Source organism: Crotalus tigris, unplaced genomic scaffold, assembly GCF_016545835.1.
Source record: "Crotalus tigris isolate CLP2741 ecotype Arizona unplaced genomic scaffold, ASM1654583v1 scf7180000024417.1347922, whole genome shotgun sequence".
In the NCBI taxonomy this organism is placed as follows: Eukaryota; Metazoa; Chordata; class Lepidosauria; order Squamata; family Viperidae; genus Crotalus; species Crotalus tigris.
The window spans coordinates 971,117-1,043,205 of record NW_024100583.1 but is presented as its reverse complement, the minus strand read 5'-3'; the positions used below and the strand labels follow the sequence as shown (position 1 = coordinate 1,043,205).

The 72,089-nt window shown below is 40.6% G+C and overlaps 1 long non-coding RNA gene across 2 annotated transcripts; it reads right to left on the bottom strand.

Annotated features, from left to right (window-relative positions):
* Positions 1-12,734: 12,734 nt before the first annotated feature.
* LOC120301973 lies at positions 12,735-61,997 on the bottom strand. 2 transcript variants are annotated; one of them, XR_005555078.1, is made up of 3 exons: positions 61,700-61,997; positions 15,149-15,235; positions 12,735-13,304 (listed from the first exon to the last, which is right to left on the bottom strand). It is a non-coding gene; the product is annotated as an uncharacterized LOC120301973 (long non-coding RNA). The 2 variants fall into 2 exon arrangements; XR_005555079.1 differs by lacking the exon at positions 61,700-61,997 and adding an exon at positions 51,084-51,466.
* Positions 61,998-72,089: the final 10,092 nt, after the last annotated feature.

Sequence of the window (72,089 nt, the reverse complement as noted above, 5' to 3'; positions counted from 1 at the left end):
GGATAAGAGAGAAGGCAGAAAGAGGAGGAGAGAGAGGAGGAGAGAGAGAGAGAGAGAGGGAGAGAGAGGAAGAGAGGGGGGGGGGGAAGAGAGAGAGGAGAGAGAGAAAGAGGAGGAGAGAAGAGAGGGAGGAGAGAGAGTAGAGAGAGAGAGGAGGGAGAGAGAGGAGGAGAGAGAGTGAGGAGAGAGAGGAGGAGGAGAGAGGAGGAGGAGAAGAGAGAGAGGAGAGAGAGAGGAGAGAGAGAAGAGGGGAGAGAAGAGGAGAGATAGGAGAGGAGAGAGAGAGGGAGAGAGAGAGGAGAGAGAGAGAAGGAGAGGAGGAGGAGAAGAGGAGAGAGGAGAGAAGAGGAGGAGAGAGAGCGAGAGAGAGGAGAGAGAGAGAGGAGAGACGAGAGAGAGATGAGAGAGAGGGGGGGAGGAGAGAGAGGAAGAGAGAATAGAGAAAGAGAGAGAGAGAGGAGGAGAGAGAGGAGAGAGAGAGGAGGAAGAGAGAGAGAGGGCAGGAGGAGAGAGGAGGGAGAGAGAGAGAGGAGAGAGAGAGAGGAGAGAGAGAGAGGGTAGATAGAGAGGAGAGAGTAGAAGAGAGGAGAGAGAGAGGAAGGAGCGTAGAGGAGAGAAGAGAGGAGAGAGAGAGGAGGAGAGAGAGAGAGAGAGAGAGAGGAGAGAGAGAGAGAGGAGAGAGAGAGAGGAGAGAGAGAGAGGAGAGAGAGAGAGGAGAGAGAGAGAGGAGAGAGAGAGGAGGAGAGAGAGAGAGGAGAGAGAGAGGAGAGAGAGAGAGGAGAGAGAGAGAGAGGGAGAGAAGAGAGAGAGAAGAGAGAGAGAGGAGAGAGGAGAGAGAGAGAGAACAAAAGTACAGCAAAATAAATAATAAAGAAAAAAGAGAAATATAAAAAGTAACGACTTCCAGAAGCTGTCCCATTGGTTAATTACTCTCAACATTAGGAAACTTCTCCTTAGTTCTAGTCTGCTTCTCTCCTGGTTAGTTAGTTTCCATTCATTGTTTCTCGTCTTGCCTTTTGGTGCTTTGGGAAATAGTTTGACTCATCATCTTTGTGGGAGAACCCCAAATATTGGAACACTTGCTATCATGTTTCCCTAGTTCAGTGGTTCTCAACCTTTTTAATGCCGTGACCCCCAACCGGTCGTAAGTTGAGGACTACTCAATCGGTCGTAAGTCGAGGACTACTCAACCGGTGCAGCACCGTTTGCAGAATGGGACTTTTGGTTGGCTCAGCAGGCAGAGACAGCCTGGACAATTCCTATTGGCTTTTGAAAGCCAATAGAATTAGACTCTATTCAAGAGAGTCTCTTCTATTGGCTTTCAAAAGCCAATAGAATAAAAGGGAGTAGCACAGCTAAGGAAAAGGGGAAAAAAATGGCCGACTGCATTGTTTGGTGACCCCCGTGAAATGGTCATTCAACCCCAAATGGGGTCCCGACCCACAGGTTGAGAACCACTGCCCTAGTTCTTCTTTCCATTGGATGAGACATACCCAATTCCTGTAACCATTCTTCATATGTTCTGGCTCCAGCCCCCTAATCATTTCTGTCGCTCTTCTCTGTGCTCTTTTCAGAGTCCCAACATGGTTTTTTTTATGTTTTTATTCAAAAACATGTTTATATTTTTATATATATATAAAACATGTTTTATATTCTGACTTCTTTTACAGCAGATTTACTTTCAGTTCTGGCCCTTCTGGTGAGAATCAAGAGACAAATGGTTTGATCCAGTTCCTGCCTGGGATATATAGAATGGTAGGGGTGAGAAAGCCTGCGTGTGACTTCTCTCTTCTTTATTTAAGTGTTCCTAAATTGGCTTCTTTAAGGAAACGGTTTAGGAATGCTGGATTTGGAATCTGATCAATCAGATGAAAGTGTTTCTATTCCTGTGAAATTACTGTTATTCCCACCTATCTTTATCCTCTAGCTTTGAGTAAACAAGGAAGCTTCTGAGAGTGCAAGATTAATAGCCGTCATCTATATATGTTTATGTTGGTATCTTCCTTTTTGGCCTCAGCTCTTAAACAATCCATGCTTCAGCTGTAAATTAAATGAATACCGCATGGGACACCATTATTAAAAGAAATATAACATGAAAAAAATACTGTTTTGTTTTTTTTTTTGTATCCAGAAACTGCTTATTGATAAAATTGGTTTCTGAGGAATTAAATATAATAACCTTGTCTATTTAACCTTACAATTTCCTTTTTTTTTCTACTTCAAAAGAGAAGACTAAGTAAACGAGAAACATGCTTTGTAGATAAGAAGAAGGTCCAGTTTGACATCCTGTTTCCATGGGTGATCAGCCAGATGTTTCAGGATCTTACAAACAGGATGCAAAATTGTTGATTCGCTTGCACACAATTATACTTGTCCCTCAGTTTGACCTTAAGATGGAAATAAATTGAACAGTTCAACAAAGTCAAGATGGCAAGCATCCTATTTTCAGCCACGACTAACCAAACATCTCCAGATGTTTCCTTCTGTGTTTGTCTTTAACATTTCATATTCAACAATGTAAGTGGGACCTTTGATGGCACATCTTGAGGAGATAGGCCCTCTCAATGTTTTGCTTCTGATTATTTATGTAGAAAAAGGACAGAAAAGAATTTCCAGTGTGACTATTTGACTATTTGATTCTCCTCCTCCTTCACCTTTGATTACTTTGGTCTCCAACTCTTCTCCTGTGCTCTTGATGGGCTCTTTCAGCTTTCCAAGATGTGTGACTGGCTTAAAGTCTACTTACAGGGCTTATAAGCATATGATATTAAATAAACAAATAAAAGAGAGGGCAAATTTATTCTCTCTGTCCATCTACATACTTCACAGCTGCTTAAAGACGACTCTAATCCATCCTAGTGCTAATCAAGTTGATGCTTCTACTAAAGAGAGAGGAAGAAAGTGTGCAAGCTTCAAAAGATTTATGCAGGTTTAAATAACAAAAAAAAACCAAAAACCTCTCTCTCAGCATAAGAGTGAGAGAAGAGAGCTCTCTGACTTTACAACCCCTGCTTGGTGGCTTTTGGTATTATGAGAAAGTTTGAGGCTGTAACATTCAATTCCATTTTGGGCTGGGTAATAAATCTATAGCAATATTGTTGCATCTGCCTTGCCTTTGCCCTTTACTGCTTTCTGCTCACTTACATAAAAATGACACAGTAGTACACTGATCCAATTGCCCCGGGATATAAAATCCATCTGTAAAAAAGCTGCACTTGGTTTTATCTGACTTCAAAGGCCCAGGAAGCTGTGGGATCCATGGCTGTTCCCAAGTCCCTTTGGAATGTTCTCCTGGTTTTAAGCAAAACATCAACCCCCTCAAGATTTTACCTTAGCAAATGTCAGACTTACAAGGACTTCAGATGCTAACAAAATCTGCCTCTTCCTAATTAGCAAGTTACAAATCAGGTGGAAACATCTCATACATTTGGAGTAAATTAGAGGCACTCTCTAATGAAAATGGATTTCTTTGATCCTTGCTTGCAGAATGCAGGTCAAATTCACTTTTCTCCTAAACTTTAATAGCAATTGCCATGAAGGGGAAGAAGAACATGTTATTCCTCCAATAACCCTTTCAAGCTATTGAAATAAGCAATCTTTATTGATTAGGTCTACCAGAATGATGGCTTTTTATGTACAGTAGTGGCCAAAATTGTTGGAAATCTTTTGGGAAAAAGTGTATTTTTGAGGTTTGATGGCTAATAACATCACTTTTTATTTGGAGTAGTTCCATAAAATTATATATCAATGGAAAGATAATTTAATCAAGAATGTAATGCAACAAAGTTTGTTCAATTATCTGTACTGTGTTCTATGAAAAGTTATAGCCAAATAACTAGAAAAAGGAAGCACAACTTGCTTAGGTTGATATCAGGTAGCTTTCCTTCATCTGATTGTAGCCAATGAGTGTGGGTGTTTAGAGAGCCAATCAGGTGTCATCTTGTTTCGGCCATGAGCCAATCAGATCACAGTAGGATTCAGTGATTGATGTCCTGTATTGAAGCTGAGAGGAGGACATTTGTCAGTGTGTTATGTGATCACTATCAAGTTGGTTCGCGTTTTTTGTGAGCTTGTAAAACATAATAAAATTAAAGTCATGGTGCAAAGAGTTGACTGGTCGCCCAGAAACTGATGTAAAATAGTATTATTAAGTGAAAAAAGGCTACAGTTATAAAGAAATTAGAAGAAAACTTGGTGGAAACTTAACCAAAGGTGCCGTTTCTTCTATACACTTTTCCCAAAAGGTTTCCAAATTTTTGGCCACTACTGTAACAATTCTGATCCATTGCCTCAAGACAGAATGTGCTTTCAATGTTTGCTTATGGATACAGTCAAACGTCTCAGTGAAAATGAAGTTATGTTGCCTCTATTAATTCAGCTATTACTGCTGAGCCTTTTAATTAACCTTAGTTTTAGCAGAACATGATGCGTCTTCAGAACCTGGAGAAAGCAAACTCTGATTACTCTTACCCCATACTGCTATTACTCTATCCTGCACTAAATACCTACCTCCCTTAATCAGGGTTAACTCCAGTCTAGATAAAGTCAAGAACAGCTAAGTGTATGCCGGAACTGTGAGCCCAAGGTGAAAAATTGCAGTGCTCAACTAGACCCCATTCAACAGACTCAAAACATGTCATCGTAGAGACAACAATAAGATTCAAACGTGCTGGAGAAATTGTTTAGAAAAGGGACTTGTATTAAATGGTCTACTAGGGTTGTAGTCAACGAGTAGGGAAAATTGAGAGAGCAGAAGTAGTTGGGAGTAGGACTAGAGATTCTCTACACCACATTAGTCTTTAGGGCAGAATGAAAATAAATCATATTTTCAAAATAAAATGAAACTAATAAGACTAGACTAGACTGAATAGAGTAGAGTAGAGGAGAGGAGAGTGGAGTAGAGTAGAATAGAATAGAATAGAATAGAATAGAATAGAATAGAATAGAATAGAATAGAATAGAATAGAATAGAATAGAATCTGGAAGTGACCTTGGATGTCTAGTCCAGCTCCCTGCTCAAGCAGGAGAACCTATACCATCTCAGACAAATGGCTGTTGAATCTATTCTTTAAAAACTTCCAGTGTTGGAGCATTCATAACTTCTGGAGGCAAATCATTCCACTGATTAATTATTCTAACTGTCAGATAAATTCTCCTTAGTTTTAGATCACTAATCTCCTTGATTAGTTTACATATTTTTTTTTTTTTGTTTCTACTTGGAAACCACTTTTGCATTTGGCACTTAAGGTGGGGAAAAAATGAAATTTCATTTTTTTTGATAAGATAGGTTTATTGTTATAGAAACAATGGCTAGTGTATATTATTGTGTAAAAGTAAAAAGTTGAGGTTGAATGTTATTAACTTATTTTACTGTGCCAAAAAGAGTTGGAAGTCAATGCTTTTCTTTTTCGTCTTCCTTTTACCTTATACTTTTTCTTCCCCTATTTTCCCTTTATTTCAATTTTTCTTTTTATTTCTGTGTATTATATTTTGGCACACCAGTGAAAAGTATTTTAAAAAGTGACATGCAACTGATCATAAAATAACATCCATGCAATGTGAAGATGTTAAATGTTTAAAGCTATTTTTTTAAACGTCGGATTTTAACTGTAAAACTAAACAGCTCCATTTTAGCTACAAACCGTGCCACAAAATGTTGAAATAGGATGCTGGAACTGAAGAAAGGGTGGGAGTTTGCATACAGCAGTGATCAAAGGGGTAGCTGGACAATTAAAGAAAAAATAATACATACTAGGGCTTGGAAAGTCAACAGTTTTTAAGAAAACTGCATTTCCCAAAAGACCGTTAAGACTTTCCTAACTTGGCAAGACCAGCTATAAACGGAGGGTCAAGAGAACAAAGAGTTTCTTCTTCTTCTGATACTGCTGGATGTGCCAAAAAGTTGATGAGAAGGGGAAAGATGATAAACGGAGGATGCTTTTCTAGTTCCGATCCGTACATACAGTAACTTTCAGAAGAATTTAGAGAACTGGTGATGGCTCTCTCTTTTTTGAAGCTGGCATCACCAGCCATAGACAGCTCTCTTTGTGATCTAAAAAAAAAAAAATAGTATATTCTCTACAGAAAAATAATTCTCCTGCACATGTCCCAAAGATGCTTTTCTTTTCTTTTCAGTTCAGAACTGAAGAAGCTTCTTGGATGAGAAGCAAAACATCTTCAAAGAAATACATAGTCCACTTGCCTATTGAAAAGAAAAAAAAAAGGCACCTGTCAACGCTGCTAACATCGGGTGTTCTTGCTTTGACAACATATGGAGAGGCAGCCATTTTCCTTCTTATGTTTTACTCTTAGAATTAGAGTTAGAATTAGATGATACTGGGAGGGGAGGAGGAGGAGGAATGTGCATGGGAGTTTAGTTAGACATAACAATACTGTAACTAGTGTGAGAACCAAGGTTTTTTTTTTAAATAAGAGATGATAAGGAATGGCGGATTGAAGAACAGGAGGGAAAGCCTGCATTTCAAACTAATTGGAGAAAGTGATTTAGGACTGTTAATTAGAGGAGGGAATTGTGCTTTGATACTATGTGCTCAGGGGAGGGGAATTCAGATTTTGGCTTTGCCTATGTACGTGCCGATGCTATGCTACTCGAATAAGGATTCTTTAAGGTAAACAATGCTTCGAAGTTTTTTGAGGAGTTTCATCTGTCGGAACCATGACAGCACCTTTGGGATGACTGAGAATCTCCATAGACATATGTACTACGTGTAAATCTTTCAGTTTAAATCCAGACAGACTCAACATCAGAGATAATAACATGCAAAAATTGTTCTGACAAATTTTCTACTTTTTTTTTTAAAAAAAACTAACCCAGCCCTTGCATAATGTAAACATCTGCACATCTGTTCATAACTTTCCTTGAGCAAATATATATATTGTCCACCTCTTTGTTTTCTTTGCATACGCATGTTGCATTCTCAACTTTTCTTAAAATATGAATTGTGGTCTGGAACTGTTATCATGTTTTTCCCTTCGTCTCTTCCTCGATCTGTTAACTAAAACTATTATCCTTTGTAGAACAAATATATTTAGGAAGACAGAAAAGCCATCTGCCTAATAAACATTCATTTTCATTCATCTTTAATATCCATATCCATAATTTGCAGTAATTGTTAGCCAACACTGTGTGTTACATGCCTGTTCATTCACAGCAAAGACTATTTTTGTAGACTAATTTACATACAGAGGATCCACAACAGATCTCTTTGACTTCCATAGTCTATATCAGTGATGGCGAACCTTTTAGAGACTGAGTGCCCAAACTGCAACCCAAAACCCACTTATGCATCGTCGAGTGCCAGGTGGGTGTGGCTCATTGGCTGGGTGTGGCCAATTGGGTGGGCGTGGCCCATTGGGTGGGCGTGGCTGTGGTGGTAATGGCAGACTGGGTGGGAAAGTTCAATCAATCAATTCCAATTTTGCAAGATCTTTTTTTCCCTGCAAGAAGTTGAAATTGACTGATTGAACCTTTTTTTTTTTTTTTTTTTGCACATGGTGGTGGAGGCCTAAAGTGAAAAGGTTTTATAAAACCCAGGTGAAGGCCTAGGACTGGGGCGACAGTGCGCGTGCCCACAGAGAGGTCTCTGAGTGCCGCCTCTGGCACCCGTGCCATAGGTTTGCCACCACTGGTCTATATTGTAAATGACTGGGTGAAATTATCACATACCAATAACTTGCTATTTATCAATCAGAATAGAACTGGAAGGGACTTTGGAGGTCTTCCAGTCCAATCCCCTGCTCAAGCAGGAGACTATACCATTCCAGGCAGTGATGGAGCACCTACAACTTCTGGAGGCAAGTTGTTCCACTGATTGATTGTTCTCACTGTTAGGAAATTTCACCTTAGTTCTAGGTTGCTTCTCTCCTTGATTAGTTTCCCTCAGTTGCTTCTTGTCTTGCCTTCTGGTGCTTTGGAAAATAGATTTAGCCCCTCTTTTTTGTGGCAGCCCCTGAGATATTGGAAGACTGCTATCATATCACCTCTGTTGTTTCATAGATAATGTAGATCTATTGCAACATGTTAATTTGCTGCAGGAAATTTTCAGAAAATTGCATTCTTATCCTGTCTGGCCTCAAAAGCAATGTACACCTCGATAATTTACCAATTAGGGAAAGAAGCAAAAATAATTGATGTACATAGCTTTCTTTTGTGCATTTTCTCCTATCAGATGCTTTCCAAAAGCCTTGCATAACAGATTTCTGTTCTTTAATAGTGCTTATTCATACCTTCTTAAAGTTACTGTAGTTCTTTAAAAGATGGTTAGGTGCCGATTTCTCATAGTCTAGCATCAGGGCTCCGAAACCATAGTGTTTGTGACAAAATAAATTCCATTAACTCGTTTTATTAATGCTGTACACAGCAATTCTGTTATATGTGATGAAATGACTTAACAGGATTCCATCAGAATGTTTTTCATCTCACACAGAATGTATAATTATTGCTCACCTAAGCTGGTACATTTTTTTCCCTTTTAATCCTGCCTCACTGTGTAGTCCAGAAATCTAAAGTGTTTTTTATTATAACTCATGGGAGAAATTAAAAAAAAAATGACTTCCCACCTCTTTGTGCCCATAAACATGCATGAAAAACCCCATACTTTTTATCTCTGTTCAGTCTTTTTCTTCCTCTTCATGCTGAGAAAGACCGAGTAAGTAAATCCAAATCTTAGAGATTTTGGATTAATATAAAGACCAAGCAATATCAAATACCTTGCATGGACTCACATGAATACACAAAAACCATTGCAGACTCTTGACGTCCCCAATAGAGTAGTGGCCAAAATTGTGGAAACCTTTTGGGAAAAGTGTATTTTTGAGGTTTGATGGCTAATAACACCACTTTTTATTTGGGGTAGTACCATAAAATTATATATCAATGGAAAGATAATTTAATCAAGAATGTAATGCAACAAAGTTTGTTCAATTATCTGTACTGTATTCTATGAAACTTTATAGCCAAATAACCAGAAAAAGGAAGCACAACTTGCTTAGGTTGCTATCAGGTAGCTTTCCTTCATCTGATTGTAGCCAATGGGCATGAATGTTTAGAGAGCCAATCAGGTGTCATCTTGTTTTGGCCATGAGCCAATCAGATCACAGTAGGATTCAGTGATTGATATCCTGTATTGAAGCTGAGAGGAGGACATTTGTCAGTGTGTTATGTGATCGCTATCAAGTTGGTTTGGGTTTTTTGTGTTCTTTTATTTAGTGAGCTTGTAAAACATAATAAAATTAAAGTAATGGTGCAAAGAGTTGACCGGTCGCCCAGAAAGTGATGTCAAATAGTATTATTATGTGAACAAGGCTACAGTTATAAAGAAATTAGAAGAAAAATTGGTGGAAACTTAGCCAAAGGTGGCATTCTACTGTACACTTTTCCCAAAAGGTTTCCACAATTTTGGCCACTACTGTAGTTCTCCACACATGAGCATTCAAATGTATTAGGCTCCAGTTTTATTCTACCCAAGGTTTCCAGAAGGGAGGATAGAGAATTGTTGCAATTGTTGTTATTCTGGAGTGGCAATGGATTTTCTATCCCTAATTCTGACCCAAATTTTTCTCTGTGAAATCTTCTACAGATAGGCCTGTAGTCAGATTCATAATAATATGTACAAGATATGGATGGATGGATGGATGGATGTTATCATCATTCCTTTTATGGCTTTTCATTTCTTCAGTGTAGGTTTTACATCTGAGACCCAACAACTTATTATATAGAATCACCAAGTCAATGTGGGCTATCTAAGGCCAGTTAATAATGGAGTATCCTGAGCACATCAAAATCTTTGCTACGTTTTCTTAAAAACTTTCATGTTTGCATGCAACTTTCCCTAGAATATGTAGTGTTATTCCTAATAGATCCACGGATGGATATAATAGGTAGCTTGATAATTGGTAGGTAATAGTAATTTTCATTAGAGTGATTGACTAGCTAGCACAAAAAAATGTCTATAACAGTCCAATATGAATAATTAAAGGATAAAGACATGACTATAAAACCAGAAACCATTACAGCAAATCTTGTAAAAACAATAACAGAAAACTGGACTAGAACACTAAAATAATTGGACTGATAAAAAAAATATCAATGTAAAAAAAAAAAAAACCCAAAGGTTATTATTGTATTTGTATCAGGTGGAGAATAGATCTGAATGCATGTGTCCACAGTTCTATCCCAATAGCTTAAACAAAATAACAGCATTGGAAGGGACCTTAGTGGTCTTCTAATCAACTCCGTGCTCAATCAGACAACCTTACACCATTTCAGACAAATGGTTGTCTAATGTCTTCTTAAAAACCTTCAAGGATGGAGCACCCACAACTTCTGGTGGCAAGCTGTTTCACTGATTAATTGTTCAAAATGCCAGGAAAATTATCCATAGTTCTAGGTTGCTTCTCTTCTTGATTAGTTTCCATCCATTGCTTCTTGTCATATTGGAAGACTGTTGTAGACATATCATCCCAGTCCTTAATAATAATAAAATAATGATGATTATGATGATGATGATAAAGTTGGAAGGGACCTTGGAGGTCATCTAGTCCAACCCCCTGCTCAGGCAGGAAACCCTATACCATTTCGGACAAATGGCTGTCCAGTTTCTTCTTAAAAACTTCCAGTGTTGGAGCATTCACCGCTTCTGGAGGCAGGTTGTTCCACTGGTTAATGGTTCTAACTGTTAGGAAGTTTCTCCTTAGTTCTAGGTTGCTTCTCTCCTTGATTAGTTTCCACCCATTGCTTCTTGTCCTGCCTTTAGGCGCTTCGGACAATAGCTTGGCTCTCTCTTCTTTGTGGCAGCCCCTTCTTTTCATTAAACCAGACACACCCAATTCCTGCAACCATTGTTCATATGTTTTAGCCTTCAGTCCTCTAATCATCTTTGTTGCTCTTCTCCGCACTCTTTCTAGAGTGTCAACATCTTTTTAATATGGTGGTGACCAAAACTGGATATAATATTCCAAGTGTGATCTTGGATACTGCATCAAAGAGAGAAGCAACCTAGAGGAACTTCCTAACAGTGAGGACAATCAACCAGTGGAACAGCTGGCCTCCAGAAATCATGGGTGCTCCATCACTGGAGGTTTTTAAGAAGAGACTGGACATACCCGTCAGAGACAGGTATAGGTTCTCCTGAACTAGAAGATCTCCAAGATCCCCTCCAGGTCTATTCTATTCTGTTCTGTTCTGTTCTATTCTATCATGCTGAATCTCTCCTGAGTTTTTTGTTTGAATTCACAGTCTGACCTATACTGTAGCTCTGGTGAACTTCAATCCATAAAAGAAAAAAAAACAGATCTGAACTCAACTTTTCTCTAGATAAGATTTTGGTAGGTATGCAATAACCCTGTGGTGAGTTTTTGTATCCGCCATCTCTTTCAAGTCTTCTGTTCATCTCCATTGAGCAAACATATGTTTCTTCTTCTATTATTACATTTCAAAAAAAGAACAACTCTCGCAGTGGCAAAGAAAATAAATTAGTTCTTTAAATAATAAAAAGAATACTAACAATACTGACCTGCTGAAAAATTGGTCTGATCTTTAAAGATATTCCAGAATAGCAATGAAGAGACTATTAACAACAACAGAATGATGACAGATATTCATTAGTGCTTGCATATGAATGAGGAGGCACTTAATTACAAATTATACTTGGCAAATTATTTAGTAGCTGTAAATCAAATGCTGGAGAGATGAAAGATTCAGAGTGCAAGTTTTTGCATATTTCCACTTCCCCCTCCTTCAATAACAGCCGTCTTGAGCAAATTGGAGAAGCTGCGTCTTCGTTCCAAACGTACAGCATCTTGAAAATACTTCAATTTGGGCAACAATCCACAATCCGTCACAAAATAATCCCGTGCAAAGTATATTGACAGGAATGAACTTTTGCGTTGTTCACCGTCATTCCATGGGGAAAACAGATTGTGTTTCCCACCCTTTAGCGTGTCCGTAATTGTGTTTGGTTATTCTGCCTGCAAGGATACCTTGTAAATGCATACTATATAGGGATTTAAATGGTTGCTAATGGTTAGTCGTAGTTGGGTTTGCCAGTTAACAAGGTAACTAGTGATTGGTTAGCGGTGCTTGCAGTAGGAGAAGGCTGAAGTTATTTACACATATCTTTGGTGTTAATTCTATCAAGCTCTTTAATGTGCATTTGTTAAGCTGTTGTTGTTGTTGTTAGCTGCGAAGTCGTGTCCAACCCATCGCGACCCCTTCCTCTGGGCCTTCCTTTCCAATACCATCTTCTGGAGTCCATTTAAGCTCACGCCTACTGCTTCGGGGACTCCATCCAGCCACCTCATTCTCTGTCGTCCCCTTCTTCTCTTGCCCTCCATCTTTCCCAGCATAAGGTCTTCTCCAATGAGTCCTTCCTTCTCATTAGGTGGCCAAAGTACTTGAGTTTCAGCTTCAGGATCTGGCCTTCTCAAGAGCAGTCGGGGTTGATCTCTTCTAGGACTGACCGGTTGGATCACCTTGCAGTCCAGGGGACTCGCAGGAGTCTTCTCCAGCACCAGAGTTCAAAGGCCTCAATTCTTTGGTGCTCAGCCTTTCTTATGGTCCAACTTTCACAGCCAGACATTGCAACTGGGAAGACCATGGCCTTGACTATACGTACTTTTGTTGGCAGGGTGATATCTCTGTTTTTTAGTATGCTGTCTAGATTTGCCATAGCTTTCCTCCCCAGGAGCAAGAGTCTTTTAATTTCTTGGCTGCAGTCCCCATCTGTGGTGATCTTGGAGCCCAGGAAGATAAAATCTATCACTACCTCCATTTCTTCCCCATCTATTTGCCAGGAATTGAGAGGGATGGATGCCATGATCTTGGTTTTCTTGATGTTGAGCTTCAAGCCCACTTTTGCACTCCCTTATGTAGTGTTCTTGCAGCTCGTTTTGCATACTCACTGTTTGTTAGTATTTTGCACACTTCTTGCTGACTCAACATTGATCCTCGCGTGCATTTCATTTCACTGCAAATGCAAATGGAGTGGGAAGATAAGCTAATTTAAATTAAAAAGGCATTGGAAGTGGGAAGAGGCAAATGAAACTGATACCACGAGGCCATGAAGATGTTCTATTGTCACAAAAGTCACACACTGCAGTCACCATCCATAGACTTTGATTAATAAAAAGTATTGGCAATGAATTAGGGGGGGGGAATGTCTGCAAGTTAGTGGATTCTTGAATTTATTAAGGAGATTTCCTCTTCTGGAGTTACTTCTTGGGGCTGAGATTTTTTTTTTTTTTTTTGTGGCCAGGTTTGTTTGTTTGTTTGTTTGTTTGTTTTCCTGAAAGATAAAAGAAAAATGATTTCTGAGTTAGATCTGTGGGAATGAGGAGAATGCTCCTCTCCAGAAGTTTAGTTATGGAAGAATGAAAAACTACATCTGATCTGTCAGTTTAATTCAACCTATCTTTTGAGGGGTGAAGACAAGCAAAGCCCAGGAAACTCAAATGCTAAAGAACTAATAGGAACAGGAAGATTTGTCTCTCTAGAAAGACTTCATGTTTTCTTCACTGCAAAGGGTGGAGGCTGCAGATCAGGTAAGCAGAAGTTCCAATTTCTAGAAATCTGGGAGAGGAGATTTGAAAATGAGCTCACGATCTATGGACTAGTATAACTAGATGGAGCTAAAAATGCATTTATAGAAAAAGATTTGAACTTGGTTCCTTTGTTCCACTTGTTCACCTTTTTAACCTGTATCTACAGTATGATCCTTGAAAAAAAAATATGGACAGGATAATCCCTTTAGAACCCATTGTTAATTCCTTCCTTCCTTCCTTCCTTCCTTCCTTCCTTCCTTCCTTCCTTCCTTCCTTCCTTCCTTCCTTCTTCCCTCCCTCCCTCCCTCCCTCCCTTCTTTCTTTCTTTCTTTCTTTCTTTCTTTCTTTCTTTCTTTCTTTCTTTCTTTCTTTCTTTCTTTCTTTCTTTCTGCAGTCTTTCTGGTTCCAATTAGTTGCTAAACTTTAATAGATTAGATATATGATAGATAGATAGATAGATAGATAGATAGATAGATAGATAGATGACAAACAGACAGACAGACAGACAGACAGACAGATAGATGACAGACAGACATATAGAGAGAAAGATAGATAGATATGATAGATAAGTAGATGATAGATAGAAGACAGAGATAGATAGATTAGACAGACAGACAGACAGACAGACAGACAGACAGACAGACAGACAGACAGAGGGCTTTTTTTGTCATAGAACACCCAGAATGGAGTTCCGGCACCTTTTTTGGATGGAACCTTGTAGGGTAGGCAAGGCGGATTGTATGACGTGTGTGAATTCTGGCACCTTTTTTTTTTTTTTTTTTTACAAAAAAGCACTGGATACATAGATAGATAGATAGATAGATAGATAGATAGATAGATAGATAGATAGATAGATAGATAGATAGATAGATAAGAGAGAGAGAGACTCTTTCACTAACAATGTTCCATATATTTTTAACATAAAAAATATTCTTGAGATAATCATTTCCCTTCATAGCAATTATTGGATTATAGTTCTCAATTACTAATGGTCCTGAACAAATTAATGGATGCCAGTTGGACATCTGATTTGGAACAGCCTAAAATAATACCAGAGAATTTTTACTTTCTAGGATAGTCCATACAGATGTAAAAAAAAAATAACTATTCTGGAACAAAGAAACTTCTCCTGCACAACTGAGCAGCAGAATGTTTTCCAGCTATCTCAGAAGATATTAGCCATTTTTTTAAACACATTGCAACTGCTAACTGATAAGATATTTGTTATCTGTGTCATATATATGTATAACTTTATCTGTACCTGCTGTACCTACATAACTTTTCGATCTTTTCATCCTGTCTCCTCCCCAGCGCTACATACATTTAGCCACTCCATGCAGCCAATGAAGGTTTTTATAGTTCATATACGCTTATGACTTTTAGTATAATTCATTAGTTGGTAACTCCTTCTGATTTTCAGCCAACTTGTAGTTACACTTGGTAGTAAGGCCAGATGTAAGAAGTTCATCCATAAGGCACTTGATTTAATGGGAGTAATTGCACGCTTTTCAATGTGTCAATTTTATTGGGGACTGGTCATTTGCATGAACAATAACCATCATAACAAGAACAGAAACAAGAACTCTACCTGATTCTGTATTTTGACAGAAATCCAAACGAAGATCAAATCATGGAATTTCTGTCCTTGCCGAGAGTAAATAATTGTCTGAAATTTCTATCAAGAAAAAATGAAAAGCCAATTTAAGTTGAGCTCAAACCCTTGGGGATTACACAGGTTTGTTATTTTGGACCAACAATACACAGATGTTACTCATTGTTTTCTTCCAGGATGTTGTTATTTTTTTTTTAATCTTCCCCAGGAAACCTATGACCAGAAACTGTAAACATCGTGCATTGTCTAAGTTTGTCACAACAAAGAAAAGGAAAGACTAAAAAAAGAAATAAGTAGTACATTTTTTTTTTTTGCACATCCTCGGATAAAACACTTCGAGGGTAAGGAAATTTCAGTCTGCAGAGCCTAATAAAGCAATTAGGCTTGACTTCAGAGAGAAGAGCAGTACTCACTTCCACTTTTTCTTTCCCAGACAAAGGGACGGATTGCTGTCATTTTTTTATTAAAGCAGATAAGCCCAAAACACCAACTTGAAATCCTTTTAGATTAGAATAGAGCTTGAAGGGACTTTGGAGGTCTTCTAGTCCAGCCCCCTGCTTGAGCTGGAGAATCTACGCCATCCCAGACAAGTGACTGTCCAGTCTCTTCTTAAAAACCTCCAGTGATGGAGCACCCACGATTTCTGGAGGCAAGCTGTTCTACTGTTGCCAATTCCTGGACAGCAAGACAACATTTGAGTTCATCCTGGAGGTGACTTGATTTTTCCAGTGGGAGAACCAAGGAATTGCTCCATATTTTCCCCTCCCTCTTGATCAGCTCCTGTCTGAGCCAGTCAACCCAGAAGATGCCAGATGCAAGACACAGACTGTAGGTCAGCCTTCAGCTTGTGCATCCAAATAAAGTCCAGGATTATTTTCCTCTTTGAAGATCTTACTGGTTTATTGAATACATGACATGGTACGGGTGAATAAAAACTGACTCTAAAATTCCAAGGTATCTAACCAAAGCATAGAACAAGGACATTCCCAGCCAAACCTCCCAGATGTCCTCCTAGTTCAGGTAAACACCTTCTTGTTGTTTTGAGAACCTAGGCTGGCTTGTCAGCCATGGACAGGAAGGTATTACAGAGGGTGGTGAGCAGGGCACAATACATTGTGGGCTGTTCCCTGACATCATTGCAAGGGCCCGTTGCCTTGGCAGAGTGAGGAAAATTCTCAGGGATGACTCACACCCTGGTTGGTACCTCTTTACTCTCATACCATTGGGTAGGAGATATAGAAACATAGCCAGCTGTACCAACAGGCTGAAGAACAGCTTCTATCCATGGGCTGTCAGGCTCTTGAATGGGACATAATTTTACGCATGATAGACTCATGAGGCCGGCATGCTGTGCAATTAGCTCACAGGGTGGTGGGGTTGTAGTCACTGGTGGGGTGACTACAACCCCACCAGTGACTACAACCCCACCAGTAAGTTGATGGGGTTGTAGTCACTATGAGTTGTGGTGGGGGGCACGGAGGGAGGCTCAGTCAATCTCACTGTATACATGTTATACCTTGATAATAAAGATTCATTCATTCATTCATTCTGTTATCTTATCTGGTTAGAATGTCCTTGAAAAAAATTCCACACATCTGTGTCTCAACAAATATCTGCAGAACGGGAGAGGTTTTATTTCTCTAACTAACCTATCTAAAGCCTCATTTCTCTCCCCCCCTCCCTTACTGTAATGACAAGATGAAAATATAGCTGCCACATTTTCACTCTTGACACTGTATTGCTATATGGTTCTTTTGATCATTAAAAAAAGCAAGTTTGCATTTGGGATAACTCCTAAACGAAACCAAAGAGGGCTATAGTTGAACTCAGTGGTGGGATTCAAATACGTGAACAACCAGTTCTCTGTGTGGATGCCCCTTCTGGAGGTCCATTCTGGGACTGGGCAACAACAAATTAGCTGCCGGTTCTGCTAAAGTGGTGCGAACTGACTGAATCTCACCACTGGTTGAACTCTATAGTGGCCAAAATTGTGGAAACCTTTTGGGGAAAGTGTACAGCAGAAATGCCACCTTTGGTTAAGTTTCCACCATTTTTTCTTCTAATTTCTTCATAACTGTAGCCTTGTTCACTTTATAATACTATTTTACATTGCTTTCTGGGCAAACAATCAACTTTTTGCATCATTCCTTTAATTTTATTACGTTTTACAAGCTCACTAAATGAAAAGGGGGAAAAAAACAACCAACCAACTTGATAGCGATCACATAACACCCTGACCAATGTCCTCCTCTCAGCTTCAGTACATGACATCAATCACTGAATCCTACTGTGATCTGATTGGCTCATGGCCAAAACAAGATGACACCTGATTGGCTCTCTAAACACTCGTGTTCATTGGCTACCATCAGATGAAGGAAAGCTACCTGATATCAACCTAAGCAAGTTGTGCTTCCTTTTTCTGGTTATTTGGCTATAACCTTTCACAGAATACAGTACAGATAATTGAACAAACTTTGTTGCATTACATTCTCGATTAAATTACCTTTCCATTGATATATAATTTTATGGTACTACTCCAAAAGAAAGTGGTGTTATTAGCCATCAAGCCTCAAAAATACATTTTTCCCCAAAAGGTTTTCACAATTTTGGCCACTACTATAGTTTGGAATCCTTGATGCTCTCTGAGCTTAGTTGTTTTCTTGCAGGTGTTTCATTACTCAGATAGGTATTATAAAGGAGAAAGGAGTGGGTTTTGCTCTGTTTATCCACTAATGGGGATTGACCTAATTAACACCAAGAACACTCTCACCAAAACTGATCAGGCAAGCCACTAGTGTATAAACCGAAAGCAAACTCCAACTGATGATGTTACCTAGCTGGGTGACAAAAACAACCAAGCTTTGAGGGCACCAAGAACCCCACAGTTCAACCCTGAGTGATAAATATTGTCTTTTCTGGGTCTATTCTTAGTTGACAAAAAACAAAATAGTAGGTAAGTAGGTACTTTTCCCAGTGCTGAGCCCTGACAGCCCTGCAGCTCCAGTCATCTCTCTCTCTCTCAGGCTTATACAGTACTGCCACTGGTTCAACTCATTCTCCTCCCCTGCTACCACTTTTCTAGGATGTTCATGTACCATCTGTCAGGTGCCAATGTACCACAGGTGGTACCCGTACCACTGGTTGAAAAGCCCTGCCCTAGATTACGTGATTTTTGTAGAACATAATGCATTTTGTGTGTTCATCAATGCTCACGGTCATTTAGAGGAGAACAAAAACTAACTTCCTATGCAATATGAATGCAAATTGTAGTGGATTGACAGAAAAAGGGGAGAAGAAAGGAGTAACCCAAAGAAAGTATAAGCCAATTGAATTATGGACATAAAAAACATTTTCAGATCACCAGTTGTTGTTGTTTTTATCTCCTAAAACAAAGAAAACCAAGTTTGAAATTTCGTTGTGGAGTGGTGAAGGAGATGTTTATGCGGGTTAGTAAAATAATGAAAGAAGGAGCTATATTTTTTGTGAATATTAAGTTTGCGGCTAAAAACAGATGGCAAAATTGGGAAAGCCTGAACCCAAAGCGTTCCACTGATTCATTGTTCTAATTGTCAGGACATTTCTCCTTAGTTCTAGATTGGTTCTCTTCTTGATTAGTTTCCATCCGTTGCTTCTTGTCCTGCCTTGAGATGCTTTAGAGAATAGATTGACCTGTTGGAATACTGTCCCACCTCATAAAGTAGGACCAGAGTTATTATGTACAGGAGACTATAAGGATGCATGTACGAGGACCAAGAAGTGCAGCTACCTGTCTACCTAACTTCTATCATCTCCTGGGAGGAGAAAAAAATAGGCAAAAAAAAGCAGAGGCAAGTTGCTTCTGTACTTTTGGCTAAAAATGTAGGGGGCAAATCCATCTCCAGAGCCGAGAGAAATTCTGAGCTTTTACTTAGCGCAAGATATATGTAAGTAAATGCTGTTCATCCCTGATTCGTTCTCCATGCGCAGAGGTTTCCTTAAGCCTTCTAGCAAGCCTAGCTTGTATTGGGTGGTGAATGAGCAAGCATCCTATTATATCCTGTTCACGCATGTGGGTCGACAGATAATAACCACAAGCAATTGCCCACCTCCACCGTATGTTTTGCCTGCCAAAACGTCCATTCCAGACATCTGTTGTGCATTGTTGAGAACAGTTCTTTCTTTGTTCCCACACTTCTCACCAGGTTAATAAGGCATTAACATGCAAATCTGTCCTCCCTCCGCCTTGATAGCTCAGACAAGGATTGGAATGCAAGGCAGGAGTAATGCCATGGTGTGTTGGAAGCTCTTCAATGCCTTTCCTATCGCTCCACAATTAGTAGGGCATCCAAAGCCTTGTTAACCATGCCTGTTAAAGGGATCTGAACTTGTGCAAATGAGGAGCTTAACAGCTCTTGTGTAATGGTAAATGGGACAGGGGAGCTGAAAAGTCAGAGTTGTCCCTCCTCTACAGAATGGTTGAACTTTCTTACAAACCAACATTTGTGGTCTATTCTGGCCTCTGGATAGGTGTGCCCAAGTGGAGACAAGCAGAGAAAAGAGTAGATTCAGGACAAACGTGAATTTTAATTGGTATGCATTTCTCCCAGTCCTCAGGTTAGGGTTCTTTAAAGTCCCTCCACTGGTTATTAGATGTTGGCCAGATGTTTTTGGGGTGTCTGCTTGTCCTTCTGTTCTTGTTTGGTTTTCCTGCTACATTGTTTTTACATTGTGTAGTGTATTGTGAGCTGCACAGAGCCACATGAAGTTCGGTGACATCAAATTAAATGCAGAAAATACGTTTCAGGGATCATACATCCAGCAAAGATAGATTTGACTTTGCACCACAGGTTTTTGGCAGGATGGAAGCACAATCTCAGGATTGTATGCCTATGATTTCCCAATGGGAAAAGAGGCTGAGTCTTTGAAAAAAAAAAGTTCAGAGAAGAGCAACAAAGATGATTAAGGGCCTGTAGACTAAAACATACAAAGAAGGGTTGCAAAAATTGAATATGGCTAGTCTAGAGAAAAGACGACAGGATGACAGTGTTCCAATATTTGAGGGGCTGCCACAAAGGAGAGAAGATCAACCTATTTTCCAAAGCCCCTGAAGGCAGGACAAGAAGCAACGGATGGAAACTAATCAAGGAGAGAAGCAACCTGGAATTAAGGAGAAACTTCCTGACAGTTAGAACAAGTAACCAGTGGAACAGCTTGCCTTCAGAAGTTGTGGGTGCTCCATCACTGGAGCTTTTTAAGAAAAGACTGGACAGCCATTTGCCTGGAATGGTGTAGGGTTTCCTGCCTGAGCAGGGGTTTGGACTAGAACTCCAAGGTCCCACCCGACTCTATTCTGTAACCAAGAAATTAATAACAATAATACTAGTTGCTCCTATTGGATGTACTTTCCTTGGTGGCTTAGTGTTATGTACAGAGTTTAATTGGGAACAGATGCAGGGAGCTGCCCTGAAACCGTTAGCAGATCATGTGGCCTGCTGGGCCAGACTTGCTATCTGCAAGGGCTGACTAGGATGCATTTGAGCGGGAAAATACGTTGCATTCATTGGCTGACAACGACCCAGTTTGAATGTATAAATAGGGAGCCATCTTGTTTTGAGTTCTGCTCAGCCTGAAATAAAGGAGTACCTGATTGTTACCTCTTCAATGCCTACCAACGCAAGAAACAGAACACTTAGGTCAGTGACGGCAAATCTTTTAGAGACCGAGTGCCCAAACTGCAATCCCAAACCCTCTTATGCATTGTCGGGTGCCGGGTGGGTGTGGCCCATTGGGTGGGTGTGGCCCATTGGGTGGGCGTGGCTAGAGTGGTAACGGCAGACTGGGTGGGACTAAAAAGTCCAATCAATCAATCCCAACTTTGCAAGATTTTTTGTTTCCGGCGAGAAGTTGAAATTGACTCATTGATTGACCTTTTTTTTTTTTTTTTGTACACGGTGGCAGAGGCCTAAAGCGAAAAGATTTTATAAAACTCAGCTGAAGGCCCAGGACTGGGGCGACAGCACACATGCCCACAGAGAGGGCTCTGAGTGCCCTCTCTGGCACCCGTGCCATAGGTTCGCCACCACTGACTTAGGTTTTTGTTTCTCTGGATTTTATTTCCAAAATTAAAAAGAGTCCACATCCCATATTGATTTAGGATACTTTCAGACAAGGAACTTGCCCCAATCCGAAAGGAGCTTTTCTATTTCTATTCTTGTGACAAAAATTCTCATTACGCCCCATACTTTTCCTAATTTTCTCCTTATCACACATTAGAGATGACAATTCAGTAGCAAATTTTGGAATATCTGGCCAGACATAGTGGAGGGGGAGGACAGAAAAAAAACTTTTATAGGCCACATTCAGCACTGGAGCTTCAGGCTATGTACATTTTACCTTACAGAAACTCATTCCATCCCTGCCAACAGCATCAATAATCTAATTCAGAAGCAGAGAATGCACCATTAAGCTTCAGCACAGCCTTTTCACCATATATTGTACGATGGGGGCTTGAGGGGAGCTAAATTTGTGACCATCATTTTTACTAAGCGTAGGGTCTCTCTCTCTCTCTCTCTCACACACACACAGTATTGCTTCCGTGCTCTGCAAGTCTGCTTGTTGTAGATCATTCAGGCTAAAATATTTGGAAACCTTGCCCCTTAGGTTTCAGATGGATAATTGGAGTTAAGATATTGACACAACTAGTAATCAGATATATAGTAGCATAGTAATCACTACATCTTGAGATTCTTCAGATAACATTTATGAGGAAAGAACAATTCTATAGGAATCATTTTCCAGTCTTAGAATGCTATACATGTTATCTATCTATCTATCTATCTATCTATCTATCTATCTATCTATCTATCTATCTTTCTATCTATCTATCTATCTATCTATCTATCTATCTATCTATCTATCTATCTTCCATTCATGCATTTCTCTCTCCCTTTTTATCTCTTATGTCATCTTCCTTCCTATCTATCTATCTATCTATCTATCTATCTATCTATCTATCTATCTTTCTTTCTTTCTTTCTTTCTTTCTTTCTTTCTTTCTTTCTTCCATTCATCCATTTCTCTCTCCCTCTTTATCTCTTATCTCATCTTCCTTCCTATCTATCTATCTATCTATCTATCTATCTATCTATCTATCTATCTATCTTCCATTCATCCATTTCTCTCTCCCTCTTTATCTCTTATCTCATCTTCCTTCCTATCTTTCTTTCTTTCTTTCTTTCTTTCTTTCTTTCTTTCTTTCTTTCTTTCTTTCTTTCTTCCTACCTACCTATCTATATTCTGCTATCTATCATCATTGCACAATATTTAAACTACTTTCTTTAGCATTAAAGACACTTTTCTGTATTATATGGAAAGAGAAAAAATACTCATAAAAACCCATTAGTGTTCTGTTATTAAAGTAAAACAAAGAACTCAAAACGTTCTGTACTAAGTTCAAATTTAAAAAAAGAAAGAGAACTCAGAAGCATTTCTTGATGTAATTTAATTGAATTAAAGCAATTGAATTTTTGAAGTACATTTACAAGATACGATTTTGCCTTTGAAGATGTAATGACGTTTGGATTTTCTACATAACCGCCATGATTGAATATGAGATTTTATTCTGTGTAAGAGCAAAATGCAATTAACTGAGGTCTGTGCCAGCCAATCAAAGCCATGTCTGCTTAAATGTATTGGTATTAATTTCAGGTTTCCAAGTGACCTGCAAATACATTTCAAAAGATTTTTCACTGTGATACGTTTTAACTCAGACATATTCTAAGTGTTGTCTTTTTTTTTAGGAAACCTTTCCACAAAGATGTAATTGTTAAAGAATCTTTGCAAGGCCTTGGATACTTTATATCGGTTTGTGTGTGTGAATGTGTGTTTCTGTACATGCCGTTGGGGTGTGTCTTTTTGTGTTGTATTGGTATGTATCCATTACAAAACAAAAGCAAAGGAGGGGAACTGTTCCAAAGGTGCTTTTTCCAAAGACAATTGGACTTCCTTGTTTTTGTTTTTTTTCTCTTGAAGACGTTTTGCTTCTCATTCAAGAAGCATCTTCAATTTTCACTGAATGGTGAGAAGTGAAACGTCTTCAAGAGGAAAAAACAAAACCAAGAAACTATGGAAAAACTTTGGAAAAAGCATGATCATTGGGACAATCATGACCCAGATGATTGAGAATCTCCATAGACAAAGGAATGACGTTGTTTTTCCTTGAAGATGTTTCTCTTCTCATCCCAAAAGTTTCTTCAATTATGACTGAATAATAATAATAATAATAATAATAATAATAATAATAATAATAATAATAATAATAAGAAGAAGAAGAAGAAGAAGAAGAAGAAGAAGAAGAAGAAGAAGAAGAAGAAGAAGAAGAAGAAGAAGAAGAAGAAGAAGAAGAAGAAGAAGAAGAAGAAGAAGAAGAAGAAGAAGAAGTTGGAAGGGACCTTGGAGGTCATCTAGTCCAACCCCCCTGCTCAGGCAGGAAACCCTATACCATTTCAGACAAATGGCCATCCAGTCTCTTCTTAAAAACTTCCAGTGTTGGAACATTCACAACTTCTGGAGACAGGTTTTTCCACTGGTTAATTGTTATGACTGTCAGGAAATTTGTCCTTAGATTTAGGCTGCTTCTCTCCTTGATCAGTTTCCATCCTTTGCTTCTTGTCCTGCCTTCAGGTGCTTTGGAGAATAGCTTGACTCCCTCTTCTTTGGGGCAGCCCCTGAAATACTGGAATTCTGCTATCATGTCCCCCCTCATCCTTCTCTTCATTAAACTAGACATACCCAATTCCAGCGATCGTTCCTCATATGTTTTAGCCTCCAGACCTCTAATCATCTTTGTTGCTCTTCTCTGCACTCTTTCTAGAGTCTCAACATCTTTTTTACATTGTGGTGACCAAAATGGATGCAGTATTCCAAGTGTGGCCTTACCAAGGCGTTGTAAAGTGGTATTAATACTTCACATGATTTATATTTATATTCTGGTCATTAGTACTCTTTCTGAGAGTTGTTAAGGCCACTTGGAGGTTTATCTGTCAGAACTGGAGAAGCTTTTTGGATGAGAAGCAAAATATCTTCAAAGGAGAACATCTTCAAAGGAAGACAAAGCCCAATTTCGAAAAAGCACCTTTGGGACGATAAAAGTGGCACCTAAAGCTGAACAGGGCAAAATACTCAAACTGCACACACTAAAAGAATGAATCATTGTCGACTTTGGTGGACAAACTATTCAGTTCCATGTCCCCCACTTTTCCATGTTTAAAATTTCAACATCTTTTGGCTCTGTTTATGACAGTGTTTCTCAACCTTGACAATTTTAAGGCACGTGGACTTCAACTCCCAGAATTCCACAGCCAGCATTGCTGACTATGGAATTCTGGGAGTTGAAGTCCACATGCCTTAAAATTGTCACGGTTGAGAAACACTGGTTTATGAGCTGTGTTAATTTTTTATATATAAATGTGAGAGTGAATGAAATGAATATCCCTTTGTATCCATCATTAATCCTTCAGCTTGGCTCCGTCCTCTTTTTATCTCTTCAAAGGACATGGCTGTGATTTTTTTTTAAGTTTTCAGAAATTAAAAGTTTAAAAGCTTTTTTTTTTAATGAAACAAAGATGCTAATAGAAAGGAAGATATTATAGCTCAGGGTTGAACTAAGGGGTCCTTGGTGCTCTCAGAACTTGCTTGGTTTTTTGCAGACTTTTCATGACCCAACTAGTGCTAGAAGGGTGTGGGTTTGCTCGCTGTTTATATACGTGGCTTACTCTGTCAGAGAGCACCAAGGACCCCACAAACATATCAATACTTATTGTGCTGTGAATTCTACTTAATAAGATAAAAGAACCTTTATTGTCATTTTTTTTTACTATTGGCACAACGGCACACATTAAAAAATGAAATTTAATTGCCCACTCTCAAAGTGAAACACACAGATGACACACACCTAAACATACTATGCACAACATACTTATAGACCCACACCCCTACATAAACATAACAAATAAATATTAAATACTGTCCATCTTGAACATATAACGGAAGGAGGAAGCTTGAGAGTTCACAAGGTTAATGCTGAGTTCTTTAAAAAGGGAAGCTGATACATACATGTATATATGTATCTATATTAATGTTATTATTTTGACTGGAAATTATAGCAGGTTTTCTGTTTTTAATTACAGATACAATTTTTTTTCCCTTTCTGCAGCCCTCCGCCTCCATGGTTCCCAAATGTTCATATAGTGATGGACGATAACTCTGAAATTACTTCACTCCAGAGAACCACAAAACCCCTGCATTTTAGCTTCGGATTTGCTCAGCTCTGATGCTTCTCCTACATAGATTTGCATTTCCACCAGCATTCTCAAGCAGAGTGTTATAGCTTCGGTTTCAGCAATGGACCGGCCTAAAGAACTGTTGGAAATCCCAAATCCACATCACATCGTTCCTTCCCGCCCCGAAAGACAATGATTTGTGCGTTTGCAGCCATATTTGAATCAATTCTTACAGCATTTCCTTCTTTCAATTTAGGTATTTCCATAAATCTCCTGCTTCCGAGCAGACACCATTTTTCAGAATTTCTGATCTTTTATGCTTTCTTTTCTCTGCTTCCACGCGCGCACACACACACACACACACACACACACACACACACATTGTCTTAACCTAGAAGAAAACAAGCAGAGAAATGATAAAAGAGATGTACAAAGAGTTGATATTGTTGAAGGGGGGGAAAAAATCCAAGATTCTCTCTTTCTAACTGGAATCTATCTTTATTTTTTTAAAACATCTTAATTATAAAGGAATCTTTAGGCGCAGAATATTTTTTTTTTTTAATTGAAAAAAGGTGGTGGGGAATGAAAGGTACTGCTTGTTCCTTGAAAGTTGTCCTTCTACTATAAAATATTTTCAAGGCTGAGTGAACTTGGGCAAAGCTGATCAGGAGTTCAGAGAGAGAAACATGTTTCCTTGTTAGAGCTTTGATATTTCTCCTTGCCCGCACTGAGACAGGATATGTTTCAACTAACAGGGAATACAGACATAATCTATGGAGTCATTATTACAGGCATCAGCTTTCCTGCCCTTCTCTTTATCTAGGTTGTCTTTGTTTCCTTCCACTGAAGGAAGCCTCTGTCTTCACCAGCAGCTGCCAGAATGTGTCCCTAAGGTTGTCTCAGTTCAGAAGCACACAAGAGATTGCCAGAGTTTGGGGCAGCACCGCCTCTGAACATGGTCCTTATTTTAAGTTCTGCAGGAGAATTAGGTCCCATCATGCTCTGAGAACATTTACTAGATGTGACTTCTGGAATCCCCTGGATCCTAGTGACTCTGGGGCCAGATGTTATATTGTCTCTGGGAAATGGGATTGGTGAAACTGTGTGTGTGTGTGTGTGTGTGTGTGTGTGTGTGTGTGTAAGAGAGAGGGGGGAGAGGGAAGAGAGGGAGGCAGAGGGAGGAAGAGAGAGAGAGGAGAGAGAGGAAGAGAGGAGAGAGAGGGGGAAGGGAGGGGAGAGAGAAATAGAAAGGGGGAGAGGGAGGAAGAGGGAGATAGGAGAGAGAGAAGATAGAGGGAAAAAGAGGAGAGAGAGGAGAGAGAGGGGAAAGGGAGGGGAGAGAGAGATAGGAGAGAGGGAGGGAGAGAGAGGGAGGAAGAGGGAGAGAGAGAGGGGAAGAGAGGAGGAGAGAGAGGGGCAGAGAGAGGAGGGGGAAGGGAGGAGAGGGAGAGATAGAGAGAGGGGAAGAGGAGAGGATAGAGAGAGAGAGGGAGAGAGAAAGAGGAGAGAGAGGGGCAGAGAGGAGAGAGGAGAGAGAGGGGGAAGGGAGGGGAGAGAGAGATAGGAGTGAGGGAGGGAGAGAGAGGGAGGAAGAGGGAGATAGGAGAGAGAGAAGAGAGGGAGAGAGAAAGAGGAGAGAGAGAGGCAGAGAGGAGAGAGAGGGGGAAGGGAAGGAGAGAGAGATAGGAGAGAGGGAGGGAGAGAGAGGGAGGGAGAGGGGAGATAGGAGAGAGAGAAGAGAGAGGGAGAGAGAAAGAGGAGAGAGAGAGGCAGAGAGGAGAGAGGAGAGAGAGGGGGAAGGGAGGGGAGAGGGAGGGAGAGAGAGGGAGGAAGAGGGAGATAGGAGAGAGAGAAGAGAGGGAGAGAGAAAGAGGAGAGAGAGAGGCAGAGAGGAGAGAGGGGGAAGGGAGGGGAGAAAGAGATAGGAGAGAGGGGAGAGGCAGGAAAAGGGAGGGGGAGAGAGGAGAGAGAGAAAGAGGAGATAGAGGAAGAGAGGAGAGAGGGAGGAAGAGGGAGATAGAAGAGAGAGAGAGGAGAGAGAGAAGCAGAGAGGAGAGAGAGGGGGAAGGGAGGGGAAGGAGGGAGAGAGAAAGAGACCTGTGTTTGTGACCCATTCCCAGCCAATGAAAAGTTTTCATCCCATGTTCTGAAATAATTTACCCTTTATCAAGATTTGGTTTCTTCCTCCTTTTGTGACAGAAATAACTCAAGGATTCTCCTGGCCTTCGTCTAAATAATACATTTGAAATGAAGGAAGCAGCATGTAGGGTAAATGAGAAGAACCACTTCTGAATTGCAAGCTCTGTTTACTTCTGACAGACTACTGTAAACACATTCCTGGGTTTTGAATTCTCTTTGTTCTAAGCATCAAGCTATCTGCCATGCTAGTGACATAATCTCTAACTGATCCTCTTGTTGTCTTTAAAAACAAACACAGAGTGCCTCAATGTTATTTCCCACAATGGTTTTCTTCCTGAATTCCTGGGGATGAACAAGAAATAATAATAAAAAAAATAGGCGAACATCATCTCTGTTAGTGCGATTGAAAACATTTTTTTCCTTTTTTTTTTCAAACCCAGTGTTGATGGGAAAGGAAGGTTCAGGGACAATAGCATAGGAGATGGTGCTTTTCATGCAGATTGTAGCTAAGTGCTCTTTTAAAAAAAAATAATAAGTGAGAGAAACCCAGACGATCGATGACATATTATTTAGCACCAAACCGGTCCAGATTTAGGTTGATCTACATATCCATTCCTGGCAAATAAATGGGGAAGAAAGGGAGGTAGTGACAGATTTTATCTTCCTGGGCTCCAAGATCACTGCAGATGGGGACTGCAGCAAAGAAACTAAAAGACGCTTGCTCCTGGGGAGGAAAGCTACGGCAAATCTAGACAGCATACTAAAAAGCAGAGATATCACCCTGCCAACAAAAGTGCGTATAGTCCAGGCCATGGTTTTCCCAGTTGCAATGTATGGCTGCGAATGTTGGACCATAAGAAAGGCTGAGCCGCCAAAGAATGGAGGCCTTTGAACTATGGTGCTGGAGAAGACTCCTGTGAGTCCCCTGGACTGCAAGGCGATCAAACCGGTCAGTCCTAGAAGAGATCAACCCTGACTGCTCATTAGAAGACCACATCCTGAAGTGGAAACTCAAGTACTTTGGCCACCCAATGAGAAGGAAGGACTCACTGGAGAAGAGCCTAATGCTGGGAAAGATTGAGGCCAAGAGAAGAAAGGGACGACAGAGAATGAGGTGGCTGGATGGAGTCACTGAAGCAGTAGGCATGAGCTTAAATGGACTCCAGAAAATGGTAGAGAACAAGAAGACCTGGAGGAACGTTGTCCATGGGGTCATGATGGGTTGGACACGACTTCGCAATTAACAACACACATCCATTACTGTGGCTTATTAGACTCTCCCCATATTGTTGAGGTTGAAGCACTACACAAACATATTAAATCACTCCATCCTCAGCTAGCTGAGTCAGAAACACCGGGTAAATTTTTAGTTCTCATAAAACTATCATAGGCACTTTTTTTTAAAAAATCACAATAATTGGTGTAATGTTCGTTAGTCAGTTAATATCACACATTCACTCTATTGATATTAAGACTAATTTCCCTTTGGCACTTCCAACTAATTGGTCTTAATTGTCAAAATATAGTTGCTCTGATTTTGGACATTTGTGAATTTCAGTTGAAAAGCATAGCAAAACCACTGTGGCCATGTTATCAGATTAAACAGGGTTTGCAAAAATTCCCGAAGAAGTCTAACAAAGGACAGTGACGAAAAGTGCCCACTTTTTCCAGGTTTAGTTGAATGCAGAAAATGATGTTAGTGATGTGTAAATGGAAACCTTTTGGCTGAAAATTGATGTGTGTGGGATATGACAAGGCTGAGCCAGAAGGTGGGATCAAATGCACCATCAGCTTGAAATCTCTACATTCCCACAAGAGATCTAAGCCCAGGTCCATTGAAGACTCTTATCTAGAGACAAATTGCCTTGACCGTCCGTAGCTCAGATTCTTGTGTATAGGTAGTCTGCAATAAACTTGCAATACTTTTGAACTCTAACCTACTTCTTGATTTCTTGCACCTGACAATGTGAGAGATGATGTCCACAGGATGGGGACCTGTGGTGGTGAACTACAAGGAAGCAGAAGTTTCTCGGGAAAGAGGGAGAAGTTTCCAGAAAGGAGAGGAAGAGAGAAAGAAAGAGACAGACATAGAGACATAAAGTTTGTGTATGTAATTATGTATTTTTATTGCTATTTTTGTTCTTTAATGTAGCTTGAGCTCTATATAGTGGCCAAGCCTGAATCTTTATTGAGAACCGACCCTTTAAGGATCATCTTCCCAGCATCCCTCATTCAAAAAAACAAGTGCATCCTGGGAAGCCAGATGCCATTTCCTTCAGCATCTGGAGGAAATGGAAGCACAGGAAGAATCCAGCCTAATCCATGGCATGTGTTCACCTGAGGACAAAAATCTGCATCCCATGCACACAACATCATTGGTGAGATTTAGATTTATCTGTATTCGCTCATTGTTACGCTTACCAGCATAACTGCTTATTTGGTATTTGGGTATTTGGGTTCTTATTGCATGTGTTTCTACTTTTCCCAATTTCACCCATCCCTTCCTTTAATAAAGTATCCAGATCTATGCACACGGTCTGTTTTATTGGAGGATAGGTGGGTTTAGCTGCATTTTGAACTGCACACAGAGCAACGTGTGGTGAGGACAGAATAGTAAGAGTTTAGTCTGGCAAGATTTTGCCTATTATGTGTAAGCAAATAAAGAACTGAACTCTGGATGAATTGTTCCACGTCTTTCCTGGGCTTAGCTTGACCACAAAACATCCAAATAAGACTAAAATAAGACTATTTTTTTCCATATTCAATTGGAGTATAGTGCATCATCATCATCATCATCATCATCATCATTATCATCATCATAAAGTTGGAAGGGACCTTGGAGGTCATCTAGTCCAATCCCTGGTTCAGGCAGGAAACTCTATACCATTTCAGACAAATGGCTGTCCAGTCTCTTCTTAAAAACTTCCAGTGTTTGAGCATTCACCACTTCTGGAGGCAGGTTGTTCCACTGATTAATTGTTCTAATATTGGAAGAGATTGGACAACCATTTGTCTGAAATGGTGTAGGGTTTCCTGCCTGAGCATGGGGTTGGACTAGAAGACCTCCAAGATCCCTTCCAACTCTGTTATCGCCCAAATCTACTGCCCATTTTCACATTTATAAAAACACCGAAGAAATAGCGGCCAGATATTTATGAGGGTAACACAATCACTCTGGAGAAAGAAAGTCTGGAGGAAAAGAAAAACAATACATAGGCCTTGGATGATATATAGTGTGGTTTTTAAAAGAAGCAATTGAAATACTTTTTCTAAAAAAAATATAAATATATTCTCCTTGCTCTAGTATGGATGGATCACCAATGAGCTTGCTACACAAATGCAATACACCGGGGACTGTGCATAAATGGATATCAATTTGGCAGAAGTGTAAATTTTAGAGCTAACTTAGTTTAGTGATAGCCTCGGGCATTTAATAAAAATGAAATGGAGAGAGTTATAATAAAGTAATAAGACTTTGGTGATAGATTACAGTATTAATTTTGTCCTCCCCCAGCCCCCCTATACTAGCAAATCAACAATTCGCTTGCTAGAGTGTCACTCTGGGAAATCCAGTAGAAGTGGCCCTGTGTAAATTGCAATGCAGCCTTGCCTTCATCTCAACAAACCCCAGGTGTCGTCAAGAATAGCAAAATTGGAGCCACACTCATTTTTGTAAAGCAATGGATTGTACACTAGACAAGAAATACTTTTCCCATTTGCTGTTTCTCTAAATCAAGTATCTTCCAACCTGGGCCTTTTATGACTTGTGGACTTCAACTCCCAGAATTCCTCAGCCAAACTGCTGGCGGTGGGCAGAATTAGAAAGCAATATTATATTTTATCCATTGCGCCACAACAGCTCACATATAAACAGGAATTTTAGGGTGGCATTCAATATATGTATATATTTTTCTTTACTTCCACAGATACTTTCATTATCCTATTCCAGCATAGACACATAATAATAATAATAATAATAATAATAATAATAATAATAATAATAATAATAATAATAATACAAAGTTGCTATTAGTCAATTGCAAAAGGCGGTCTTACTAGGAACTGCTTCCATCCTGCGACAATATCTGTAATACCATCAAACATCCACATCTGCCTATCCCGGGTCCTGGGTAAGGACTCGATAGGTAGACAAAATGCCAAATCCAGTCTGAACATCTGGCTGACTGTGCGATGATCCATAATAATAATAATAATAATAATAATAATAATAATAATAATAATAACAACAACAACAACCACAACAACTGGAGCACCACTTGAACACCATTGGCACTGACAAATTCGCCATTAGTCAATTGTAAAAGGCAGCCTTACTAGGAACTGCTTCCATTACAATATCTGTAATATGGTCAAACATCCACATCTGCCTATCCCAGGCAGGACTCGATAGATAGACAAAATGCCAAATCCAGTCTGAACATATGGCTGACTGCGCAATGATTATTAATAGTAATAATAATAATAATAATAATAATAATAATAATAATAATAATAATAATAATAATAATATAGTTGGAAGGGGCCTTGGAGGTCATTCAGTCCAACCCCCTGCTCAGGCAGGAAACCCTACACCATTTCAGACATATAGCTGTCCAGTCTCTTCTTAAAAACATTCAGTGTTGGAGCATTCACAACTACTGGAGGCAGGTTGTTCCACTGGTTAATTGTTCTAACTGTCAGGAAGTTTCTCCTTAGTTCTAGATTGCTTCTCTCCTTGATTAGTTTTCATCCGTTGCTTCTTATCCTGCCTTCAGGTGCCTTGGAGAATAGCTTGACTCCCTCTTCTTTGTGACAGCCCCTGAAATATTGGAAGACTGCTATCATGTCCCCCCTCATCCTTCTCTTCATTAAGCCAGACATACCCAATTCCAGCAACCATTCCTTATATATTTTAGCCTCCAGACCTCTAATCGTCTTTGTTACTCTTCTCTGTACTCTTTTTAGAGTCTCAACATCTTTTTTTACATCATGGTGACCAAAACTGGATGCAGTATTCCAAGTGTGGCCTTACCAAGGCCTTGTAAAGTGATATTAACACTTCACATGACCTTGATTCTATCCCTCTGTTAACATTACAGGTTGGTTATCTGCCCTGTGACTTATTTCAATAATTGTGTCCAGTTCTCAGCTGAGAATCGAACATTAGCAGGGTTTCATCTGTGATGGCGCTGCAGTTTTTTACCAGGCTGTTTTTCACAATGGAGGATCAAATGCATTACCTACAGAATAGCCTCAAATGACAAGCAACTTTCATAAATACTGTCCTTACTTTGCTGTTCGTTTTACTGCTGAGTGAATTCAAATTGCCCATGGAGAAAGCAATTACAAACACGGAAGTGGTATTGTTCAGTTCAGGCCCAGCTTCAGGAAATTGCTTGTGTGGGTTTCACGTCTCATCTACCCTACATGTTGCCAAATGACAAGGAGCCAGCAAATGTAATGGTTTGCAGATTGCGTATGTCTAATTCATAGAAATGCTTACATTTGGGCAAAAAGAAAAAAGAAAAAGAAAGAAAGAGAAGAGAGAGAGAGAGAGAGAGAGAGAGAGAGAGAGAGAGAGAGAGAAAGAAAGAAAGAAAGAAAGAAAGAAAGAAAGAAAGAAAGAAAGAAAGAAAGAAAGAAAGAAAGAAAGAAAGAAAGAAAGAAAGAAAGAATTCTATTGCCTCTCTGCTAGCCGACGTCGATCTCTTTTTCTCAGATTGTTTGGTAATAGAGACAACCTGGAACTGATTTTTTTTTTTTTTTTTTTTGCATTGGGACATGTTGAAGGGGAAGGATCATAAACCATGCCCCTCCCCTTACGTGCAAAAATAATGTCAGCAGGCTGAAAACTGCTGGAACTTATATCTGTCGGTAGCCTAACCTGACAAAATATTAACTACTGTCTGTGAAAAGTCCATCTGGATTTCTTTCTGGGTAGCCAAAACACACAGTTTGGGTAATGTATAACACTCTTGTTTCAAAGACACATAAATATGTATCTGGGGATATGGAAGAGCAGCCAAAGTGCCTAGCATCCTCCTCTCCGTTTCTCTCCAGTTTTCTGCAAATGATCCCATCTGTCTGGTGTCTTGAAAAACACACAGCTGGTGCAAATTGTGCTGAAGTCTTTTGCAGTTCGTTCTTCCAGCCTCTCTCTGAATTTGCACAATACCTAGCTAAATCTAAGCAACCTCTGTGGAATAACTGGGTAATATGTTACTATATTTTGTTAGATAGACAGTAGTGTAAAATTAGAAGAGCAACAAAGATGATCAGGGGACCGGAGCTGAAAACATATAAGGAACGGTTGCTGGAATTGGGGATGTCTAGTTTAATGAAGAGAAGGACGAGGGGGGACATGATAGCAGCGTTCCAGTATCTCAGGGACTGCCACAAATAAGAGGGAGTCAAGCTATTCTCCAAAGCACTTGAAGGCAGGACAAGAAGCAACGGATGGAAACCAATCAAGGAGAGAAGCAACTAAGAACGAAGGAGAAACTTCCTGACAGTTAGAACAATTAACCAGTAGAACAACCTGCCTCCAGAAGTTGTGATTGCTCCAACACTGGAAGTTTTTAAATAGAGACTGGATAGCCATTTTCTAATATGGTATAGGATTTCCTGCCTGAGCAGGGGGTTGGACTAGATGACCTCCAAGGTCCCTTCCAACTTTATTATTATGTGTTATGTACCTTCAGAAATAAACAGCAGCATCTGAAGCTGGTTTCTCAAAATTCAACATCCTGGCCATCCTTACAGAACAGTAGAGTCATTCTGTTTTGAAGAACGTTTTTGATAAAGGCCATATACATTTTGGGGAGGATTTAATGCTATAAGGATTAACATTGGTTCTCTCCAAATAGTACCTGATTACTTTACCAGGAACAGATAACATACATTTCACAAAATAGCTGGGAGATCGACTAGATCTCACAACCAGAGTTGCAGCATTTCATCAACAGGATGAGAGCCTTGTTGCACTGCAGTGCCTCAGAAGTCAATAAATAACAATTGATCCTTGGAGAGATGAACATTAAAAGAGAATGCGACTCCAAAATTTTATAACCTTCAGTACTGAGTGTTGCAGGTCTACCTGTCCTGGTTTTGTTTTTGTTTTTTGCTGGTTTGTTTTTGTTTTGTTTTGCTTTTTTCCCGTTTCTGAAAAAAAAATCCATTTATCCACCACTGAGAGTACGTGCGTCAAACAGGTAGCGAGTCTGTTTAGTAAATGACATCCCCAAAAAGGAGAAACTGATTTGTAAGCTTTTGCATAATTAAGGCCATGGCAAAATAAATTATGCAGAGGTGCTCACCAAACACTTGGATTTTTGTTTTATTGCTGAGAGAGCTGGCAGCTTTTGAACAGGAAACACGACACCTCATAAAGCTGGTTGCAGACATCCATATTCAAAACTAGAAAACAGGACAATGCTTTGGACCTTCTAGGACGAGATGTGTCGATCCTGAATGCCTGCATCAAGGAGAATGAATGAACAATATAGGTGTGATCTGAAATAAAAGGCTGAGCGTTTCCTTCCCTTGGTGATTTTGAGCCGCTGTACATGATGTATGCATGCATAAGGTGTCATAGCAGGTAGCAGCCCTCCTGCCTTGTTGTTGTTAGTTGCGAAGTCTGACCCATTGCGACCCCAAGGACAACGTTCCTCCAGGCCTTCCTGTCCTCTACCATCTTCTGGAGTCCATTTAAGCTCACACCTACTGCTTCACGGACTCCATCCAACTACCTCCTTCTCTGTCATCCCCTTCTTCTATTGCCCTCAATGTTTCCCAGCATTAGGCTCTTCTCCAGTGAGTCCTTCCTTCTCATTAGGTGGGCAAAGTACTTGAGTTTCAACTTCAGAATCTGGCCTTCTAAAGAGCAGTCAGGGCTGATCTCCTCTAGGACTGACCAGTTTGATCACTTTACCTTTGCTAATTTGAAAAGAGCCAACCAAGTCAGAACTGGTAAGGATTTAGATGGGACACTATCCAGAAAGACCTCAGTTGTAGAGTTGATAGTATAGTGTTATCATGGGAAGGTGAGCAAGTTCCTGGAAGAGGGATAACAGCAACGATCAACATCCAGATGTAAAAAAGAGGTTGAGATCTTGGACAGAGTACTGAGAAGAGTACCAAAGATGATTAGGGACTTGGAGGCTAAAACAACCAGTACGATTGCAAAAATTGGATATGGTTAGTCTAGAAAAAAGGACTAGGGATGACATGATAGCAGTGTTTCAATATCTAAGGGACTGCCCCAAAGAAGAGGGAGTCAAGCTATTTTCCAAAGCACCTGAAGGCAGGACAACCAAGCTCAGAGAACAACAAGGACCCTTCATGTTATAAATAAAGAGCAACCAACCAACACCTGGCTATGCTGGCTGGAGATTTGGTAGTGATTGTCCCAAAACATCTGGAGGGCAAATGATTTAAGGACAATTATTTTGCACAAGAACCTGAAATAGCCACAGGACTGATTAATATGAAGGGGGAAAAAGTGGTGAACAGGAGCATTCTCCATCACCAAAAATATGCATGTAGTCATCCAAAATATTTATGCAGTCCATTAGCTCCATGGAAAAGAGATCCCACTTCTCATTCATTACCTAATACTTTGGGATCAAAAAATACCACCTTCAATGAATTTCTTCTCTCTCTCCTTAAAAAACAGGAAGAGTGAGTGGCGCAAGATTACCAAGCTACCTTCATATGGCAGGAATATAACTCACAGTCTCCCAGTGTCTAATCTGGGGCCTCAACTACTACACCAAACAGGCTCTCAGGAGCAGCTTACAGAAGACTTTTTGGAAAGCTGAAGGGGGCAAATTGGAGCCAGCACAACTCATATGCCTTCTTCTATCCTTCTGTCCCCAGAGCTGATAGGATCAAGATAAATTCTATGGATTAAAATATTCCCAAACAGAGGCACTACAATTGTCCCAAAAGTGCATTTTCAAGAGGCAACTGGATTTTCTGGTTTTTCTTTGAAGATGTTTTGCTTCTCATCCTTGATGGGGGAAAAGAAAGATTTTTACTCCTTGCAGACAGCTGGTCATTTGCGTTCTTTTAGGGAGTTGTTGAGGCCATTTGGAAGTTTGTTTCTTCAGGGTCACCTGAGTGGTGCAAAATGGGTGTGGAGCCTTCTTGGAACTGCTGAAAGGATTCTGTTGTAGACTGGAGATAGATGATGTTGTGTCACTCCCCCTCTGTTGAGAGAGAAGGCTGTTCAACCATTGCAAGTTGCAAGTTTGCCCTGTGTTCTACCTCAATAATTGTATCAGCTTCTCAGTTGAGAAACATATGCTTGGTGGACTTCATCTGTGATGGTGCTACAGACGTTTCTCACAATGGAGGATCAAATAAAGAGGGGGCCAGAAAGCAGGAGACCGTGAGTTCAAGTCCCGCCTTAGCCTTGCATAGTCTTAGGGGTGGGGCTCCTTAACTTTGTATTGGGGAATTGTTACCTGTGTCTTCAGACTCGGTTTCACTTTTGACATGCCAATGCTTTGTAATTAATAAACCTGTTCTTTGAGGAATTTGCAAGCCTCGGAGTTCTGCTTTATTTGTCTATCCTTCGGAGGCATGACACACTGCTTTGAGTAAATATAATAAAGGCAGGTTATGAATGAATGAATGAATGAATGAGTGAATGAGTGAATGAGTGAATGCATGACATACATTACCTATGAAAGGGCTTCAGATGACAAGCAGCTTTCGCAAAATATTTGCTGAAGTTGCCCATGGAGAAAAGCAATTACCAACACGGAAGTGGTAATGTTCAGTTCAATCTCAGCTTCAGAAAATTACTTGGAGTGGGTTTCACATCTCAGCTCCTCTACCTGTTCACTAAATGACAAGGAGGCAGGAAATGGAAGGCTTTGCAGAGCGTGTAGGTCTAATTCATATAAATAATTTAAAAGTAAAGAGCAATTAGCATATTTTTTAATGTGCCTGTTATAAAGGCTGCATAATAATTGTCTTCCCAAGACAACTAACAGCCTCTGTTCAGAACCTTCACGGGAATAGTGCGCATCCTTTACTCACCAGAGGATCCAATTATGAAACATGACTTCTAAGTTTTATTATCATTATTCCTCTACAATGGAAACACGTGGCAGAAAGCTAAATATAAACCACAGATCCTTTCGTTTTTTTATTTTTATTTTTTTTCAGAAATGAAATCCTTCTCATAATGGCTCACTGCATGGGGTTGAGGTGGGCTTCAGTTAAGGCCAAAGGAGTGTTGATCTTGCCTTCCCATGAAGTTCTGCACACAAAATCCAGAGAAATTCAGGCTTGGATTGGTCCTGTTTTAAATCTCTCTTTGCTATCATCTAGCAGTTATCTGGAATTTTGCGTGCAAGATCTCTGCAGCTCTCGAGCGAAACCGTTCTCAATCTTTGTATTATTATTATTAATTTTTCTGCAGCTTTCGAGACAAGCCCCTCAGGACGCAGTGTTTTGCATTCTCAACTCTTTTGTTATCATATTAATGCTCTTGTCATGACAGTTTTGGCATCTATAAATGGCTGCAGTCATGCTGTGCTCCTCTGGAGACCAATCAGAGACAGGGAAAAATGGTTTAGTGGCTTTCCAAGCAGCTTGCACGGAAGGTGCTGCATTTAGGCACATGTTTTAATTCCTCAAGGAGCAAAAGGAAGACTATCTTCTACATCAGGCTGAAAAGAGCAAAGTTTTCATTGCAAGTAACAAAGAACTTTCTTTTTTTCTGTTCTTTTCTCCTCTTTTTTTTTTTTGGTAAATGCAGTGTCTGAGAAGAGATCTCTGCATTAGAACAAATATGAATAAGGGCGAAGTTTTGTTCTCTGAGTTTGTGGGTTGGTTTACAAAATGTTTTATTACCTAGCCTGGTAACTAAACATTTGGAAACCAATCCACCACTTCAGAGAATGAACGTTCACCCTCATCCTACACCTATGCTACAGATATTTGCCACTATGGCAAACAAATAAAAATAATGTGCTCAAAATGGATCAGAGCTACCATTTCAAGAGTTAGGATGGTTGTGTGGATTTGGTTATACGGACCTGGGACAAGGAGGGCTGAAGAAAAGATGTTGACACTCTGGAAAGGGTGAAGAGAAGAGCAGCAATAATGATTAGGGAGCTGAAGACTGAAAAAAAACATATGAACAGTTACAGGAATTGAGTATGTTTAGTCTAATGAAAAGAAGGACTAGGGGTGACACGAAAGCAGTGTTCCAATATTTGAGGGACTCCTACAAAGATTAAGGGATCAAACTATTTTCCAAAGTATCAAAAGGCAAGACAAGAAACAATGGTTGGAAACTAACCAAAGAGAGAAACAACCTAGAACAGACATATCAAACACAAGGCCTGGGGGCCGGATGCGGCCCGTGAAGTGGTTTCATGTGGCCTGCAAAACTATCCTGGAAACAGTGAGGCAACAGCCCCCGCTGCCCCGCTGCCTTGGCCCTAGCCCAGGCCAACCAGAAGCCAATGTACAATTTTGTGATTGCCATCTATGCTGAAACGCATTCGTCCATAAGGCCATCTAGAAACACTGAGGAACCATCCCCTGCCGCGTCGGCCCCATCCCATGGGTGCATGCTAGGGAAGTGTCACCTTTTGTGAGGAATGAAGAAATGGACCATGCCTTGGCGCTTGCCCTGGTCCCATCCCCTTCTGCCAGAGACCTCAGATCTGTCCCGCTCCTACCCGGACCCCACAGGCTCTCTTGATGCGAATGATGTAGAGCTGGCCATGCCCACCCACTAGGTCACACCCACTCCATCCATGCCCACCCAGTAGGCCACACCCACCCTGGCCACACACACCCCGAGGGCAACCATAATGCTGATGTGGCCCTCAGTGAAATTGAGTTTGACACCCCTGACCTAGAACTAAGGAAAAATTTCCTAACAGTGAGAGCAATCAACTAATGGAATAGCTTGCCTCCAGAAGTTATGTGTGCTCCATCTCTGGAGGCTTTCAAAAAGAGATTGGACAACCATTGAGGTCCCTTCCAATTCTATTATTCTATGTTCTATGAGGGAGTTCCATTTTCATTTCTACCCATATCAAGAGTTGCCCTATTTGGATCATATCCGAGCCACTTGGAGGCAGTAAACACACACACACACACACAAATTACCCCCCCCCAATGTACACCCACTAACTCTTTGTTGCCATCTGAAGTTTGACAGCTCAGATACATGCAGGCTTTTGGTATGTTTCTTCCTTGGGGATGATGAAAAGCTAAAATAGCGATTGGCACTTTCCTTTGTTCACATATTGTAGTAGAACTTTACCACAATGAATAAATGGTCAATAACAATTCTTCCTCTTATTGATGCATTCTTTTATTCTGTCTTTTTCTTGAGTTCATAAGGGGATAGGCCTCCCCTTGACAGATAGGACACAGGTACTCCATACGTCGCCTGCCTGTGACAGCATTTTATATAAAATAGGTTGTGATGGCATGAAGGCACCACCAAGTCATTTAGTATGGTAGTAAGCATCAAGAACACATGCATGATCTTCTGTGATGTGATCATGGGCATTTCCTTGGTAAGTGTGTGATGAACCATGATTCAGCCCTTTGCGTGTTTACTGGTACAATGTCTCCCTGTCGTATATCATGGCCCCCTCAGAGGCTGTTTCAGAGGAGGAGGAGGAACAGTTGGAGCTAGGACCATCTGACAGGATAGGCACACCAGGGGCTGAAGACAATACTGTCCGGGGCCCCTCAGGCATTGGGTAAAATGGTGGACCAGATGGAGAGCTGCCGGCCTAGATAGACACATAGGAGGATCAGCTGCTCATAGGCAATGGTGCTGATAGGCAGCTGATCCCCTCCGATGAGGAACAGCTGCCTCCCCCACTGATCCAAGGGCATAGAGAGTGGAGCTTAGGAAAGCTCAGAGAAGGGCCGCAAGGCTACTTGGGAGGAGGTCACCCCATCCCTCCTCACAATGAACACCTGGATTGGAGTAACTTAAGGAGAAGCCATGGGGAGTTAGTCTTTGCCAGGAACAATTGTTTGCTTTGGCGTACACTCCACCGGCTTTTACTCGTACCTGTTGCTGTTTGCCTTGCCTTGCTTTGAAGATTGCTCTTCATATTTTGTTTTGGACCTCACCCTTCTCTTGTGGCCTACATTTGGCCTTTGCTTCCCTAGGACTTTGGAACTGCTTCTTTTCTGGGACCTGTTTCTTGTCCTGAGGACTGGCTTTGTCTTGTGCCTGGACTCTGCCTTGTGGACTGGACTTGGACCCCTGGACCTTGCCCTGTGAGCGTGCTCCTACTCCATGGACTTTCTTGGCAGTAGAGGGGCTGTTGTTTGGGGGACTGAGGTTGGCTGCCTTCAGGGTAGTGTGAGGGTGGAGCCTTACTAGTTGTTGGAGGGACATTGGGTGGAACATTTGTTAAGTGAAATAAGACCCCTCTAGAGCAGACATGTCAAACTCGTGATGTCGCGTGATGTATCGGAGCTTTTTTCCCATTGCCGGCAATGGGGTGGGCACGGTTTCCTGATGACACATCCGGCCCAAGGGCCGGCAGTTTGACACCCCTGCTCTAGAGGCCTGCCTTGTCTTGACCAACTGGGTCAAAAACATCTTATGTATCCAAGTGCATTTCATAATGCTGTGCTTTAATGGGCCTCAGGAAAGCCTAATTTCATATTATGTATAGTCTGAAGGATATTTTTCAGCAGCCGCTTTTGGTTTTCCACACAGTATGGCTGCAGGTGGTCTCATGTTTAAACAAATCATGTGACAGAACAAAAAAAGTATATTTATGTGCTTAACTTTTTCAATTCCTGCTTTTTCAATCAGTGGGAGGAGAGATATTGGCACCCAGAGAGAAAAGAACTTGTGGGTTGATTTACAGCCCACATAGATAGCCCACTTATAAAATTATGGCACTGGGTTAATGAATGACTAGATTTTAATATGGCATTAATGGCTCTCAGTAGCCTTCTCTTTAGGATCCAAGGGGGGAAATCTCTATTGTGAAAGCTATATTATCTTTCCCCCGTTAACCTCTACACATTTATGACATAAAATAGTGCTGAGGAAATTGAAAAACCTGTGGGGAAGTGCCAAAATAGGGACATGATAGCTAGGTCAGGGCAGTTTATAAATGATGGAATATCCATTATTCATATGCTGTTGTCATCCAAAATGAGAATTAGAACTGGACATACCTGACAGACAGGACAAGTAAGGACAAGTAAACTCTCCAATTATATAATCGGATTCTGATAGGACAGTGGTTCTCAACCTTTTTAATGTCACGACCCCCAACCAGTCGTAAGTCAAGGACTACTCAACCAGTCGTAAGTCGAGGACTACTCAACTGGTGCAGCACCGTTTGCAGAATGGGACTTTTGGCGGGCTCAGCAGGGCAGAGACAGCCTGGACAATTCCTATTGGCTTTTGAAAGCCAATAGAATTAGACTCTATTCAAGAGAGTCTATTCTATTGGCTTTCAAAAGCCAATAGAATAAAAGGGAGTAGCACAGCTAAGGAAAAGGGGGAAAAAATGGCAGACTGCGTTGTTTGGCAACCCCCGTGAAATGGTTGTTCGACCCCAAATGGGGTCCCGACCCACAGGTTGAGAACCACTGTGATAGGACATTCAAACAGGTATTTGGGCAAAAATATCCGGGAGTTGTTTATGTCTTAAGAAGCTGTCTTACAAGGAACTTCTTTGAGTCTTCATTTACCCATTCTAAGGAGAAAGTTCAGGTCTTCTGAACTGAAAACACTGGGGTCTGAGTCTGGGGTCCAGTTTGGTGCAAAGCGTGAAGCCCGTGTGAGGTGAGGTCTCCATCTCTCTGATTTCAAAGGATCCGTGTAAGTGCAACTCTGCACGTCTGTGATTTGGTTCAGAAAGGGCAGCTCCATACACAACATGATGGAGCCCTGATTTGCCTTAGAGAGGGAAGAAGAATGCTGGGTTGTTTTAGAGAAGATGTCTGAATCCTAGGAAAATAGAAAGTATGAGAAGGAAAGTCAAAACAACCCCATCTGTGTTTAATTAGGTATAAGCTGAATGAGCTTTCGAGATTCCGTTTCAATATCTTAAGTGCATTGAAGTATATTCAAGGGTCTTGGTTACTCCTGTTTCTAGACTTCACATAACTTGAAGGTCTGGCATATAAAAAAAAGGAGTAGGTTTCTGTTATTATATTTGGTGTCTCCTTGTACAACAACTTTCATCAGGCCCTGTTGCATTCTTGGTGGTGGATCTAGGGAGCTTTTGTTTTTTCCCCAACGGATATCAAGGGTTTAACCTACTTTAAACATCTGGCAACATTCATGAAGGAGAAGAAGGATGAGAAGAATGAGAAAAAAATCCTCGGTTAATCATGGAATTTGGTATAAGTGTGGCTAACTATAGATTGAAGTCCATCTTAGTTCAAGAAATGCAGATCTGGTGCATCCACTTTGAATTTGCCAGAGTCTTTCTCCATCCGAACTTTGCAGCGTTTCTCTCTGTATCTGAAGAGTTCTCCGCTGCTCAAGAAATGACACAAAATATGAGTTGCAAGCAACGCTTTCCCCTTTATTGTCTCGGTAGTTGTGCCAATTGTACTACATATCTCATCCACTTACCTAAAGCTCGAGGCATTTTCCTGAGGTATTTTTGGATTTACTTCAAAACTGTTCTGCTTCTCACATTAGCCTCTACATTTTTTTTTTCAAAAGGTTATCCTACGCATCTGATAGAAATCTCTTGAATCCATAGGTCAGATTGCTATGTCTTGAAATTAAGTCTTTGGCATAATATTTAAATACGTTACTATTGCTGGACAAGAGATGGTGATTTATTTATTATAAGGTAGTGCAAGATTGCTTCTGAAAGGTAATTACCGTACTTTCCGGCGTATAAGACGACTTTCGCAAGCTTTAAAATTGGCACCGAAGTCGGGGGTCATCTTATACGCTGAGTCGTCTTATACACCGGAAATAATGGTAGTTTCCGGCGTATAAGATGACTTTCTAGGCATGCGACTCGGCGCCGAAGACAGGGGTTGTCTTATACGCCGGGTCACCTTATACGCCGGAATATACGGTAGCTTAAATTTCAGTGCTATGTGATAGGCAGAATATTCCTTCCTTCCTTCCTTCCTTCCTTCCTTCCTTCCTTCCTTCCTTCCTTCCTTCCTTCCTTCCTTCCTTCCTTCCTTCCTTCCTTCCCTCCCTCCCTCCCTCCCTCCCTCTTCAATCTGATGCTCTCTCAGCAACTCTTCCAGACTAGCCTACATTCTAGAATTTCTTACTGGTTTCAGTGCAAATATCACCAGGTCTGAACCCTATTATTTGGGGGATTAAAGGTTGGTTAAAAGCTGCCCTTTGATTTGTATATGTCTTTATCACACACACCACTGAAATAATTCCAGTTTTTGCTGAGATTCCAACACCAAAAGGCATGTTGCCCTGGAACAGGGGTAGGCAACCTTGGCTCTTTTATGATTCATGGACTTCGGTAGAACCAGTAGCTAAATTTTGCTGAGTTCAGAGAACCGGCTGAATGCACACTGCTTCCGGAAGTCCATTTTGGGCCTCGGAGGCCTGGAGGAGGCCTCCCCAGCCTAGAACAGCCCACCAGAAGTGCGTGGATGCCACTTCCGGAAGTCTGTTCCAGGCCTCGGAAGCCTGGAGGAGGCCTCTCCAGCCTAGAACAGCCCACCAGAAGTGAATAGAATAGAATAGAATAGAATAGAATAGAATAGAATAGAATAGAGCTGGAAGGGACTTGGGGGTCTTCTACTCCAGCCCTCTGTTCAAGCAGGAGGGCCTATACCATCTCAGACAGGTGATTTTATTTATTTATTTATTTATGAGACTTATATACCGCTTTAAGTGCAAGCACTCTCTAAGCGGTGTACACCAGTAAGCAATGTGTATGTATATATATATATATATATATATATATATATATTTATATACACATTGCCCCCAACAATCTGGGTCCTCATTTTACCTACCTCGGAAGGATGGAAGGCTGAGTCAACCTTGAGCCGGTGAGATTTGAACCGCCGACCTGCTGAACACAGTCAGCTAAAGTGGCCTGCAGTACTGCACTCTAACTGCTGAGCCACCTCGGCTCTTTGTCCAGTCTCTTTTTAAAAACTGTGTGGATGCCACTTTCGGAAGTCCGTTCTAGGCCTCGGAGGCCCAGGCCTGCATCCAATAAGAGAACCGGTTCTTCAGCTATTTGAATCCCACCACTGATCTAAACTGCTATCTCTCAAGGTCATTCCCACATACTGTTAGGCTGTCAAACCCCACAAGACTTATCCGGAGGAAGTAAAGTAGCTTACAGAACAGACATTACAAGCTGAGCAGGTTCATTACCAACACGCCTTTAGCAGATCAAAGAAGTTTAAATCGTGAAATTCCCTCCGGATTTCTTCTCCTAAAGTTCTAACTCTGAAAAAAAAAAAAACATGCAGAACTCCTAGCTACTTTGAAGAAAGTCCAATGATAATCACGCCTGAGCGTTAGGGCGCAAATATTGCAACAGTATGAAAAAAGGGGGGGCACAAGAAAAAAAAAGTGAACTGATTTATCTTAGCAGTGATTTGTCCAATCATATCCCTTGGGTTTAAAACCTGACAGCATCGCTGTCTCTGCAATTTGATTGCCTGTCATTTCAATAGGAGCACCTACGACTAAGCTTTATCCAGACTGAGGGGTAGCTGGATGCCTTTGAAAGGTTACTCCATAATTCTATCATCATCAGCATTTGTAGAATATCTTCAAACACATTTTTTGAAATGCAAGATTTTAGGACACTCCATGGGAATCCACATGCATACACACACACACACAAACTGAGAGAGGTATTTGCATAATGATTTAAAATGTTTTTATATCACCCTTCATAGAATATATCCCTAGGCAGTTCACACTAAGAATTTGCTGTAAACTTCAATTGCATAATTAAAATTGTACAGAGGTTGTAAATTTCAGAGAGACATCTTTTAAATCCAGCATGAGTGGGCATCTTGGAGTCCTAAAAAATATTGATTTGTTGTTGTTGTTTTCATTCTGATTTAAAAAGAAACACTTAAAAGAGAAAGAGAGAGGGGGGGAAATAAACTTAACCAAGGATTCTTCCTAGATGACAAACAGTTCATCAGACTGAAAATGAACCCAAGATCAATCTGGTAGGATATGAGCATAGACAGATGAATATGTTTGTAAGTTTACGTTTATGTATGTGTTTTGACTCCTGGCCTGAACAAGTCCCTGCAGTTTTCTTGGCAGGATTTTAAAAGTAGTTTGCCATTGCCTTGTTAAAAGAAAACTCTTCATCGGGGTCCAGTCCAAGCTGGACCCCGATGAAGTCTGCTTTAGAAAGAAAGTTGTATTTTATTGACGAGCAGAACCATAAGACATGTGGCTCTGGAACAGCTGACTACACGTTGCTGGGAGTGGTGGGTTTTTATACCTTCTTGGGCTTTTGTGTTTGGAGTTGTTCCTGTGGCATGAATTTTGACCTGAGCTTTTGAGTGAGTCATTTTGGTATTCTGATGGTGGTGGGTTAATCCTACTATGTCCTAAAGGTCATGTCCTGCTTCACAGGTGCTGGGGCTGATAGTTATGTCCTGTGTTGGATTTTTTGGGTGAGGGGTTGTTGGTTCTAGGGATCTTTGTCTTTCTAATCCCATCAGTTCTAAGCTTCCTGACTCCAGTCTTTCTGAAAGGATTATCAAATCTGCATTTCTACAGACCTGGCCGAGACCAGGGGGGGCTGGGGGTTTCTGCCTAAGATTTTCTACTATTCCTTTGTGGAAATATATTCTGCTTTTTTTAATATCCTCCAAAATATTTATTTGGGTGGGTGCTGTCTTCCTACAGCCTCTTTCCTAGGGCTGAGAGAGAGTGGCTGCCAAAATTTGTACCTAAGGTGGGATTAATATTCATGGTCTTCTTTCTAGATTGATATCAAATTGGCTCTTTTTGTAAGTTTGCAGCAGGCTAAAAACCACCAGCCAATCACTGCTTCCTCTTTCTGGTCAATAGCTGAGGCTACAGAACTTTTCAACTGTTCTTTGATGGCTACTACCAACATGACTTGTTCTATTCTTCAGTTTGTGCACTCTTTCCTCTTTACCAATAATAAAACAAGACATTGTTAGTGTTTCCCCCATCTTTCATTGCTCACAAGGGTGGCAAAGGTCTCTTGCCTTTCAAAGTCTTAATTCTGGCACACCAACACAAACTAGCAATGTATCGGCACACCAACACAAACTAGCAGTATATCTAGAACAGAGGCGGGCAACTATGAGGCCTTGGGGACATAGAACAGTTTTCTGATATTTTAAAAGATTACAAGAGGACTGCTCGTGATGTTGCTGCATTATAAGGAGTGGTTTGGCTTTTTTTTCCAGTCCGTGTGTGTGTGTGTGTGTGTGTGTGTTGTCTGTGAAAATGTAAAATTTATCCTGTTTCATTTAAGCTTTAGATTTGATTCCCCTTTCTTCCATCTTTCATTCAAAATCATTAGTGAATATAACAACTAATTCAGGACTTAGGTCTAAATCTTGTAATGGCTCGCTTAATAATCTCACTTGTGTTTTATGAGGATCTGATGATGAACACACCTTGAAGGATGTTTTTGCCAGTTGGGATATATATTTATATCTGATGTCATCCAGACCACACCAGACTAGCTGATTAATCATGGAGTTCTTGTCAACTCCTTTGCTGGAATAAAGATATATTACAACTACTACATTCCCCACAAGAGACTAAGGAAGTGATTCGGTCCAAACATCAAATAAGGTAAATATCTTCTTTGACAAATCTATTGCTGACTTTTGACAATGACTGCATTATCTTCCAAATGCCCGCCATTAATCACTTAACCATCTGCTCAGGAAATTTGATGAGGTATTGTTGTCAGAAGGACTGATCTGTTGTTTGTTGAATTTTCTTTATTCAGATAAATATGGCATTTATTCCCCCGGCCATCATCAGCTGTCTTCCAAAATTTAACCATTGGAGAACTGGAGGAGGAGGAGCACGTAAGCCAATTTGAAAAGCATCCTTTAATTCCCATAATTTCATGGACATACAATTACTTTTCATGAGATGGTTAGCCATATAAATTTGATTAATAATTATACCTAAGCGACCATTCCACAAACAATATCCTTCACCAGTTACACTATGGAAATACACTGTACTCCCTTTATTCTGTTTATCACGTGTTTGAATCTGCCAGTGGTCTTTCCTTTCCTTTCCTTTCCTTTCCTTTCCTTTCCTTTCCTTTCCTTTCCTTTCCTTTCCTTTCCTTTCCTTTCCCTTCCCTTCCCTTCCCTTCCCTTCCTTTCCTTTCCTTTCCTTTCCTTTCCCTTCCCTTCCCTTCCTTTCCTTTCCTTTCCTTTCCCTTCCCTTCCTTTCCCTTCCCTTCCCTTCCCTTCCCTTCCTTTCCTTTCCTTTCCTTTCCTTTCCTTTCCCATCCTTTCCTTTCTCCTTCCCTTCCCTTCCCTTTCCTGTATGTTTTATTGCTCATTTGTTTTGTCCTTTCTCTGCTCATTTGTTTTCCTGGCTGTAGATATAGCTAGCTCATTTATCTAAGTAAAATTGTCCTTGACCAGTTGTTTTTTTTTCCTTTGCTCTTTCTTCTCTCTTCTTTGCTGGCTGCTCTGTAATACAGCATCTGTGTAATTCTATCAGGGTTATTAACCCACCCCAGGTATAGTTTCAAAAAGAACAATACCTTCAGCTTAATTATATAGATTTCCCACGCCTTCCCCAATAATGCTGATTATTATGGTTTTAGAGAACAATTGTGAATTAATCAGAAAATTAGGACAGAAATCCTGCTGTAAAAGTACCCCTTGAAACAAGATCGGCTTAGCTGAGACGGTGAATATGACATCCATTGCTCTGAAATTAAACAAAGGGTAAAGGTCGTGCATTCATTTTAAATGCTCACATGTTGATAGTTAAGAAGTTTTATTGAAGCATTACAGTCTCATGCACTCTATTTCTGCTTTGTTTTACCTCTGTAGATGCTCTTATTGTAAAGATGAAGAATCATTTTCAACTAATAACAGCCCTCTCCCCCTCCTTTGCTCATTTACCAATGTTCATAACAGCCTTTTCCTTCCGACCAACTGATTGGGGCTCAAACTGAACATATCAAACGCAATCTTAAAACCCATTTTGCTTTTGATTCTCATTCCTGCTTTGTTTTGATCATTCATCACATTGAAGTGTCATGATTTCTGAAACCAAATGATGGGCTATTTTATAGGTTGTCATATCATAAATTGCCGTAGTCTGTATGTATGGGGAACATCTACCTACTTCAAGTAAGGCTATCTGGAAGTGAGAACAATAATTCTCGCTGATTATGTATTGAAGCAGATTTCGAGAAGAGCCACTTAAGGCTCCAGCCAGACCGTTTTTCGAGAAGTATGTTTGCCTCTTTCTTCTTCTATAGTCAATTAATCTTGATCCTTCGTGTAGAGGCAAGTCATTCAGAGAACAGAGGCTATTTCGGAGTTTGTTTACTCCCAGCAAAGAAACACAGTTAATTTCAATTTTCTGAAGGAGTGTGTGTTTGCAGAAGCATACATGGTCAACACTTATTATACGCATACTTCATATTTTTAAGAGTAGACTGAATTCAAGGCATGAAAGTGCTCTAGATTCATCACATCAAAGCGAGATTTGCTAAGTGCTCAATTTCTTACTATATTAGATGTTTTCTGTAAAGTAAATAAGCAGAAATACTGGAAATGAATTTTATTTGATATGGGCAGTTTTTCTGAATACTTTTTAACTGTATAGTGATTCCTCCTTCCTTCCTCCTTCCCGTTGTTCTCTCCCCTCCCTTCTCTTCTCTTTTTTCCTACTAGAGGAGGAAGGCAGAAAAAGGAAGGAAGGAAGGAAGGAAGGAAGGAAGGAAGGAAGGAAGGAAGGAAGGAAGGAAAGAAAGAAGGATCAACTGGGAGAGTATTCAAACTTACACAGCTCCGCCATATTTAATCTTATTTTATGCAAACAAGTACTGTACATATATACTAAGTATGTAATCAAATTTGCAATTACTTATGGATTAATTGAAACATACAATTTGGCTATGAGTACCAAAACATTTGTATACTACTGGTGTTCTTTTTTAGAACAATATAGTACTGGTTTGCCATTACTTTCCTCTAGGAGAGCAGTAGCACACGGTTAGAATGAGGTATTGTAGACTAACTCTACCCACAGCCAGCAGTTCGATCCAAGGTTGATTGAGACTTCCATCCTTCCGAGGACAGTAAAATGAGAACCTAGATAGTTGGGGGGGGGGCAATATGCTGATTCTGTAAACCATTTAGAAAGGGCTGTAAAGCACTATGAAGCAGTATATAAGTCTAAGTGCTATTGTTATTGATAGAATATTTTTTTTTACTTCTCAACATTCTAGAATTTCCATGTAAGTACTAATCAAGTCTGATTCTACTTGGCTTTTTAAGATCAGCCAAGGTTAACTAGGTGCTACCACTGGGGATAAGAAGTGAGTGGTGTTTAATAGATTTACAGAAACTATCCTTTGAAAATTATAGGGAAGGAAATATTCCACAGATAGTGAAGAAAACTATCATGTGAACAATATATATATATATATATTTGGGCGCTTGGTCTTTTTGTTCATTTATTTATTCAATTGTTATTGCTGCCCTTCCCAACCCAGTGACTCTGGGTAGCGTATAATTCTAAGCTCTGGTACAGCTGAATATTTGTTCAATCCCTGACCTTTGGGCTAAAACAGATCTTTTAAAACTTTATCCTTTCTGCATTTCGCTGTTGGAAAAAATCATTTGGGAATGGAATGGCAGCTGAGATAGATAGATAGATAGATAGATAGATAGATAGATAGATAGATAGATAGATAGATAGACAGACAGACAGACAGACAGACAGACAGACACAGAGACAGACACACACAGAGACAGACACACACACACAGAGAGAGAGAGAGACAGAGACAGAGAGAGGGGGGGAAGGGGGGGAGGGAGAGGGAAAGGTAGGGAGGGAGGGAGGGAGAAAGGGAGGGAGAGAGAAAGAGAGAGAAAGAAAGAAAGAGAGAGAGAGAAAAGAGAGAAAAAGAGAAAGAGAGAGAGAGAAAGAGAGAGAGAGAAAGAGAAAAAGAGAAAGAGAAAAAGAAAGAGTGAGAGAGAAAGGGAGGGGGAAGGAGAGAGGGAGAGAAAGAGAGAGAAAGAGAGAGAAGAGAGAGAAAGAAAGAAAGAGAAAGAAAAAGAAAAAGAGAGAAAGAGAAAGAAAGAGAGAAAAGGAAAGGGAAAGAAAGGATTCAGAGAAGCATAAAGCACCACCATTTGATGGTTCTTAGATCTGCCACCTTGGCTTCCCAATAGACTCACTTTTCAAGCAGAACCAGCTCTGGTGCAGCTGAATATTTGCTCTTAATGGTTGACCTTTTGGCTAAAGACCGATCATCACTACCTAAAGCCCAGCCAGTAATTTAAATCAAAGCATGCATAACTCACGGAGCAAGCTTTGCTAAAGATGATTGGAGGCTGGTAATAAAATGTCCTTCAGCCATTCTCTGCCATCCAAATGAAACTGTCACCAGCGCTGTTGATCTGAGACAAGTGCGACTGTGTGTCCTTTACATGATCACTGCTCTCAAGATGAAACTGAGATTAATCAAGAATGTTGTCATCAGGTTTTGCTTCTTTAAACAAATGAATGCTTGTAAAGAATAATAAATTATTACACTAGGGTGGCTGACATTAATCTAAACTGATTTTTTTTTTTTTTTGCAGCACAAGGTTCTAACTTGCAAAGCAAAAAAAAAAAAAAAAGAATCTATCCAGCACTTCAACATTCTTTGCAATTTCATTGCCTTGAATAAATTCCATCAGCTTGAAAGAGGTTTTTTTTTTTTTTTTTTTTTTGAGTGCCAAATTCTAAAGGTAAAATGGACTGGAGCTACTTTTTCTTTTGTTTATCCGTTTTTATTTGTTTGATTGCTTCTTCTGGTTGCCTATCTGTTGATCTTATTATTTTCTTCCTGTGTGGTACCTGCTCTTAAATACCTTACTTCAATTGCGGTGGTTGTTATTGTATTGTATTCCAGAGGAAAGAAGAAGAGAGATTTGTCTCCTTATTACACAAGTTTGTGCTCTGAAATAATTTAAATTGTAAGCTTTTGCTTCTAAGCATCCGCTCTGTTTCTTTCCTCTTTTTCAGTGGTTCAGTTGCCTGCAGACTACATGAAGAAGAAAAGAGTAAAATTCTAGTACCCTTCATAATTCCCAATTTACAGTTCCATTTCCCTGTATTTCTAATTTCTACTTTACCGTTCTCCATTTTCTATCCATTAGGGGGGAAAAGGAATAAAGCTGTGTATTAGGAAAATTCAATGGTCGTTATTGTGTTATAAGGGATCTTAAACATTCTGCTCGGTTTCTTAGCTGGTTGCAACTGTGGCCCAAAGCTACTAAGTCAATTTCTTGAAAATTGGGAATTGGGTATGTCTAGTCTAATGAAGAGAAGGACGAGGGGTGACATTATAGCAGTCTTCCAATATCTCAGGGACTGCCCCAAAGAAGAGGGAGTCAAGCTACTCTCCAAGTTATTCACCATAGAAGAGTTACTCACTCAGAAGATCAACTAAGATGATTAAAGTCCTGGAGACCAAAACATAAGAAGAACGGTTGCAGGATTTGGGTTTGGCTAGTCTACAGAAAAGAAGGACTAGGGGGGACATGATAGCAGTCTTCCAATATCTCAGGGGCTGCCATAAAGAAGAGGTGAATCAACTTATTTTCCAAAGCGCCTGAAGGAAGGACAAGAAGCAATGGGTGGAAACTCATCAAGGAAAGAAGCAACCTAGAACTAAGGAGAAACTTCCTGACAGTTAGAACAATTAACCAGTGGAATAACCTGCCTCCAGAAGCTGTGAATGCTCCAACACTGGACGTTTTTAAGAAGAGACTGGACAGCCATTTGTCTGATGTGGTATAGGGTTTCCTGCCTGAGCAGGGGGTTGAACTAGATGACCTCCAAGGTCCCTTCCAACTTTATTATTATTAAAATAGTGGGGACTTGAACCTGGTTGGGATTTTGGTTTATTTGTTTTTTGATGTGGTTCTGGTGCAACCCCTTAATCACTACACCACAGTGGTTGTCTCATATACTTGCCTGGACCTTGAACCTTCTGATTGGATGAGTTGGATTGCACTGGGTTGCGTTGGAAGCATGTTGAGCATAGACGTTTCCCACGTCTTTCCCGCCGTTACAAACATTTTCTTACAAACACAGACCCCACACACACACATGCACACACAGACACACTTTCAATGAGTTTGCAATTTCTAAATGTACCGTAAATGCCGACGTATAAGGCGACTTCCACGAGCACTGAAATTGGCGCCAAAGACAGGGGTCGTCTTATACGCCGAGTCGTCTTATACGCCGGAAATACTGGTAGTTTCTGGCGTATAAGACGACGTTCTAGGAATGCGGCCCGGCTATAAAGACGGGGGTCGTCTTATACGCCGAGTCGCCTTGTACGCCAGCATTTACGGTACATTGTTTGCTTGTTTCTGTCCCGCCTTTGTTATTTTTACAAATAACTCAAGGCAAGGAATATATCCAACCCAGCTTTTCTGCTTCTATTTTCCCCATAACAACAAAGTTGTGAGATGGGTTGGACCGAGAGAGAGAGAGAGAACTGGCCCAAAGTCACCCAACTGACTTTCATGCTAGAACTCTCAGTCTGCGGGTGATTGGCCAAAATCACCAAGCCAGCTTTCCTATCTAAGGCGGGACTAGAATGCAACATCTCCTGATGATTGGCTCAATGTCCCCAGATGGCTTTGATGGCTAAGGTGAGACTAGAACTCACAGTGTCTCCCACTTTCTACCCCAGCACCTGAACCACTAGACTAAACGGGGTCTCTAAACCGCTGTAATGTTATAGAGGGAGCCACAATTATCATAATTATCACAGCATATGAGAAATTGATGTATGACTGATTCATATATAAACCTCATACAAGAAAGCAAGGCGTAAAGGTCCAAAATAAAGTCTTCATTTATCCACAGACATGTCAAACACAAGGCCCGGGGGCCAGATGCGGCCCACGAAGTGGTTTCATGTGGCCTGTGAAGCCATCCTGGAAACAGTGAGGGAACGGCCCCCGCTGCCTTGGCCCTGGCCCAGGCCATCTGGGAGCCAATGTACAATTTTGTGGTGGCCATCTATGCTGAAACACATTTAGTCTTAGCTCCACAAGGCTGTCTGGAAACAGCGAAGAACCAGCTCCTGCTGCATTGGCCACGTCCCCTGGGTGTATGCTGGGGAGGTGTCACCCTTTGTGAGGAATGAAGAAATGGACCAGGCCTTAGCACTTGCCCCGGTCCCACCCCCTTCTGCCAGAGACCCTCAGATCTTTCCCACTCCTGCCCAGGCCCACACAGGCACCCTTGATGTGAACGATATAAAGCTGGTCATGCCCACCAATTAGGCCACACCCACTCCATCCACGCCCACCCAGTAGGCCACACCCATGCTGGCCACACCCACCCAGCCCCTCCCCCTGAGGGCAACCACAATGCTGATGCGACCCTCAATGAAATTGAGTTTGACACCCCTGATTTATCTGATCCAATCCCTTTTCCAACTTCTGATAGCAATCCCAATCGTGGAAGAAACAAAGGAAAAATGAAAGCTTTGGATGCCAAGTTTTAAATAAGAAATATCCACAGAGATTTAAACTAATATTGGGATTTGATTCCTTCCAGTATATAAATTACTCAGTGAGAGCCTATTTCTTATAGAAAGTTTTTCAGACAGCTGGTCTGATTCATTATACCTTGACATTTTTAACTGCTACACTGCAGTTATACTTTTTTACAATCTCTTTGTCAGAAAAAGAAATGTTATATATATATATATATATATATATATATATATATATATATATATATATATATATATATATTCTGAGGTTTTCGTGGGTGTTTGTATGTAGGTCTTTGGTTGTTCGGGTTTTCTCCCGCGTAAAATTGGAAGTGTCTTGGCGACGTTTCGACGAAGTCTCATTCGTCATCTTCAGGCTGGTGTTTTCGGCTTCGTGCTTCTAGGAGCAATGTGTGATCATAGCTGTTTCTTCCAAGCTCCTAACCAATCAGAACACGCCTCCATCCAATCAGAACACAGCCAAGCTCTCATCCAATCAGTTCATACCCCCACTGGCAGTTAAAAGTAAGAAACAGCTACGATCACATATTGCTCCTAGAAGCACGAAGCCGAAAACACCAGCCTGAAGATGATGAATGAGACTTCGTCGAAACGTCGCCAAGACACTTCCAATTTTATGTGGGAGAAAACCCGAATAAACAAAGACCTATATATATATATATATTTGTTTTCTGAGGTTTTCGTGGGTGTTTGTATGTAGGTCTTTGTTTATTCGGGTTTTCTCCCATGTAAAATTGGAAGTGTCTTGGCAACGTTTCGACGAAGTCCCATTCGTCATCTTCAGGCTGGTGTTTTCAGCTTTGTGCTTCTAGGAGCTATGACCACACGTTGCTCCTAGAAGCACGAAGCGAAAAACAGCAGCCTGAAGATGACGAATGGGACTTCGTTGAAACGTTGCCAAGACACTTCCAATTTTATTATATATATATATATCCATTTCCCTCTTTTTTTAAAAAAAAAACGAATACACAGAATATCTTTAAACAGAGGGGAGTAACTTATGAATTTGTATGCCCATACATAAAACATATTTGTTAAATGATTAGCACACATTGCTGATAGGACACTTGCTAAATTGCTAAACCCAGTTCTAGGAGTCAATTGGTCTGCTGGCCATTTCCTTATTTCTTCCTCCAGTTTTGTTCAAATGGGTCACTGGTAGATATTCCAGCCGCAGCATTTTAAATGACTTGAGCTATTACTCACTAGTAGCTGATCTACCGTACATTTAATCAATTTTTACACAGCACCAGCTAGTCCACCAACTTAATAACAGAGCATAAATATTAGTCCAGCCTACACTGCTGCTTAAGGTCTTGCAACCCGCATTGAAGGCTGTTGCAAAAACCGTTCTACGAACTTGGTTTGAAGCTTGAAAACTAGTTCCTTTATAGAAAAGTGCCGGGCAATATTGTAAATGGAAAGCTTAGAAGAAGCATTTAAGTACATTTTAAAATAAGTTACAATGATGGAAGAGCAGAATTAGCTAAGGTGGATCAGTTATTTCGGAAGGTTAAAAAAAATATTGCATGTGTGCATATGTTTTTTTATGTGGATGTTTGAGTTTTGGCAGTGTAACTAATCCTCTACTTCATGTATTAGGAAGCGTATCCCAGTACGTTCAATCCCTGCCTTAATGTGATTGGAACCGTAGCTTTCAATGATTTGATGGTACAGCTGAAAACCCAGAAGCTTCCCATCCCTCTTCAGCATGGTTTTAATTTGAACTATTTCTGCAGGCTAGCCTCTTTATCTGATGTTCATGGGAGTTGAGGCACGCTGTTCTTCTTGGTGTCCTCTACCTAAAAGACACATCATGAGAAAGGCAGGGCTAGATGAATCAAAAGCTGGAATTAAGATTGCCGGGAGAAATATCAACAACCTAAGATATACAGATGATATCACTCTAATGGCAGAAAGTGAAGGGGAACTAAAGAGCCTCTTGATGCGGGTGAAGAAGGTGAGTGCAAAAGTTGGCTTGAAACTCAACATTAAGAAAACCAAAATCATGGCATCTGGCCCTCTCAATTCCTGGCAAATAGATGGGGAAGAAAGGGAGGTAGTGACAGATTTTATTTTTCTGGGCTCCAAGATCACCTCAGATGGGGACTGCAGCCAAGAAATTAAAAGACGCTTGCTCCTGGGGAGGAAAGCTATGGCAAATCTAGACAGCATACTAAAACGCAGAGACATCACCCTGCCAACAAAAGTGTGTATAGTCCAGGCCATGGTTTTCCCAGTTGCAATGTATGGCTGTGAAAGTTGGACCATAAGAAAGGCTGAGCGCCAAAGACTTGAGGCCTTTGAACTATGGTGCTAGAGAAGACTCCTGCGAGTCCCTTGGACTGCAAGGCGTTCAAACCGGTCAGTCCTAGAAGAGATCAACCCCGACTGCTCTTTAGAAGGCCAGATCATGAAGTTGAAACTCAAATACTTTGGCCACCTAATGAGAAGGAAGGACTCACTGGAGAAGGGCCTAATGCTGGGAAAGATTGAGGGCAATAGAAGAAGGGGACAACAGAGAATGAGGTGGCTGGATGGAGTCCCTGAAGCAGTAGGCGTGAGCTTAAATGGACTCCAGAAGATGGTAGAGGACAAGAAGACCTGGAGGAACGTTGTCCATGGGGTCACGATGGGTCGGACATGACTTTGCAATTAACAACAACAACAAACCTAAAAGAAATGGGGATGGAGTGGAATGAGAGGAGAGGAATCTTGAAACAAAGTTGTAAACCTTAGGCCAGTCACTCTCTCTCAACCCAATTCACTTCGCAAGTTTGTCCCGAAGGTGCTTTTTTTTTTCACGAAGCAACTGGACTTCTTTTTTTTCTTTGAAGTCCTTTCGCTTCTCATCCAAGAATCTTCTTCAGCTTCTTCAGAGTTGCCTCGGGGAAAATGCGCCTTTGGGACAACTATGACCTGGATGACTGAAAAACTCCATAGACACCTCACAAGGTTGTTGTTACCTTGAAAAAAGAGGAGGAAGAAGGAGCCGAGGTGGCGCAGCAGTTAGAGTGCAGTACTGCAGGCCACTTTAGCTGACTGTGTTCAGCAGGTCAGCGGTTCAAATCTCACCGGCTCAAGGTTGACTCAGCCTTCCATCCTTGCGGGGTAGGTAAAATGAGGACCCAGATTCTTGGGGGCAATGGAAATATATATATATATATACATTGCTTACTGGTGTACACCACTTAGAGAGTGCTTGCACTTAAAGCGGTATATAAGTCTCATAAATAAATAAATAAATAAATAAATAAGGAATATTAGGTATATTCGCCACCTTTAGTTATTTATAAAGTAATAAAGGCAGGAAAGTAAGTAAGTAAGTAAGTAAGTAAAATATATAAAACATACACAGACACACACACACACACACACACACACACACACACACACTGCCTAAACAGGTATGTGTGTGTGTGTATCTCTTTTTACTACCAGCCTCTTTTTCTGTGTGATGGTGCCTCCGCAGTATCCTTGTGGTCCATATACTTGAAAATGATGTGGTGATACCTTAGTTTTGTATTACTGAAAGCTTCTTCTTCTTCTTCTTCTTTTCTTCTTCTTCTTCTTCTTCTTCTTCTTCTTCTTCTTCTTCTTCTTCTTCTTCTTCTTCTTCTTCTTCTTCTTCTTCTTCTTCTTCTTCTTCTTCTTCTTTCTCCTTCCCTTTCTCTTTCTCCTCCTTCTTCTCCTCCTTCCTTCTTCTCCTTCTTCTTCGTCTTCTCCTCCTCCTCCTCTTCCTCCTCCTCCTCCTCCTCCTCCTCCTCTCTTCCTCCTCCTCCTCCTCCTCCTCCTCCTCCTTCTTCTTCTTCTTCTTCCTCCTCCTCCTTCTTCTCCTTCTTCCTTCTCCTTCTCCTTCTCCTTCTCCTTCTCCTCGTCTCCTTCTCCTTCTTCTTTTCCAATCTTGCTAAACAGTTTCTGCTTAACAGGAGAATTCCTCTACATCCCCTTCCTATACTGAGCTTATCCGGGTAAACTCTGCACACCGGCATTTTATCATCCTTGACTGCCTGTCCTAATGTGACTAATGAAGGAAGAATCAAAGAGCCTACAGGAAGGAAAACACACTTCCAGCAGCTGAAGAAAATATATATATAAATCCTAGAAATAAGAAAAGGTTTTAGATGGAAAATGGAGTGTTCCAACCATTGAAGAAGCTTTTTGGAGCCCCAAACTCTTGTGTCTGAAACTTGAAACTGGACCACTTCAAGCTTGAAATGCTTTTGTGATGCCATCAATAACTCATCTTCTGCTTGAGCTGATAGTCTCAAGCATGAGACACAGGGTATTCAACTTGAAATGTTCCATTGTACAAAGCTTAGATTTACAAGCTTATTTACTTGCAGGTTTCAGTTTATAGACCTTAATCACATAGGCATTTTATTATAAATATATTTTATGCATTCATTTGCAAGGATATGTTTTATAGAACCGTTTCTCGTGGGTATTGTATGATAGATAACTTATTTTATTAGCATATTACAGGATGCCTTTATGTCAAATAAATATTTTATCACGTTCTGATTAATTTTGCATTCTTTTGTTCTTTCGGCTGCTCAGAGTCCAGAGCAAAGTGATTTATGAATTGACTGATTTTAAATTCAAAACATTTTGCACACCTCTGTCCCGAAAGAATAAAAATATATTAATCTACTTCTAATTTAAAAATCGGCTTGCTACATCAGTGATCAAAATGAAAGCAGTGTCTGCCAGCAATTAAAATTTAAAAAAACAATCTGGTAATAATTATTAAATGGAAAGACTGTTTTTTAAACATTTTTTCCTTCTTCCTATCTGTCTACGGCAAATAGAATAGCCTAAAAAAAAAAAGAAGAAGAAGAAGATGAAGAAGGCATTTCTTCATTTCTCAGCCTTACCCATACAAATGAACCTTTCCCAATGAAAATTGTTTCGACCTAATCGATAAAACTCAAAGAAATAGTGCAAGTCGGAAAATATGGAGAGACTTGGCCCATAAGATGGGCATGAGTTGGACATGACTGAATGGTTAATATTATCATCCTCACTGCCTAATCAATCAACAAATCGACAAAAGATTTATTTAATTATTAAGGCTAGGCAACCCCTTGGATTCAAGACAAAAAAAATGTTTTGGAATACAATGGCTTATGGATCCAGTTCCCATCTGTGACCAAACCAATTATTTCTCTTGTTAGGAACATGAAGAAGGGAGCTGCAAGACTCCAGGAAAACAAAAAAAAAAAAAAAATGATGCATCTGATTTAAAGAATTGCAGCATTTGCATCTCTGCCTCCTTTGAAACGTCTGAACTGGAGCTCCGGCTATTGATTAATTGGTTGGAAATCATTTTTTTTTTTTAATCAGTAAGCAACTCATTAGCTGATGTAGAAGCCGGTTCAGACAGCTAAGGGGAAGCATGCTCTTGGGACCCACCTCACTTACTCAGCTCTTTGGGGATCAGTATCTCACTTAACTTATTTGTGCACTTTAATGAGCTTCTCTTAACTCTATTGGAAACATTTCATTACTAGTCTGTTTGAGACGATAAAGACAAGCGTAAAGAGATGGGGGATGCAGAGAGAGTGAAAGAGAGAGAGAGAGAAAGGGACAGACAAAGAGAGAGACAGAGAGGGAGAAAGAGAGACAGACAGAGAGAGAGAGACAAAGAAAGAGAGAGAGAAAGAGAGAGACAGATAGAGACAAAGAGAAAGAGACAGAGACAGAAAGGAAGAGGCAGAAAGAGAGACAGAGAGAGACAGAGTGACAGAGAGATAAAGAGAGAGAGAAAGAGAAAGAAAGAGAGACAAAGAGAAAGAGAGAGAGAGAGACAGAGAGCAAGAAAGAGAGAGAGAGACAAAGAGAAAGAGAGAGAGAAAGAGAGAGACAGGAGACACACACACACACACACAGAGAGAGAGAGAAAGAGAAAGAGAACTTCTACTTTCAGATCCACAGTAGAACATCTTTATTTTAGCTAATGTTGAGCCATCATTTTATTTTATTTTTTATTTCCTAAAGGTAGTCCTTAACTTACAACAGTTCATTTAGTGAACTAAAGTTACAACGGCGTGAAAACATGGCCTTTTTTCACAGTTACGACCTTTGTAGCTTCACGATCATCATGTGATCAAAATTCAGATACTCCACAACTGAATTCATATTTATGACCGTTGCTTTGTCCCAAGGTCACGTGATCCTCTTTTGTGACCTTCTGACAAGCAAGGTCAATGGGGGAAGCCAGATTCACTTAACAACTGGGTTACTAATTTATCAGCTGCAGTGGTTCACTTAGCAACTGTGCCAAAAAAGGTTGTAAAATGGGGCATAACTCAACAAACGTCTCCCTTAACAACAGACGTGTTGGGCTCAATTGTGGTCGTACATTGAAGACTACCTGTTCTTTATTTTAGGTATAATGAGACCCCCCCCCACCTCAACAATTTCTACTCCAACTTAACCATGAACCCAAAGATTAACGCAGACCCATTGGTCTGCAGGCCAGTTCGGACATGCTTGAATATTCCTTCTCCGTGGCTTGATCTGATCGGAATCTGGGTCTGCAATTAAATGTTTTTAAAAGGAAAACAAATCTGGTTTCGTAGTGTTGAAAGACAAATCTTCATCAGGGTCCAGTCTAAGCCAGGAATACGTGTTGAAAACATTTTGCTTCTCATCCAAGAAGCTTCTTCAGCTCTGACTGGATGGTGGGGAATGGAACGATTTATACTTCTTGCAGACAGCTGGTCATTTGCCTTCTTTTAGAGAGTTGTTGAAGTCACCTGGAGGCTTATCTGTGCCCTCAGGGTCACCTGAGTGCTGCAAATGGGTATGGAGTCTTGTCCAAAATGTAGTTTTGGACAGAAGAGGACTGCTGGTTTGAAAGAGGGGTCAAAGAGGCCATCTAGGTCAAAACTAAACCACCTTCTCTCAACAGAGGGGGAGAGACACAACATCATCTATCTCCAGTCTACAATACAGTCCTTTCAACAGTTCCAAGAAGACTCCACACCCATTTGCACTACTCAGGGGATCCTGATGACAAAGATAAACATCCAGGTGGCCTCAACGTCTCTCTAAAAGAAGGCAAATGACCAGCTGTCTGCAAGGAGTATAAATCCTTCCATTCCCCACCATCCAGTCAGAGCTGAAGAAGCTTCTTGGATGCGAAGCGAAACGTCTTCAAAGAAAAACAAGTAAGTCCAGTTGCCTCATGAAGAAGCACCTTTGGAAAGACTTTTCAACAGAAACCCAGGAAACAGACCAGCACCATCACTGTTCTTTTCTCAGGAGCTTCTTCACAAGCGGGGTGGCCCTGTTCTCCCTCTTTTATTTCCTTTAATTGGAATTTGATTCACTTGGAAACCTCCCATTTCCCTTCCATAAATTGATTTTGAGCTGGAAGAGACTTACCTTGTGCAAATATTCTTCAGAAACGATCTCAGGGTGGTGCGATCCAAAATAGAAAGCAACCGAGAGGAAAGGAGGGAGGGAAATAATTGTTTTGATCTACTCGCCAGGAAGAGAATATGCCTGCTCTTTGCTAATGTCAGGATGTTTCTTTCCTGCCTTTTATTTTTCTACTTGCTTTCTTGAGTCTCCCCTGAAAGGTAGTAGTTAGCGAGGAAATCTTCCATATATTTCCTCTTACAGTTAAAGTTACAAAGAGCTCCTTCAACAGATCTTGCTCAGGTTAAATCCACTCTCCGGGGGACACCCAAATTGTTCTCTTCAATATTCACAACTTTCAAGACTCAAAAAAGACTCAATCTTTTACTGAACCAAGACTGATTTGAACACAGTTTCTCTAACCGCTGTTCTTCTCTCCTGCAGTAATGTGTGGACTAATTTCCTGGTAGATATCCTCCCAACTTTAAACTTTTCTTGCAGTGGAACTTAAATATTCTTCCTCTCTGTTGTCTTTGTATCTTATTCCACATATCTTGAATATTTCTGGCTTATCTTGTCTAAACGTGGAAGCTAAGGAAAGTTGGCCTAGGAATTGGGGTTGGCCCAGTCAACTCTTTGCACTATTACTTTAATTTTATTATGTTTTACAAGCTTACTAAATGAAAGAACACACACACAAAAAAAACCAACCAACTTGATAGGGATCACATAACACACTGACAAATGTCCTCCTCTCAGCTTCAATACAGGACATCAATAACTGGATCCTACTGTGATCTGATTGGTTCATTGCCAAAACAAGATGACACCTGATTGGCTCTCTAAACACTCATGCTCATTGGCTACAATCAGATGAAGGAAACCTACCTGATATCAACTTAAGCAAGTTGTGCTTCCTTTTTCTGGTTATTTGGCTATAACTTTTCATAGAATACAGTACAGATAATTGAACAAACTTTGTTGCATTACATTCTTGATTAAATTATCTTTCCATTGATACATTATTTTATGGTATTACTCCAAAAAAAGTGGTGTTATTAGCCATCAAACCTCAAAAATACACTTTTCCCCAAAAGGTTTCCACAATTTTGGCCACTACTGTATTTTAACAGGAAAGTGTTTTCTACTGCACATCTCCTTCTCAAAAGGTTGAATTTCTAATCCTCAAATGTAAAAATATTCCACCGGATCTTTTTACCTTAAAGACTTATCTTGATGTGTGCAAATTTGTATTCCTTCAGCCCCTGACAATTCTTAGTACTGACTTGATTCAGTGCAGGAAAAAAAGTCACATAGCTTTAAGAGTGTGATATTGCCATTTCCAACTGAGAATAAGATCAGGTTTTTTTTTTTTTAGTTTGTTTCAAAAGCATCTAGTAAAATGAAATAGAACTCATATAATAGCTTTCTCCTGCTGATATTAATTCAGTGGTAAACCTCCCTTTCATTTTGGTGCATAAAAGATTGTGAAAATCTTTATGAACTCCCAACTTATTCAGAAGTCTGAAAAGAGATGGATTTTTTTTTCACATACAGAAGATATCTAAGAAAATAACTGTCGTGTATAAAACCTATATATGTAAGATATTTCTTTCCATGTAGTAGAAACTCACTTCCATACAATAGAGATTCACTATAATAGGGTTATTATATTTTTATTCAAGATAAATATTCAGCATTTTTATAGATCTATGTGAGTACATACTCTCCGTAACAGGAGGAAATAATCTATATTTGTATGGTTATAGAGATTTTAGTATATGACATCGGAAGATTCTCAGAAGCATACTTCATCTCCTATGCAGATTCAACTGTGGTAAAAGTCATAGTCACACAGGGTGACTATTTTGTCATGCAGGTCCCTGACAGTTACCTTCCCAAGAGGGAGCAGCATGTTGGCCTAGTGGTGAAGACACTCACTTCCCACTCAGAAGGTTGAGATTCAATCCTAGGTAGCGTCAGATGTTTCTCTCCTAGGGTACAAAGAAAAATAATATTTGCTGTGAACTCTGCACGGCACCAGGAAGGGGATCTGGCTAGTAAATGCTCAGCTCCATCTAGTCATCCCCAACTCTACCCAGAATTAAGGGATTACAGGGCTGTAAAAAGGGAGCTATTGGGAGCGAGGAGGATGGGGGATCTTCTCCAGGATGGTTAACATATTAATTGTGAACCTGACCCAACTTAGTAAGGGTCTGTCAATGTTGTCTGCTGGATCCTGTTGCTTTTTGGAGGGATCTTGAAAAAAAAATTCTGAAAATCTGCCAAGCAGACCAAGTGAGATACTAGCCACCAATGGAAGGCCAAAGACCATTTGAAGCAGAAGAAGAACACCCTACTCAGAGATCCACTGCAACTTTTTGTTTACTGTGGAGCTCAGGAGGATGAAGTGATAGGCTAAAAGGAAGACTTTCTTTGCATCTAACCAGACACTGGTATGACCTCATGCTTGATCCTACTCACTGATCTTAATCAGGCTTGTCAGATGTTATATTTTTCCTATCCTGCTCTATGGAGTAGAGAGTTGGTCTCTGACAGAAGGCCACCTGAAGAGACTAGAAGCATTTGAAATGTGGATTGACAGGTGGCTGTTACGTATAAGCTGGGTTGACAAGATCAGAAATGAGGAGGTGATAAGCCACATGGGAAAGCCAAGGGAAATCATCAAAACAATTAAAAAATGAAAATTGGAATATTTCAGACATGTGATGCGACACGCAGAAAAATACGGCATACTCCATTTAATCCTCCAGGGAAAGATTGAAGGCAAATGAGGTCTAGGCAGAAGAAGAACATCATGGCTTCAAAATCTAAGGGACTGGTTTGGACAAAACTCAGCAGCACTTTTTCGTGGAGCTGCTGATAAAAACAGGATTGCTAACATGATCACCAACATCCGATAATGGATATGGCACAAGAAGAAGATCACCATTAGTTTGTTACCTAAATGAAAGCCAGTTCATGTCCTCCAGGAAAAGTTCTTTGTGAAGATTATTTGCTGTGAAGAATGTTCAGAGCATTTGGTGAACAAAACTGCTGAGATATGAAAGGAGAGACTCCAGCTTGGATCTGTGAAGAGATCTCTCACCACTTTGAGCGGGTTGGGGACAGAAATGGATAGAGTCCTTTTGCAGTGTTAATTCTGCCATTTCTCAGATCCTGAGTGGTTGAAGTCTCCTCAGAGGTGCAATAGAACATTAACCCATGCTTCTTTGAGAGAAGGATGGTTTCTGTCACCTCTGAAGAAGGTGGTGGAAATGGTGCTCGATCCAACTGATTTGGCCCACTGTAGATCTAGTTTCCAACCTTTTCTCCTTAACATAGAGCAGCACAAGAATTTGAACACTGATGGTACTGTGGATTTGATACTTAGAAGGATCTGGCATTCTTTTACAGTGGCTTTTTAGCTTTTCTGCAAAGAATCAGAAGTTCTTGTATTCACATACTGTTATATGTTTTTGTATGTGTTCCAGTCCAGCTTGCCAGAAAAAAAGCTTGATACCAGGATCTCTCTCTCTCTCTCTCTCTCTTTCTTTCTTTCTTTCTTTCTTTCTTTCTTTCTTTCTTTCTTTCTTTCTTTCTTTCTTTCTCTCTCTCTCTCTCTCTCTCTCTCTCTCTCTCTCTCTGTATGAGTGTGTCTCTGTCTCTCTCTCTCTGTGTGTGTGTGTGTCTGTCTGTCTGTCTCTGTCTCTGTTTCTCTGTCTGTTTCTTTCTCCGTGTGTGTCTCTGTCTCTATCTCTGTCTCTGTCTCTCTCTTTCTCTCTCTCTCTCTCTCTCTCTCTCTCTCTCTCTCTCTCTCTCTCTGTGTGTGTGTGTGCAGATTCTTCTAATATACCTCTTTCACATTAATGTGAAACACTAGACTTGACTCAGGAAAAATTTTTTTTAAAGAATCTGAATCCTAAAGAGATGCAGGAATACTTTGTTCTATTTTAGTTTCCTTCCTTCCTTCCTTCCCTCCCTCCCTCCCTCCTTCCCTTTCTTCCTTTCTTCCTTCCTTCCTTCCTTCCTTCCTTCCTTCCTTCCTTCCTTCCTTCTTTCTCTTCCTTTTTCTCCAACCCTCCCTCCCTGCCTTCCATCCCACTTCCTTCCTTCCTTCCTTCCTTCCTTCCTTCCTTCCATCCTTCCTTCCTTCCTTCCTCCCTCCCTCCCTCCCTCCCTCCCTCCCTCCTTTTTTCTTGGAATGCTGCATTGATTCCGAGGATTTCCTGTTTTGCTTTGTTTGTTTGTTTGTTGTTTGTTTTACATTTCACAGCACTTACAGTAGGCACCTCCTTCCTTTGCGGGACATCCAAAAGGTGATCCCATAACCCTAAACGCTGTTTGCGCCTTATGGAATCACAACTTTTGTATGCACAGTCAGTCAGGGTGTTATTGGCATCCGAGGGTGGCCAGGCTGGGCTTGGCATCAGTTCAGAGGGGAGGGAATGTGATAAGGGAGGAGGAGAGAGGATGCTTGGCTTGGCTAGCTAGCTAGGATATTAATTAGAGCACTAATCCGTTTATCCACCTCCAGTCATCCTTCTATGCATTCTTTAGTATTCCCAACTAAGTGGGTGTCTTGGGAGATCTTATAGAAGGGCTTCATCTTAGAAGAAGACGATAGAATAAATCTTATTGTGGTGCTGTCCCATTCTCTCTCTCTCTCTCTCTCTCTCTCTCTCTCTCTCTCTCTCTCTCTCTCTCTCACACACACACACACACACACACACACACACACACACACAATACACAAATGTGGTTTTGAGAGAGTTTATTACTGTTCCCCAGAAAGTCCCTTCACCCAGCCTCAGAACTGCCCCAAATAAATCCAGGCCAAGGTAAATCCACCAAGCAATGGCCAATAGTCCATAAAATAAAAGGACATTTTCTCCAACAAATAAGCCCACCATCCAAGCTTAACTCTACCAGGCCGAACTGAAATAGACCCACAAGAGCTCACTTGGTAACAGAAGTTCAGTGTCTCCAAGGCACAAAGTCAAGCTGAAAGCAGGAGGAACGCATAGCCACAAACCAAACCCGTTGTTCCCAGCAACGCCTCCAGTGGTGGGATTCAGCCAGTTCACACCACTTCGGCAGAACCGGAAGCTAATTTTTTGTTGCCCAGGCCCAGAACGGACTTCCAGAAGTGGCATCCACACAGAGAACCGGTTGTTCATGTATTTGAATCCTACCACTGAATGCCTCCCTCTGCCTGCCATGATAAATAGCTTTCTGGTGCAGCCCATCAAGATGGGCAGGGCCTTCTCCCAGGTAATCTGGTTGATCTCCGCTGCTCCTGTCTTTTCTTTGCTCTGCGTGCTCTTGGATCTACCATGGAAGGCAGATCCTCCTCCTCCTCCTCTTCACTGATCATTGGCCCCTGCTGGCTATTTTTTGGGTCATTAATTAACCCAGTCCCTGATGTGTCAGGAATGAGCTCTGAGGAAGAGTCAGAGGAGTTGTCCAAGGGAGACATCACAATTGTAAAGCTATGATCTTCTAAGAGAAGCTGGAATAAGCATTTTTGAAGGACTGGGAGGTGGAACAGCAAGTCTCAGCCCTCTAAACACGAGAAAGATTTTCACCTTCAACTCTCTGTGGACCCCAACAGATGGATGAGATGGGACATACTTGGATTTACAACGGCTTAGAGGGTTGTTTCTCAAGCGTGGCGGCAACTTTTCAGGCGTGTGGACTTCAATTCCCAGAATTCTTCAGCTTGTTTGGCTTCCCTAGCTGGCTAGCTAGGGAATTCTGGGAGTTGAAGGCCACACATCTGAGAAAGGGGCTGAGGTTGAGAAACACTGCCTGACAGCGTCCTTTATCCATTGCTAGCCAATGTTATCAATAATGAAGACAGGCTTTATTTTTTCACACCCATAATGCACCATATGGACACATCAAGAGCCATTGTGGTGGCGCCGTGGTTGGAATGCAGTCCCGCAGGCTGCTTCTGCTGACTGTCGGCTGCCAGCAGGTTGGCAGTTCGATCCTGACCAGCTCAAGGTTGACTCAGCCTTCCATCCTTCCGAGGTTAGTAAAATGAGGACCCAGATTGTTGGGGGCAAGAGGCTGACTCTATAAACTGCTTAGAGAGGGCTGTAAAACACCATGAAGTGGTATATAAGTCTACGTTCTATTGCTATTGCTATTCTTAGGGGCCATCTCTGGATCAGCTTTGCTTAAGAGAGTTGGGGTTCCACAAGTTTGAAAACAAATGAAGAAATAAATGGTGGTGGTTGTTTTTAACATTGTGTGCTGTTCTAACGTTCACAGTGAGAATTTTCACACAGCTTGACTTAGCTGCTAGCTTTCTGCTTTGCTGTTGTTGGAAATATTGTAAAGCATGGCTTGTGTGAGTTGGAAGTGAATTATATTGTAAAGTTTTGTTTGCCATCTTTATGCTGGAATTCCCTGAGACCTGAACATGATTTTAAGGATTCCTCCAGGGTGAAAACCCTTAGATGAAGGCAGTGCCAACAGCTAAGGACTTGAGAGAATATGTGAGAGAAATTTTTGTGAGGAAGTTGAAATTGTGTCTGTGCCTGTGTGTGTTTTAAATTCCATCCCCGAGGAAGAATTAAGTTCTAAGAAGGATGTAGATTTGATTTGTTTTCCCACCCTGTCAACCTCCATTCCTACAGCTGGATGATTGCCGATACTGCACTGTGAGATCTTTCTAAAAGATTTGCTCTTTGCTTGGGAAACATGCTACATATCCCATTGCTTTTTATGAGTGTAGTTTATGTAGCTTTTGCTGAACCACTTTATTTCTTGGCTATTGGATGAGTTCCTCTGTACTTCTCTGAGGTTATGATATGCAATAAAAAGAAGGTATCAGGTAAATAGAATAGAATGGAATGGAAGGGAAGGGAAGGGAAGGGAATAGAATAGAATAGAATAGAATAGAATAGAATAGAATAGAATAGAATAGAATAGAATAGAATAGAATAGAATAGAATGGAGCTGGAAGGGACCTTGGAGGTCTTCTAGTTCAGCCTCCCGCTTAAGCAGGAGAACATACACCATCTCAAAGTGATCTCACACAACAAAGCTAATTTGAACTTGCCAAGCAAACTTCCTGGTTTCCAAAATTGGTGTTCTATGATGGATGGATGGATGGATGGATGGATGGATGGATGGATGGATGGATGGATTATATGCCATTCATTGTTGACTCTTACTGACAAAATGGATAGATTTTCTCCATAATGAGATGTCCCTAGCCTGGTCTTCCAGGTCTTCCAATGGTGCATCCATAGCCACTGCAACTGATCCTATCTATCTTGCTTCTGGTTGTCCTTATCTTGCCTTCTGCCTTTTCCAATATTAGAGCCTTTTCCAGAGGCCTCTGTCTTTACATCATGTGTCTGAAGTAGGATAATTTGAGCCTGGTCATTTGCCCTTCAAGTAATTTGATTTGTTTGATGACACTTCTCTTTGTTTGGTTGACTATAGTATTCTCAGAAGTCTTCTCCCAACACCAAAGTACAGTAACATCTTGAAAGCACCAACATTCTTCCTAGCCTGCTTCTTCAAAGTCCCATTTTATCTTCCCAAAAACTTTTCACGGGGAATAATCTTGTAATTCTGAACTTTGTAGATACAGAGCCATTTCAGCATTTAAATATCTTTTCAAAGGCCTTTTCCAAAGCATGTGATGAATTTGGTTGAGTTGATCGAGATAGCCGCCCGGCTTTATGTATGTTTTAATAAATAAGCAGAAAGAATATCACACATCCTTTCGGAAGCCAGCTGAGATATGGAGCTGAGTATGACCAATAATGTGTGTCTGGAAGGATGTGTCTTTGTCTAGCAATGCTGATTAGTATTAAATACACAGCACAACTTCACATTATTAATAGACTGCAGTTTGTGAAGTAGATTTGTCAATTATGTAATGCTAATGGATATCTGAAGAACCCGGCACATCTTTATAGATATATTTTCAAGCATGCCGTCATTTGCAATCACTCATTTCACAAAGGAAGATGTGACACACTGAACATCTTTCAAGGCCTTCCCTGCATAATTCATGACAATTACTTTGAACCTGAAAGAACTTTAAAACCACATTTTCAAACTTGCACCATAATATTTATTTCTAGTGTGTGGGAAATAATAAGCAGAAGAATCTGCTAAATATTTCCTACTGCCTTTAAGGGTAATTTTGTCCATATTTTTTAGCAGCTGCAATAGACCTAAGCTTCCACTAAAAATATTACTAATGACCTACCTATTATTGGCAGATTGACTTTCATTTACATGGGTGTAAACTCCTACTTGTGTAAGATCACAGTGTAGCAAAGCATAGCACACATTCTACCCCTTTCAACATTACACTTTAAGCTGATTTATTTATTTATTCACCCTCTATTTACTTATTCTGGACTACGATTGGGATGGGGTGGGGTTGCGCAAAATGCGGATGACCAAAACTCTAAAGAAACCTTCATAACATTTTTTGCCATCTAGCGGCTCTGTGGAGCTTTGCAACCCAGGTATAAATATTTGACACCTTAACACTCTCACTTTGGATTTGATTGAAACCCAGACTGGCTGACAAGGCAGGAAACAAGACTTGGTTTTGTTCTGCTGCTTCTTTTGTTTTTCTTTTTTAGCCTAGTCGTCAGTTTTACTTGACAGTCACTTTATGCATATTTAGAGGCGAGATCAACGTTTCCCTCTATAAAAACATAGACCATAAAGTCGTACTTACATTTCCCCGTTGTCAATAACAATGCCAGGGACAGCATTCCTCTCAAAGAGCAAGGAATTTACTGCGGAAGGGAAGGGCATAAAAACAAAAGTGGCCCTATCAAATTGCTTACCTTGACAAAGATGGGTGATTGCTAATTAAGGACAGCACAAAGCAATAAAAAGACAGCAATGGAATTTGCATCCGTGTGAAACACAGTATTAAATATCAGCCATGAATGGTCTGAGGAAGCCAGCTTTTGTGCAAATACCCTTTTCAACAAGAGTTGTAACAGGATCTCAGCAGATTCTAGTGAAACTTAAGGTGACCTTGTAAACAGCCTGTATAAAACATTTCATAAAGCAGCGGTTTTTCGACATTTTTCTTTTTCTTTTTTACTATTTGATGTCAGGTTACATCTAGCAGAAGTGCAACTATACGAACAGCCATCATTCAAAGATTAAGTTTCTATCATTTTTCCTGCCTCTCCAGGCATGAAATAGCTCCCTGACAACAAACTGCAGTTTGTTGTATGGGCGGTGCAGGAGGAGGTGTTGTGTGGAGTTGCATTCTTGTGATCCTAATGACTTCTCCTCCGGAACCCCCTTTTTTGTGACGATGACACCCACAACTGCAGAGGAAGGCGACGCTTCTGTTTTCCTTGTTCCTCAGACAATTCATGGCTGATATTTAATACTGTGTTTCACACGGATGCAAATTCCATATAAGGAACGGTTGCTAGACTTGGGTATGTCTAGTTTAACGAAGAGAAGGACAAGGGGGGACATGATAGCAGTATTCCAATATCTCAGGGGCTGCCATAAAGAAGAGGGACTTAAGCTATTTTCCAAAGCACCTGAAGGCAGGACAAGAAGCAACGGGTGGAAACTAATCAAGGAGAGAAGCAACCTAGAACTAAGGAGAAACTTCCTGACAGTGAGAACAATTAATCAGTGGAACAGCCTGCCTCCAGAAGCAGTAAATGCTCCAACACTGGAAGTTTTTAAGAAGAGACTGGACAGCCATTTGTCTGAAATGGCGTAGGGTTTCCTGCCTGAGCAGGGGGTTGGACTAGATGACCTCCAAGGTCCCTTCCAACTTTACTACTATTACTATTACTAATACCATGCCATACAACAGAGAGAGTAGTTGGCTTCCTAAAGAAACAAATGAGAGCAGAATTCTCTATCTTAATGTTTTTCAATTAATACTGGGGATGGGCCTCTAAAATATGGCAAGACAAGAAGAAGAAATGGTAAAGGGTCATTGATTACTCAGTTTACTCTCAAAATTAAAAAAAAATGAGAGTACTGAATCCCTTTCCTTCCTCAGGAGAAGCTGAATCAAACTCAACTCCTAACATTGTCATCAAGCTAGTTTTCTCGACAGAAATGATTTGATACTGATTTTTTTTCCCACAATTTTTTTTTCTTCAACTGCCTTCTCTAACTGATGTACCAAAAGTGCTTTTTTTCCCAGGAGGCAACTGGACTTTCTTGTGTTTCGTTTGAAGACATTTCGCTTCTCATCCAGGAAGCTTCTTCAGCTTTGACTGGAGGGTGGGGAGCGGAAGGATTTATACTCCTTGCAGACAGCCGGTCATTTGCATTCTTTTAGAGAGACGTTGAGGCCACTTGGAGGTTTATCTGTGTCCTCAGGTTAACCTGAGAAGTGCAAATGGGTGTTAAGCCTTCTTGGTTGAAGGATGTTTTC